Genomic DNA, 72,089 nt, shown 5'->3' on the forward strand with positions numbered 1-72,089 from the left:
CAGCCTGCCTCCGTTCCCTCCGAGGCCGCTCCGAAATCGGAGCGGGCTCGGAGGGAACTTACTTTCGCCCTCCCTTCCCCCCCCCCCACCCATATCTAAAACCCCCCCCCCTACCTTTATCCATGGATTTACGCCTGCTGGAGGCAGACATAAATCCGTGCGCGCCAGCGGGTTGCTGGCGCGCCGAGACCCGACCCGGGGGCTGTTCCGGAGGGCGTGGCCACGCCCCCGGAACGCCCCCGGGCCAGCGCCATGCCCCAGGCCCGCCCCCAAATGCGGCGTCACTCGGCGACGCCCCGACACGCCCCCGACATGCCCCTTTTCAGAAAACCCGGGACTTACGCGAGTCCCGGGGCTCTGCGCACACCGGCGGCCTATGCAAAATAGGCACGCCGGTGCAGGAGGGCCCTGCTCACGTAAATCCGGCCGGATTTACGCGAGCAGGGGGTTTAAAATCTGCCCCTAAGTGAAGAGGGCAACTGAAGGCTGTAGGTGACTGGACCCAGGTGGTGAAGTACTGAAAAAGGTCCAATGTATCTGGGCGCAAATCAAGCGGAAGGTAGCTTTAAGTGGATGAAACGGGTGCTGAGCCACACCTTGTCTCCGGGATGCAGCTGCAGAGCTGCTCGGTGGTGAGCATCATAGAACGTTTTAGCCTTTTGCCCAGCCTTTTGGAGGAGTTATTTGGTATACTCCCAGAATTGGTGCAGTTCTCGCGCTGAAGCCTGTGCTGCAGGAGATGACACCAACAAAGGCACTGGAAGAGGAGGTAGACGTTGACGTCCGTAGGCAATTTGGAAAAGTGAAGATCCGGTTGAAGCAGACTGGTGTGAATTTAACACAAATTCGGCCCAGGGAAGCAACTCGGACCAGTCACTCTGTCTGGAGTTAACTTATGCCCAGAGAAACTGTTCATCTGTTCTGTCTGTCCATTGGCCTGCGGATGGTAAGCTGAAGTGAGATCCAGGGAGATGTCAAATTCTTTGCATAGGGATCTCCAGAATTTTGCTGTAAATTGGACCCCTTGGTTGGAGAGGATGTATCTTGGCAGGCCATGAAGGTGAAAGACATGGCGGATGAAAAGCTTCGCTAATTCTGGAGCTGAAGGAAAGCCAGATAGTGCCATGAAATGAGCCATTTTTGAAAAGCGGTCCACTGTGACCCAGATGGTATTGTTGCCATTGGATAAGGGTAAGTCAACAATGAAATCCGTGGCTATATGCGTCCATGGTCTCTAGGTGCGGGGAGATGCTGAAGACGTCCCCAGGGATGACCGACCAGTGGTTTTTGTCAAGCGCATGTAGGACATGACTCTACGTAGGTCTGGACATCTTTCTTCATGGTGGGCCACCAGTAGAACCTTTGCAGAGTGGAAAGTGTTCTGGCTTATCCAGGATGACCTGCGAGCAGACAGTCATGCGCCCATCTGAGGATCTTTTTCCTGAGTGCTTGGGGAACCACTGTCTTCCTGACCAGAACCATGTGGGTAGCAGAGAGGAGTACTCTTGTAAGGTCAATGATGTGATGTAGAGTATCAGGTACATCTTCCATGGAAAAGGAATGAGAGAGTTCGTCGGCGCGGGTGTTCTTGTCTGCGGGACGGTATCACAAGAGGAAGTCAAAGCGATTTAAAAATAGAGACCAGCGGACTTGCCTGTGATTCAGGCGTTGCGCATGACGTAAGTATTTGAGGTTTTTGTGGTCGGTGTAAACCATGATTTGATGATGTGCACCCTCGAACCATGGACGCCATTCCTCGAATGCCAATTTAATCACCAGTAACTCCTTGTCTCCAATCCCGTAGTTTCGCTCAGCAGGAGAGAAGCGTCAAGAAAAAAATGAGAAGGGATGTAAAGTGTGGTTGTCAGTATGTTGGCTGAGGATGGCACCAACCCCGACATCAGAAGCATCCACCTCTACGATGAAGGGTTGACGGGGTCTGGGTGGCATAAGCACAGCTCTTGAAGAAATGCCTCTTTAAGTTCCTGTAAGGCGGTCACGGCTTCTGGGGACCATTGAGAGGGATTGGCTCCCTTTCGAGTCATGGCAGTAAGAGGCGCGGTCAACGTAGAATAATGGTGAATGAATGATCTGTAGTAGTTAGTGAACCCTAGGAATTGTCACAGAGCCTTAAGACCAGTGGGTTTTGGCCAGTCCCGAATACTCTTGGGTTTTTGCAGATCCATCTGGAACCCTTGGCTGGATACCATATAGCCTAAAAAGGGAACAGACTCCTAGTGAAAGGAGCATTTTTCCAATTTGGCATATAGGTGGTTGTCTCTTAATCTCTGCAAAACGTTAACGACGTCCCCTTGATGGCTCTGGAGATCTTGAGAGAAGACCAGTATGTCATCTAGGTATACTACTATGCAGCTGTAAAGCATATCCCTGAAGATTTCATTCATCATGTTTTGAAAAACGGCCGGGGCATTGCAAAGGCCAAAGAGCATGACTAAATATTCAAAATGGCCATCACGGGTATTAAATGCAGTCTTCCATTTGTCGCCCTGGCGTATCCGGACCAAGTTGTACACCCCTCTGAAGTCCAGTTTAGTGAATATTTTGACCCTTTGGAGCTTTTCAAAGAGTTCCGAGATCAATGGCAATGGGTAGCGGTCCTTCATAGTGAACTCATTTAAGCTGCGGGAATCCATGCACGGGCGAAGGGATCCATCCTTCTTTCCCACAAAAAAGAACCAGGCTCCAGCAGGAGACTTGGAAGGCCGAATGAAGCCCTTCGCCAAGTTCTCTTGAATATAATCAGACATTGCCTTAGTCTCCGTCAGAGAAAGTGGGTACACTCTTCCTCTGGGGGGTTCAGTGTTGGGTAATAGGTTTATGGTGCAGTCAAAGCATCGATGAGGTGGTAAAGTGTCCGCCACTTTCTTAGAGAATACATCTCGATAAGAGAAGTACTGCAGAGGTAGACCCGGAAGGGATGTGGTGGTGGTCAGGTAAGGCACAGGAGTCACAGCCTCTAGGCACTTTCCTTAGCAGGAATTGCCCAATGGGACAGTTGCAGGATGCTCCAATCGAATTGGGGCGTATGCATTTGTAGCCATGGCAGTCCGAGTACCATAGGGTGGATTGCCTTAACTAAGACCAAGAAGGAAATGGTCTCTGTGTGCAGAGATCCAGTGCGGAGTCGGATAGGTTGAGTGGAATAGGTGACTTCACCAGGTAATGGTTCGCCATGAATTGATGACAATAGCAGAGATGTAGGTGTCCGCACGGTGGGGATTCATAGGTGCTCCACGATTTGTCTGAGTATAAAGTTCCCACCGGCGCCAGAGTCCACCAGGGCTAAGGTGTGGAATTCAAGGGTATCTGAGTTAATGGAGACTGGAAGTGTCAATGGAGGAGATGGAGAGGTGAGACTTAGGAGGAGTCCTCCAGCAGATCCTAGGTCTGCTGGAGGACTCCTCCAGCAGACCTGTATGTACTGCGGTCAGTCAGCATGCCCTGACTGACCGCAGTACATACAGAGGCCTAATCTTTGCTGGTGACGTCTCTCTTTAGCAGATAAGTGACTGCGGCACATTTGCATGGGTTCTTTTTCCTCGATACTGGATGTGGGAGTAGTCTGGGTGACCGGTGTTGGACGAGAGCGTGGGACCCCCGAGGATGTCTCCTTGAGCCCCTTAGTCTCCTGGGAAAGCTCATGCAGGTGACGGTCAACGCGACCAGCGAGGTTGATGAGAAAGTCCAGAGTCTCAGGGAGCTCACATGCAGCTAATTCGTCTTTGATGCGTGAATTGAGAGCTTCCAGGAATATAGCACGAGGGCAACCCGGATCCCAATGTAATTCCCAGGACAGAGTTTTAAACTCAATCACATACTCAGTCAAAGGTCTGGTCCCTTATTGTAGGTGCAGGAGTGCAGATCCAGCGACAGTCTTGCGAGCAGGGTCATCAAATACAGAACGAAAAAGAGCAAGGAAACCTGTCAAATCATTGAGAATTGGATCCATTTGCTTCCAAAGGGGTGATGCCCAGGCCAGGGCTTTCCCATCCAAAAGAGACAAGATGTACGTAGTTTTGGATACTACATCAGGAAAGTAGGTAGGTTGCAGTGAAAAATGCATACAGCATTGATTCAGAAAGCCCCTACATAACAGGAGATCACCTGTAAAATGAGTAGGTGCTGGTAAGGGCACAGAGAGCCATACAGGCAGTGCCTGTGAAGTGAAAGTGGGCTTGACAGGCGTTGAGGCAGTGTTCAGCCGAGCACTTCACTGATTGGTGACATTAGCCAAAGTCTCTAATACCTTTTGTTGCTCTGAGATCCATTGGGCCAGGCCAGGGATGGCCTGGATGGCTGAGACCTGAGCTGGATCCATGGAGTTGGCAATCTGTTATAACTTGTGAGAGTGTGAACCCTGGGCCGAGGTGAGAAGTGTCTCCACCCACAGGGAGGAGCCCTGTGAGCCTCACCTTCGGTAGGTGCAATCTCAGTGGTGTCAGACACAGCTGTGGAATAGTCTTTATTAAGAGAGGAGAAAGGCACAGCCCACGGAGCGAGAGATACAGTAAAAGTAAAGTTCTGAGCACAGGGGTATACCCAAGGGTGATACCTCCGATGTGAAGATCTGGTAGTGGCCCGCAGAGTGGGGTACACCAGGAAGTCTCTCAGTAGTGTAGAAATACCTCAGACATGATGATCCGGTAGTGGCTCATGGAGTGGGGTACTCCGGAGAGGTGTCCCAGTAGTGGTAATGAGAAGGTAGTCCGAGGTGCAGGAATCCCGATGAGGATCCTGTAGTGGGTGGTGCAGAATGACCTGCAGCACAGGGTATACTGGAGAGAATCCCACGACAAGTCTTGGAATAGTTGAAGTACGTAGAAGTAAGGTACTCACAGGAGATGGTTCCAGGAGAGGTCCCGGGGAGCGGGACAGATAGAAGTCCAAGGCAAGATGGCCCTCCGAGGAGCAGATGACCAAAGACGAGGAAGGGCCCCCGAGGAGCGGGTAACCAGAGCGTCTCACGCCAAGTGTAGGATCTGGAACTGGAAGTCCAAGGATGGAGCAGAATTCAACAAAGTGGGAACTCCTTGCTAACTCATCAAACCAAAGGGCCAGCCAGCTTAAGTACAATAGATGGATGACTTCATACGGAGGGGACGCCCCCGAGGTTCCCATCATGATGTGTGCAAAAGTGGTCTGTGCGCGTGCGCGACTAGGTAATTCCTGAAACAAGATGGAGGTCGGCAACGCCCACGCTGACCAGGGAACGACCAGGCTGGTTGGTGGTGGTTGGCGGAGACCGCCATTCTTCCCAGAGATGACAAGGCAGCAAAAAAAGAGGTAAGCATGAGTGGTCGCAGCCGTCTGCAACCCACAGGTGTAACAGGTATATTCTCTCTAATACTCTGCTCTATGAGAATACAAGGATACAGTAACACTGTGGCACATTCCCTCTCATACTCTGATCTATCAGAATACAAAGATACAGTAACACTGTGGCACATTCCCTCTCATACTGTGATCTATGAGAATACAAGGATACAGTAACACTGTGGCACATTCCCTCTCATACTCTGATCTATGAGAATACAAAGATACAGTAACACTGTGGCACATTCCCTCTCATACTCTGATCTATCAGAATACAAAGATACAGTAACACTGTGGCATATTCTCTCTAATACTCTGTACTACTGTGTCTAATACTTTGATGTTTCAGGTATTCTCGTCTCATCTCACTGACCTCTGTCCGATGCACCAGCTGCTCACTCTCATCATCATTAACCCGGTAGATCTCCAGGAAAGGGTCGGACTTGCTGAAGAGATCCTGCAGGATGAAAGATCAATCAGACCATGCTAGGTACATCATTCCCTTCCCTGTCTTGCCAATCACGTCTTACTTCTTATTTGAATGTCATTCTCCATTTTTAGGGCTGTCCCAGAACTGCTCACCTCCGATGCCACCCTTTTCTTGCACTGTGAAAAGAAGAATATCCCCTGCAGAGAGGAGCCACAAAGAAAGTGGCAATGGGGACATCAGAGTCCAGGCATGGCACACTCTTTTTTACATTGCAAGTTGTACCACTTCACTGCCAACAGGCTGAAGACCCTCTCAAGACCTTTAAGCATTAGTGGTAAATAATTGTGAGCTACATTCCAGCTCATTCAGGACAGAGATGATCCCCAACTAATTCATTAGCTCAAGATGGACTTGAATGCTAGTCCATGATCTATTCTAGTGGTGAAACCCAGAGCTCCAGGTTCCAGTCAAGCCTCCATCACTTGCCATGTAATCTTCAGCAGATAACACATCTCTGTACCCCCTGCAGCAGAGACTTTATCACAGGCTTATTGATCTGAGAAAGAGATAGCAGTAGATAGGACCAGTTGGAGCAAGCACCCAGTTGGAGCAAGTTGGAGCAAGCACCCAGTTGGAGCAAGCACCCAGTTGGAGCAAGCCCATTGGTGCTTGTTCACTGGGCTGACATCTGGGCAGGTAGCAGTAGAAGAGACCGTGAGGAGAAGAAAAGAGTAAGAACAAGGGGGAAAAACACAGTCACAAACATATGACTCTTATTCTAGTTTTTTTAAAGTCATCTTCCATCTTATCTTTCCCCTCTGACATGTTTAGTCTGTTGCAGATTTTCAAATCATCCTCAGACAATACACGTTTCCTTTTAACCTTTCCTAATTCCACTGAAGAGGATGGGGGCTAGCACTGATCCTTGTCGCAACTTGCTGCTCTTCTTCCCTTCACTACAGTGGACCCCACTCACTATCGCTCTGAATCCTTTTGCTCAACTAACTTCTCATACTATTTATCAGTTTTCTTCCAACTCCCAGACTGGAGAATTTCCTCATCAATCATCTGTGACACCAACTCTCCTGAAATCCAGATCTATTACTCTGGCCACTTCATCAACAACCTTGATCAAGTTTGTTTGGCAAGATTTTCCCTGTAATAAAACATGCTGCTTAGGGTCCTGTAACTCACTGCACTTCTCTGCTTCCATGACCTTGCACGCCCCTAGTTTTAGTCTCTATGTTTTCTCTTCCTCCCTGTTTCCACCCTTTTGGAGAAAGACATGTGTTTACTCTTGGAACCTCTCCTGCTGCCAGTGATAAACTGAGCAGAGCAGTGAGGAGTGTAATCAGCTGCTCCCTGAGCCATCAGGTCCTACAGCCTTGTTTTCTTTCAATTGTGCTATTTCCTCAGTAAATGGCCCAGAGTTCAACCTACAGTTCCTTCTGCCTGTGGTCCATCACCCTTGCTTCTAGTATAAGTACTAGACAAAAGTATTTTCCGAAGAGATCTTCTTTCTTCTAACCCTCCTCTTCACTCCTGGCTATGCCTAGTTCTGTGTGACCACGTGCTGAGCGCACAGAGCAGCACCGGCAAGGAATATACTGGCCAAGATGGGGGGAGTCCACTAAGCCCTATTTCTAAATAGCAAAGCCAGGAAATTAGCAGAGCTTTGCTCAGTGGGCATCTGAGGGCTTTGCATCAAGCATCTGTGATCCCCACATTATTACCTTATCATCCAGTTTCCTGGCACACAGTGACAGCTCCACGTAGCCATTGTTCCCAGAAATCTCTTCTGCAGTCACCTGCAGGAAAGACAGGGAGCACAGAAAAGCTGTAACAAGCAGGAGCAGGAACACCTTGGAGCTTAGAGAGTCAAAGATATTGTTACATGTATACAAGAACACTTGGACCCCAGGAAGCGCAGAAACACAGAAACACGTACATAAGAAAACTATGGACCCTGAGGGTAAAGAAACAATGTAAAATGTATACAGGAACACTACAAACTCTAGAGAGTAGAGTCACTGTAACACACACACAGGAGCACTATGGACCCGTGAAGCACAGAAATGCTATGATATACACACAGAAGCACAATGGACTCCAGAGAATGCAGAGACTGTGGCTCCTTGGGCTGAGGCAAGATTGGCTCTATCTGCAGGGAGGAGCCGTGCAGGTTCTCACCGTCAGCAGGTGGAACCAGGCGAAGCAGAGACCAGTCAGGAGCTTCACCTATACCAGTCCACGTTCCCCTCAGGTTGAGCCTTTGGGTGCCGGGGTCGGCAGGACTTAGGCGAGGGTCTCTACTGATGACGGGAAATGTGGTCTAAGGTCAGGCTATGGCAGTAGGCTGGCAGCGATTAGGTGTGACAAAGGTCCAATCAAGGGTCAAGGCAGGCAGTAGTCAAGCATATCCAGAGTCCAGGCAAAGGTCTAACCAAGTATCCATCCGCGGGGGAGAAAGTAAATCAGTTAGGGCAGATGGAGTCAGGCAGGGCAGGAACAGGTTGAGCAGACGAGGACTGGAATAGGCTGAGTAGAGGCCTGGAAAAGGCTGAGATGAAGACCGGAACCAGGTTGGGACAAAGGTGGACAGGCTGAGATGAAGACTGAATTGGGATGAGATGAAGGCAGGAACCAGACTGGGAAGCAACACGCATTACACATGGTAGCTGGACCTGTTGCTGAGGCAAGTTGCATGTGGCGAGCTGCCCTTATATAGGGCAGCGCTGGTGATGGCATCACTAGGGGCCGCAGGGAATTTTTCACCACTGAACCTTTAAATGGGGAGATGTTGTGCGTGTGCGCACCTAAGGAGAGGCGCATTGAGGCCAGCGGCGTCCTGCCAGGTTGGCAGCATCTGGAGCAGCATGGCCAACCTGGCTCTGGAGTTAAGGGTGGCAGTTTATGGGGGCAGATAGTGGACTGCCAAACACAACAGTATTCCCCCTAAGCCCTCTCCTTTAGGCCTTGGGTTTCTTGGGGTACTGCTGATGAAAGTCCTAGAGCAGATTGGGATCCAATATTTATTTATTTATTTATTTTTCCGTTTTTATATACCGAAGTTCGTAGGAAACATCACATCGGTTTACAGTAAATATGAAAGCACATTTAAAATACATTAAATTACAAAATTATTTTAAAATTATAAAATACATAGAAATTCTTAATAAACAGACATCTAAAAACTATAAAACTGCATAAAATTCTATTAAAAAAAAAACACATCTAAAAACAATAAAATAAATAATATGTTGATCAATGGTTTCCAAGAATTCTTCTAGGAGATCAAATACTCTAAATTTTTGCCTCTCTGGTGGGAATTTAGGACCTTTTGGACTTAGTATATTGTGTCTCCATCAGCAACAATCTCCTGAGGTTCGGGAGGCATTCTGGAGGGCCAAAAAAATACTACTGGCTTCAGCAGGGAGATGTGGATTTTATAGGGTAGGTGTCAATTTTAACTGGTATATGTCAGGGCCCACTTACCGCAGCACTGGAAAAGACTCAATAAAGTGTGATGCCAAGCACATTGAGGGAATCCACAGGCTAAGTGTCAGATACTTAGTCAAACCTTCTCACCCATCTTGAACTGGGTCGCTGGCCTCCTTCGGGCATCTGCCATTTCTTGGCTCTGTGGAGGTCTTTTCAATCAACTGATTGGTTTGTTCCCATAGATCGTGCAATTCCTGCACCGAGAGTTGAGCCACAGGTGAAGGAATTGTATTGGTAGTGGAAGCAGGGGCAGAGGTTGCTTCCCATAAACCAGCTGGAAAGGGGAAGAGCCGGTGGCTGCATTGACGTGATTGTTGTGGGAGACTTGAAAAGAACAAGGATCAGCAGGCCTGTTTAGCATTAAGCTGCTGAGCTTGATGTAGATGTTCAAGATTATTGTGGTCCTTTTATATAAAGATGCAGTGCTGAGCCCCCTCGAGAAGATGGTACCACTGTTCTAATGCCAACTTGACTGCTAGGAGTTCCCGATCTCCAATGCCATAGTTACGCTCTGCCAAAGAGAACTTCTTAGACTAAAGGGAACATGGACGAAGCACCCCTTCAGGACTGTATTGACTGAGGACAGCTCCTACCCCCAAAGTAGAGGCATCTACCTCCAGAATGAAGGGCCGTGTGAGAGCTGAGTGGCATAGGCAAGATTCATCAGCAAAGGCATCCTTTAATTTCTGGAAAGCCTCAGTAGCCTCTGTTGGCCAGTTTTTGGTATTAACACCCTTGTGAGGAAGGGTGGTAAGGGGGGCTGCCATGGAGGAGTAATTAGGAATAAACTGACGGCAATAATTTTCAACCCCAGGAATCTTTGTAAGGCTTGGAGCCCCACTGAGTAAGGCCAGTCCCTGATGGCTTTTACCTTGGCTGAGTTCATCCAGAAACCATTTTGCGAGACTATGTACCTGAGGAAGGGGAGTTCCTCTTGCTCAAAGAGATATTTCTCCAGTTTGGCATAGAGGTTATTCTCCCAAAGATACTGCAGGAAGGTGTGAACATCTCTACAACAGAGCTCAAGGTCTGGGAGAATATCAATATATCATCCAGGTATATGACCATGCAGGTGCACAACAGATTGCAAAAGATCTCATTGACCATTTTCTGGAAAACAGCCAGAGCATTGCAAAGCCTGAAGGGCATGACCAAATACTTGTAGTGCCCATCGCAGGTGTTGAATGCGGTCTTCCATTCATCACCAAGCCTTGACACGGATGAGGTTGTACACACCCCTGAAGTCCAATTTTGTGAATATGTTAGTGCCCTGTAAGTGATCAAAGAGCTCAAGTATTAAAGGCAGAGTGTAACAGTCTTTCAAACAGGCATTCAAACCACGATAATCTATGCAAGGCCTGAGAGATCAGTCTTTCTTCATGACAAAGAAGAAACCAGCCCCTTCAGAGATGATTCCATGGGCCAGGTTTTTTTGGATACAGGCTGTCATTGCCTGAGTCTCTGATGGAGATAGCAGATAAACCCAGCCCTGCGGGAGTGTGGCTTTGGAAAGGAGCTCTATACCACAGTCATACATACAACAAGAAGGCAAGAGTTTGGCACTCTTCTTAGAAAAGATATCTTTGTAATTTGCAAATTGAGGGGAAAGCCCCAGAAGTGCAGAAGCCATAGTTACCGGGCAAGAATGTTCCACGGGTACCAAACAGGAGTCTGTACACCCATGGCCCCAGTGGGCAAGTTCCAAGGTGGACCAAAGTGTGGATGGTGTTGTTGGAGTCAAAGTAGACCAAGTATAAAGGGATTAACTGCTCTGGGATCACAAAGAAAATGATCTTCTCTAAGTGTGTAAGGTTAGAGGCACTGTGGTCTGGGTCACCTGTCCTGGAAGAGAGTCCCTATAGACTGAGGAAACTACTAGTAGTGGAGTCATCTGGACAGTGAGTATCTGGAATTGGTTGACTAGATCCTGCAAAATGAAGTTTCCCCCAGAGCTGGAGTTCACAAAGGCCTGGGTGGAGAAAGACGTGAGAGCCAGTTCCAGTGTGACTGGCAGGAGGAGTTGAGGAGCCGGAATAGTAAGTTCTAGGGTCATCTCCCCGCAGTGCCCTAGGCATTTAAGTTTCTTGTTCTCTTGGAACATTGGGCCAGGAGATGGCCTCAAGCTGCCAGTAGAGACAGAGGCCCTGTTGCCACCAACAGAGTCTTTCTTCTGTGACTAGGTGGCAGCACTCCAATTGCATAGATTTCTTGGGAGGAGAGGGAGAGGCCAAGTGTGTGACAGCAGTAGATGAGAGCAGGCATAAGAAGCGAAGTGCCAAGGAGATGCTTCTCCATGTCGGACGGGTCTATCAGATCCTTTGCTGTAAGTGGAGGTCTATTTTGCTGGTTAGAGTAATGAGGGCCTCCAGCGAGGTGGGGAGCTCCTGGGCGGCATCCTTAATTTTCCCAAAGAGGCCTTCCAGAAAGATGGCGACCAAGAACTACTCCCACCAATTTAATTCAGACAAGAGTTCTAAATTCCACAGCATACTCACCTAATGTTTGCGAGCCCTGATGGAGATGGAGTAGATCTGAGGCCATTGCAGCTGCATGACCGGACTGCTGGAAAAAAAGTAGGACAGAGTCCCCTCATTCCCAGAGGGGGAAGCCCAAGCCAACGTAGTTTATCTAGTGGTGAAAGAATGTACAGTGTCATGGCTTGGCCATCAGGGAACAGTGGAGCCTGCAGCTGAAAGTGCATTCTGCACTGATTGAGAAGTCCTCAACACCACTTGGGATTCCTGGCATACTGGGGTGGAGCTAGCAGCTGGCAGCTAACTGGCAGCCACAGGAGGTGGCGGCACTGGTGTGGGTGAAGGTGGTACCATGGGTATGGTCAGGGCATCCAAGCGAGTGGTGACATGGTCCATAGCTGTGGCATGGAGCTCCAAGGCACCCTGCTGGTCATGTTGTCTGCAGGCTATAGCAGGGATAGCTTGGAGCGAAGTCAAGTCTGCCGAGTCCATGGCCTCAGCAAACTGCTGTGTTTGTGCACCCTTGGGCTGAGGCAAGATTGGCTCTACCTGCAGGGAGGAGCCCTGCAGGTTCTACCATCAGCAGGCGGGCCCAAGCAAAATAGACCGGTCAGGAGCTTCAACTATACCAGCCCACTTTCCCCTCAAGTTGAGCCTTTGGCTGCTAGAGCCGGCAGGCAAGGGTCTCTGCTGATGACTGGAGATGTGGTCAAGGCCGGGCTACGGCAATAGGCCAGCAGTGATCAGGCATGATGAAGATCCAGACAAGGGTCAAGGCAGGTGATGGTCAGGCATATCCTGAATCCAGGCAAGAGTTAAGGCATGCAGTGGTCAGGCATATCCAGAGACCAGGCAAGGGGCTAACCAAGTATCCATCCGAGGGAGACGAAGCAAGACAGATAGGACAGAGGCAGTCAGGGAAGGCAGGAGAAGGTTGGACAGATGAAGACTGGAACCAGGCTGAGACAAAGACTGGAACCAGGCTGGGACAAAGGCAGAACAGGCTGAGACGAAGGTGGAACAGGCTGACTTGAACAAGATGAGACGAAGATGGAAATAGACTGGGAAGCAACACGTACTAAACATGGTAGCTGGACCTGTTGCTGAGGCAAGTTGTATCTGGGGAGTTGCCCTTATAAAAGGCAGTGCTGATGACATTGTCACTAGGGCCTGTGGGGACTTTCCCACCACGGTCCGTTTACATGGGAAGATGTCATGTGAGCGCATGCCTAAGGAGTGGTGAAGCATGTTAAGGCGTTGTTCTAGTCAGTCTGTTCCGCCTTCATCTCAACCTGCTGTGTGGTGTACTGATGGAGTCTTGCTGCGCCCTGGGGGCAGCATGGCCAGCCCAGCCCCGAAGGTAAGGGCAGAGGTTCACCGGGGCAGCCCGTGGACCACTGAACGCAACACATGTATGCAACAGTACTACAGAGCCTAGAGAGTATAGAGAAACTAACATATACGCAGAAGCACTGCAGTCACCAGTGGGTACAGAGATACTGTAACATGTATGTCGGAGTACTACAGACCCAGAGAGTACAGAGGCATTGTAACATGTGTGCAGGAGCACTAGAGACCCCAGAGGGTGCAGAGGCTTTGTAACATGTATGCAGGAGCATTACAGGTCCCAGAGGATACAGAAACACTAACATGTATGCAGGAGCACTATAGACCCCAGAGAATACAGAGACATTGTAACATGTACGCAGGAGCAGTGCAGAACACAGAGTACATAGGCATTGTAACATGTACACAGGAGCACTACAGACCCCAGAGACTACAGAGGCATTGTAACATGTACACAGGAGCACTACAGACCCCAGAGAGTACAGAGGCATTGTAACATGTACACAGGAGCACTACAGACCCCAGAGAGTACAGAGACATTGTAACATGTACACAGGAGCACTACAGACCCCAGAGAGTATAGAGGCATTGTAACGTGTACACAGGAGCACTACAGACCCCAGAGACTACAGAGGCATTGTAACATGTACACAGGAGCACTACAGACCCCAGAGAGTACAGAAACATTGTAACATGTACGCAGGAGCACTACAGACCCCAGAGAGTACAGAGGCATTGTAGCATGTACGCAGGAGCACTACAGACCCCAGAGAGTACAGAGGCATTGTAGCATGTACGCAGGAGCACTACAGACCCCAGAGAGTACAGAGGCATTGTGGCATGTACACAGGAGCACTACAGACCCCAGAGACTACAGAGGCATTGTAGCATGTACGCAGGAGCACTACAGACCCCAGAGAGTACAGAAACATTGTAACATGTACACAGGAGCACTACAGACCCCAGAGAGTACAGAAACATTGTAACATGTACACAGGAGCACTACAGACCCCAGAGAGTACAGAGACATTGTAATATGTACGCAGGAGCACTACAGACCCCAGAGAGTACAGAGGCATTGTAGCATGTACACAGGAGCACTACAGACCCCAGAGAGTACAGAAACATTGTAACATGTACACAGGAGCACTACAGACCCCAGAGAGTACAGAGACATTGTAATATGTACGCAGGAGCAGTGCAGACCCCAGAGAGTACAGAGGCATTGTAAGATGTGTGCAGGAGCAGTGCAGACCCCAGGGAGTACAGAGACATTGCAACGTATGCAGGAACAGTGCAGACCCCAGAGAGTACAAAGACATTGTAATGTACACAAGAGCAGTGCAGACCCCAGGGAGCACAGAGACATTGTGACATGTACACAGGAGCAATGCAGACCCCAGAGAGTACAGAGACATTGTAACGTACGCAGGAGCAGTGCAGACCCCAGGGAGTACAGAGACATTGTGACATGTACACAGGAGCAGTGCAGACCCCAGAGAGTACAGAGACATTATAACATGTACGCAGGAGCAGTGCAGACCCCAGGGAGTACAGAGACATTGTAACATGTATGCAGGATCAGTGCAGACCCCAGAGAGTACAGAGACATTGTAACATGTACGCAGGAGCAGTGCAGACCCCAGAGCGTACAGAGGCATTGTAACATATGCAGGAGCAGTGCAGACCCCAGAGAGTACAGAGGCATTGTAACATGTATGCAGGAGCAGTGCAGACCCCAGGGAGCACAGTCAGGCACACTAACATATCAGCTAGAAATGTGAAAAAGGTAAGCCTGAAAGCAGAGTGCAAGAGTTACTTACTGTGATAGTGGACTTCCCAGCATACTTTCCATATTTTAGAAAGAGAGCTTTTGTTATCTTCTTCTGTGCCACGATCTGAAAGCAGAATATTTGCAGGAGATTGGACTCTGGACAGAGGCAAGGATCTGGAGGAGCAGCAGGTGTAGAGCCTGTGTCACAGGGCTCTGGTGTTAACGGGTTACAGCTGCCCTGCCATCCAGAGCTGAGACCCAGGCATTGATTCAGAAGGCGTCTGGGAATTGATCGGATTGCTTTCCTAATGAGGTATGGTCTGGGAGCTCTTTGGGAACATGTCTTTGGTTTGCTCTAAAGCAGTGTCAGTGTGTGGACAGCAGTCAGACTCATGTCTTTAACCTTGACCTCTTCTGCCTGGCTGACCTTTACAGAACAGTTTTAAAGGCATTTAGGTAAGAGGGTGATTTAGATGCATCAGTCAGCTATCTGGTGCCTGTCCTCCCTCTGCATATAGAAGCGGGGTTCCTGGGGGTGGGGTTATTTGGCTGTGTTAGCCTTGTGTGGGAAAATGTTTATGAGTGAGAGAGACAGCGAGACAGCATTTGGGTTGGGGGGTGCTTTTACATAGACAGTGAAAGGATTTAACTGCAAATTTGAAGTGACTGATGAATTCTAACATTTGAATCAATGAACAGTACCAACAAGAGGAGTTGTAAACCCATCCCCTCTTACAGTGGTATATATTTAGCATGTCAGAAAGAAATATGAATAAATAAAGCTAGGAAGGGAAAGGTCTGGCCATCATCTGCATTTACTGCTGGGGTGGGACCTTGTTACACCTAAGGGTAACCTGCACAGAGCAGCAGTTACAGCCCTTAAGTGACAGACATATTTGCATACAATGGAGGCAGTGCATGCAAATGTAGCTCATGCATATGCACTGTGGATAGCCTGAACCCCCCACTGGCTGGGTGAGTTGGCGCTAAGAATCTCTGCCCTATGACAAGGATTCTGGGATTCTGCAAGGCTCGCTTTACTCCTTCCCGAGCTTGTACCTGCCCCAAGGTGCACTCCATTCCACCCAGGAAATCATCGTCTCTGGGGCCAATGCTGCAGTGGCCGTGGATATCGTATGCCTCAAAGCGCAGCTTCTGAACCTCCTCAAAGTAATAATCCACTGTGAAGACTTTGGAGAAGACAGGGTGGAGGTTATTCTTGATGACTTCAGTCCTGTCCACCTGAGGCAGAAAGGCAAAAGCAACAAAAGCATCAGCTTGTCTCACCGAAAAAGCATGAGCAGGTGCCGATCTGTTCCCTCCCCCTTGCATTCTGGGGACTGGGGTCTGCTTGTTTTCAAGTTCAATTGCCAGAATTCTCTAGCATTAGCCAGAAATGCCCCCATATCCTAGAAGGTTTAGATAAAATTATGAATGGTGTGAAAGCATTTACAAAGGAACAGTTATTTACCCTTTCAAATATTACTAGGACTAGGGAAACGGCCATAAACCTAATTGGTAGCAGATTTAAGACACATTTAATAATAAATGCAGTCAAGGCATAGTTAACTTGTCAAATTTGTTCCTGTAGGGTGTACTGAGCTTTAAAATCATATGGATGAATTTCAGGAAGACTGGTGCATTACCAACTCTTAGCCAGGTAGGCATTTATTTTATTTATTTATTTATTTGTTTATTTAGAGCTTTTCTATACCGGCATTCATGATACAATCATATCGTGCCGGTGTACAGGTAACAGGGGGTGCGATAACCTTGAACATTTAACAAGTGTAGATGAAACAAAAGTTACAATGAAACGGTTGCAAGAACTGGGGGAGGAAGGAGACAAGAGTAAGAGTAACTTTAAAGTATTTATTTATTTATTATTTATTTGAGTTTTTTTCTATACCGGCATTCACGGAAGTTCGTATCAGGTCGGTTTACATAAAACAAGGGGTGATCAATAAATTATAAACGTACATAACTATAACATGAGAGTATACATTTACAAATTATAACAAATTATAACAAGTGCGCAGAAAAAGCAGTTACAATAAAACAAGGATGGTTCTAACTGGGAGTAGAAGAAGAGGATGATAGAAGTTTAACAAGAAGTAGAACGTGCAGTGGTTGGTAAGTCTGTATCAGTTTAATGGGTGATAATCAGTCTTGCTGTATTTGGTGGAAGAGCATCAGTCAGGGTCCGGAAAGGCTTTCTTGAACAGCCATGTCTTAAGTCTTTTTCTGAAGGTTGGAAGACATGGTTCCTGTCGTAATTCTAAGGGGATTGAGTTCCATAGTGGGGGACCTGCTGTAGAGAAGGCCCTGTCTCTCAGTGTTATATGTTGGGTGGTATTGGCGTGTGGTACCTGTAGATATTCTCTGTACGCTTCTCTGATGGGTCTGTTGGAGGAGTGTTTTTTGAGTGCTATTTGTAGATTGAGAGGAGCCAGTCCATGAATATTTTTGAAGATTGTGGTAAGGGATTTATGGATTATTCTGTAGTGGATTGGCAGCCAGTGAAGGTCTTTAAGTACTGGCGTAATGTGATCTCTTCTCCTCTTGTTCGTTAGGATTCTTGCTGCCGTGTTCTGAATCATTTGGAGAGGTTTAGTATGGGATGATGGGAGGCCTAGTAGAATAGCGTTGCAGTAATCTATTTTCGCAAAGATTATTGCTTGGAGCACTGTTCTGTAATCATGGAAATGAAATAGGGGTTTTATTCTTTTTAATGTGTGTAGTTTGTGGAAGCAGTCTTTATTTGTTTGATTAGAAGTAGATTTGTTTAGTTGATTTGTTTAGTTGTTTGATTAGAAGTAGAAGTTATTTACATTGTGCTGAAAGGTCTCTTAATAGTTGTTTTGGTGGCAATGCCACCTCTTACTGCCTGGAGCTAGCCATGAACAACAGGCAATGCAACTCCCCGTTAGGAACTGCTGGGGATAATGTTAGATCAAGCTACTATGATGCCACTGTGGAAATTCTCTGACAAGGAGCAGAGAATTTCACATTTCTCTAAAGCAGAAATGATGAGTATGAGCAGTGATGGCACAGTGAGGAGGCATAAATGGGCAGACTGGGTAGATAGTTATCGCCTGTTGTATTTGTTATTTTGATTGATATTTATGCTATTATTTTTATGCTTTGCTATTTGATGCATGTTACTAGATATTTGATGTAGATATTATTTGTTGTAATGCTCTTGTTTGATGTATATATTTATGTTAAATTATTTATAGCCTGCGCTTTCAAAGGTTTGGGGCGGAGAACATGATTACATACATAAGAATAAAAACAAACGAGTGTAACAGAAAAACAAAAAAGCATAATACTTGCATTATCACACGCCAAACAAAATGTGACAATGGCACAAAACTGGGGAGCTTGGTTCTAAGATTAATCAGTTAGCTGGGCAAAAGCTGCAACAAACAAGTGCGTGTTTAGGGCATCCTTGAATTCTTTTGCATCATTCAGGGCACATACAGGTAGATCCAGAATATTATATTAATGTTATTTGATATATAGACTATTGTTTGATGCCCTTGCTTGATGTATATGTTATTATACATTTGATGTCTGTACTATTATCTGATGTTCTTCTAACCTAATGTATTACTCTCTGCATCAATGGCAGGGGGTGGTAGGAAATTTGAATCAATCAGTTACCAACAAGGGCCCTGAACTTAGTGGTCGGTGAAACAGCTAAGTATGGGAAAATAAGTGTGGGAGCTTGCTGGGCAGGCTGGATGGGCCAATTGGTCTTCTTCTGCCATCAATTCTATGTTTCTATGTTTAATATACAATTGTTTGGTGCTCTTCTTTGATGCATGTTTTATTTATTTACAATTTAGATAAAACATCCATCGCAATTATATCTTTTTTGAGATGTGGCGACCAGAATTGTACACAGTATTCAAGGTGTGGTCTCACCATTGAGCGATACAGAGGCATTATGACATTTTCCATTGTATTCACCATTCCCTTTCTAATAATTCCCATCATTCTGTTTGCTTTTTTGACTGCCGCAGCACACTGCACCGACGATTTCAATGTGTTATCCACTATGACGCCTAGATCTCTTTCTTGGGTTGTAGCACCTAATATGGAACCCAACATTGTGTAATTATAGCATGGGTTATTTTTCCCTATATGCATCACCTTGCACTTATCCACATTAAATTTCATCTGCCATTTCAATGCCCAATTTTCCAGTCTCACAAGATCTTCTTGCAATTTATCACAATCTGCTTGTGATTTAACTACTCTGAACAATTTTGTATCATCTGCAAATTTGTTTACTTCACTCGTCGTATTTCTTTCCAGATCATTTATAAATATATTGAAAAGTACGGGTTCCAATACAGATCCCTGAGGCACTCCACTACATCTACCGGTTCAACTTTATCCACATGTTTATTAACTCCTTCAAAAAAGTGAAGCAGATTTGTGAGGCAAGACTTGCCTTGGGTAAAGCCATGCTGACTTTGTTCCATTAAACCATGTCTTTCTATATGTTCTGTGATTTTGATATTTAGAACACTTTCCACTATTTTTCCTGGCAGTGAAGTCAGGCTAACTGGTCTGTAGTTTCCTGGATCGCCCCTGGAGCCCTTTTTAAATATTGGGGTTACATTAGCCACCTCCAGTCTTCAGGTACAATGGATGATTTTAATGATAGGTTTCAAATTTTTACTAATAGGTCTGAAATTAAATTTTTTAGTTCCTTCAGAACCCTGGGGTGTATACCATCTGGTCCAGGTGATTTACTACTCTTCAATTTGTCAATCAGGCCTACCTCATCTTCTAGGTTCACTGTGATTTGGTTCAGTCCATCTGAATATTACTCATGAAAACCTTCTCTGGTATGGGTACCTCCCCAACATTCTCTTCAGTAGACACCGAAGCAAATAAATCATTTAATCTTTCCATGATGGCTTTATCTTCTCTAAGTGCCCCTTTAACCCCTCGATGTACTATTGTTTTGATGCTCTTATTTGATGTGTATTATTATTTGATGTATATGCTAATGGTTTTTTTATAACTCTTTATTTAAAGAAATACACAAACAACCATTAGCAGATACATCATAGCAATGATAGCCAGTCGCATATGACTGTGGTCCAGAAAGCAGCTTATAAATGGTCGAGGTGTATCAATAATGTATAACATTTACCGCAAGACAAGAGATAGTAACCTTCTTGCAACAAATACACTACAATACCAAACATGTTCTCTTAAGGACTGCATACTCTCCAGGTCCAGTATGGTTCCCAAACTACCTCATACAAGTCAGATTTGCCCCGAAACAAGGAAGACTTTTTTTCCATTAGTATTATTGTAGTATACTAGTGGGAGATCCCAGAGGAACTCTTCCAGAAAAAAGCAATAATGTGGCTGTATGTAGTCATAGTCCAACCAACATTTGAGTCTTTTCGTCAATATTAACCTCTCCCTAAAAACCTAGTAAACATAGTTTGGTGGACAGGTCATATCTTTTACTTTTTCATGTATGTATTGTGAAAAAACTAGGTATCCCTGCATTCCCACCACATATGCATATTACGTTCCCATTGTCCCATAACCCCTCCAGCAGCAAGGGTTAGAAGAATTAAATTTAGAAAAGAAAATTGGGCAACGAATTCCCTATGAAGTAATCTGTATCAGAATTCCTGACTTTTGTTACATGTAGAGAGCTTAAGGATCGAGCCCCAAGTAACTTGCCAGTCGCTAGGATCCAAGGTCTCTTGTAGATCCCAATTCCAATGTTCAATAAGCTTTGGGCTAGTATCTGCTTCACCATCCTTGAAAGCCAGATAATTGTAGATGTTAGTTATACCCTTAGGGATTATAATCTGTCTGTGTCAGTAGCTTTTCAATTACATTTTGTACATGAAGACAACTTATATCCTGTTACGGGGGCGCTAGGGAGCGGTCCCCATTCCGGAGAGGTAGTATGCCCTTGGACCACGGCATGACTGCAGAGGAACTCAGAGGAAGCACCGAGGCAGGCAAGGCATATCCAAGCACTGGCAGACAGACTGAAGACCAGGAGCCCTAACCTCTGCCGAACCTGAGCACATCGAGAGAGACCCAACAACACAATTCTGGTCTCTGGGGTAGCCCTCCGGCCACTCGATAGCCCTTTCGGGCTTGCCACCTGGAGTGGCAGATGCGACAGGACGGACAGAGGTAGAGGACAGGTGATGGCACTGGAACAAGACGAAGACACTTGAAGACATGGTCAAGACTTGGAGACAAGGTCGGACTAGACACAAGGCACTACACTTGATGAGTGAACAGTGGACAGCAGGGTTAAAACTCAGGATGTGATAGAATCTGGGCAACACTCAAGCAGGTTCTGGCCGGAGTAGAGACTGCATCGTGGCAGATTCACTGCAAGCCCAATCCGCCAGGGTTTCCAGACAGAGTAAAGACTTCAGAGACCTGGCACAACCTGTGACATGGCAGATTCACTGCAAGCTCAATCCGCCGAGGGGAGGCTGGGGCGAAGCCAGAACCAAGGACATCCAGATACTAGGTCATCAGGATCCGAGGACATCTGGATACGAGAACATCTGAATACAGGATCATCTAGGAACCACAAAAGACGAAGATATGGAATCCGATGAGAGACCAGTACATGGAAAAGACGACGAAGGATTTCCCATGAAGAACAGAGAGCTTAGGAGATGCTGAAATGATAAGTCCAGGAGCAGACTGGTTCCTTGCAAAGGCAACGAAGAACTGACTAAGGGCCCTCTTTATAGGGCTGAAAAGGAACATCCAGGATGACATCATCAGGAGGGGCCATGGACTACTCCCACCATGGGCCCTTTAAATCAGCTGGAGAGGCGCAGCCGCACGCCTAGGAAGTGGGCAGGACCAGAGACAGCGGCAGCCATGCTGCGGAGGAAGAGCAGGAGCGGCACAAGGCTGCAAGGGCAGAACCTCAGCATTGGCGGCTCCAGCCACAAGGGTGCAGCATCGATGGCAGCCCCCAGGCCGTACAAAGGCACAGCAGCAGCAGCCCTGTCCACTGCAGGAGGAACAACAACATCAGCAGCCTCTGGTGCCGCATGGAAGCACGGAAGCGCAGCCCGCCATGTAGAAAGAAGGCGTGGGCAGTCTCTGGACCACGTGGCTGGACGGCAGTGGTAGGACAATGGCGGCGGCTCCAACCACAGGTTGCGCCAGGTCTCTGAAGTCTTTACTCTGACTGGAAATCCCGGCGGATTGGGCTTGCAGTGAATCTGCCACGTCGCAGGTTGCGCCAGGTCACCTAAGTCTCTACTCCGGCCAGAACTTGCTTGAGTGTTGCCCAGATTCCATCACATCCTGAGTCAGGACAGCTGGAAGACTGGCAGCGGAGAGGTGAGAGGCTGCTCACGGCCCTAGCTGCGAGCAGAATCGTAACATATCCCTGTTATGGATCTGCTTCTCCAGAGGGGAGGAGTTAGCAATCTGTTATAGATCTGCTCCCCCAGAGGGGAGGAGTTAGCAAACTGTTATAGACCTGCTCCCCCAGAGGGGAGGAGTTAGCAATCTGTTAGCAATCCCCTGCCAGGGGGCGGTGTAGTATTCTGTACGGATCTTGCTAAGGAGTAACAATCTATTAGTGCTTAGTTCCTGTAGAAAGCTGAGCCAGCAACCTGTATGATTCCCATGGGGAGATAGCTATCTGATATGGATTAGCTTCCGCAGAGAGAGGAGTATAGTCTGATATGGGTTGGCTCCCACAGAGTGGCAGATGATAATACCGCTCTATTAATGTAAGAAGTACACTTAGTACAAATAGTGAATCCCTGGGCCGATGGCAGATGATAGCGCCCTCAAGTGGAGATCCTGAGAGGGACCACCGGCTAGGCTGGAGTATTGAGACAAACACAGATAGTTCTTTATTAGACTGGAAGTAGAACCACCAGAGGTGGCAGTAGTGAGTTGATATGCCTGGCAGGGCTGAAATCCCTCTGATACTGGAATTACGATCTCTGAGTTGCTGAGCTGTAAGGAGAGACTATAGATAGTGAGTAGACAGAGTATGCAGGGCATACTCTGTCTACTCACAATGGTAGATGATACACTCACAATTGTAGATATCTGTAATGTCTTCTATATGCAACAGAGAGTCTTCAGTATATTCAGGAACAGGAGCCGTAGGCGAGTACTGGTTCCTATAGACAGTCTGAAATAGAACTCACAATAACTATGTATGGGATGGCTTCTGGAATAGAAGAGAGGCTAGGAGAGATTTAGGAATGTAGGCCCTCATGGAGCGAGTACCGGTCCCTATCTGTTAATCTGTAATAGTAATCCATAAGATATAGGTATGCGATATCTTCTGAGGAAGAAGAGAGTATGAGAGAGGTTTTAGGAACGTAGGCCCTCATGGAGCGAGTACCGGTTCCTGTCTGTAATAGGACTCACTGTGTTCACGTCTGCGATCACCTCCAGGCAATAGGAGTCTGCTGAGTGTTCGGGAACGTAGGCCCTTGAGGAGTGAGTACCGGATCCCATCCAACAATCTGAAATCAAGAATAGAGAGAGCGGAGCCCCCGAGGAGCGGGTACTCCTGGTAAGTTTGAAAAGGCCGAACAGTGGAGAAAGATTTTCCCTTGCTGACTCGGATCGTTGTTGGCGTGGACTGCCGAAGCAAGTCCCGAAGGAGTTCCTTGTTAACTCATTTGTAGTTAGCAAACAAAGACCTTTTAAATTGAAAAAGGATGACGTCACTACGGGGGGACGCCCCCGAGGTTCGCACCCTTGCTGGTACAAAGTCTGGAGCGCGCGCGCGCGTGCCCTTACGTCATTAGGAACATGGCGGATCCGTAGCGTCAAGCCAGCCTGGGAACTCTGGGACCAAGAGGCAGAGAGAAGCCATGGCTGCATCTGTCCGTCTGAGCAGAAGGGAGTCGCCACAAAAGTAGAGAGGGTGGAGCGAGGGCAAGAATAGGCATGAATGCAACAATCCCCTATACCTATGCTTTTGTTTTGATGCTCTAGTTTAATGTGTATGTTATATATTTGTTATATATGCTATTGTTATGATACTGTTGCGCGCAAAGGCCTTGCAACCTGTTGGGCTGGGATGAGTGGAGCTTGCCCTTGGACCTTAGCGAACCAGGAGAGGAGCTTCAAGGAAGCGCCGAGGCAGGTGAGATGGAGCCTCGTCTGGGCGGAGACCAGAAACCCAGGCCCCTGCCGACCTGCAGGGCCTCCGGTAGGCCAACCACGCACGGTTGGTTTCTGAGTAGTCCTCCAACCACTCCAAGTCCTTTCGGACCTGCCACTGGGTAACAGCAGAGGCGGCAGGCTGGACAGGAGGCAGAGGTGGACGAAGGCCAGGAGCTGATGAAGACAAGACCTCTGGGCAGCTGAAGACGAAGACACAGGAAGCAAGACAAGCTAAAATCAGGCAAGTAAAACTCAGGATGGAGTGGAGTTCGGATAGCATGCTAACTCACACAGCCGGAGAGGAGGCCTCAGTGGCCAGAATGGCCCTCAGGCTATCCACTGAGCACAATCCGCTGGAGGCTAGGCGAAGCCGGAGTCCAAGACATTGGAGGAAGCTAAAACGTCAGGCCTCCATGGTGAGGGCTCAAGACATCCCATCGGATGTCACCGAGAGGCAGGCTGAGGAGCAGCTCCTAGCCGCAAGAGAGGCCGGGTACTGCGGCCTCCGGGCTGCGAAGCAGATGACGTCAGCGGCTCCTGCTGCTCTGGAATGCCAGCACGGCCCTGCCGTGCTGAATCAAGAGAGCAGCCTCCAGACCGCGGAAGGACGTCGGTGGCGGCTCCAGCCGCACAGAAGGCTCCAGGGCGGCACAGCCCGCGAGCAGGAGCGCAACAGATACTCTTCTTATTTGATATATGCTATATATTTAATATATGTACTGTTGTTTTGATGTTCTTATTTGATGTATACAGTATGCTGTAAAATTTGTACATATTGCTTTGATGCTCTTGTTTGATGTAAATGTTATATATTTGATGTATATACTATTGTTTTGATGTTTCTGTTTGATGTATATGTTAAATCAATCAACAAAAAGAGATAGTGTAGAAACACTCTGCTTAGCATTCATTTTACAAAGGTCCCGGCCACACACATAACCCCCGATACACGCTGAAGTGACGGGCCCAGAGAGAGGGGCGGGCCAGGGGCATGGTCTGTGTGAGGGGGGGCGGGCCAGGACAGTGCCATTAACTACTGTCCCGGGGAATCGTGCGCCGGCAGCTGGCCAGCACGCAGAGTCTACTGCTGCTCTGAAGGAGCAGTAAGGTACAAAATAAAAATAATTCTAATAGGTAGGGGGTAGGGGTTGGGGAGGAGAGTGGAAAAGGTAGGAAGGTTAGATAGGGGTATAGGGAAGTTCCCTCTCAGTCCGCTCCATTGGATTTTATAACATGCACACACCAGCACACGTGGGTCTTAAAACTGAAACCTTAATGTATATACTATTGTTCTGATGCTCTTATTTGATGTATATGTTATTACATATTTGTATATACTATAAGAACATAAGAAGTTGCCATACTGGGTCAGACTGAGGGTCCATCAAACCCAGGATCCTGTTTCCAACAGTGGCCAATCCAGGCCATAAGAACCTGGCAAGTACCCAAACATTAAATAGATCCCATGCTGCTAAAGCCAATAATAGCAGTGGCTAGGCTATTCCCTAAGTCAATTTGAATAATAGAGGTTTATGGATTTCTCCTCCAGGAACTGTCCAACCTTTTTAAACCCAGCTATGCTAATTGCTTTATCCCCTGGCAATGAATACCAGAGCTTAATTGTGCATTGAGTGCTACTTGCTAACTTAATGGAGTGTCCCCTAGTCCTTATATTATCTGAAAGAGAAAATAACCAATTCACATTTACCCATTCTAATCCTCTCATGATTTTGTAGACCTCTATCATATCCCCCCTCAGCCATCTCTTCTCCAAGCTGAACAGCCCTAACCTCTTCAGCCTTTTCTCATAGGGGGAGCTGTTCCATCCCCTTTATCATTTTGGTTGCCCTTCTCTGTACCTTCTCCATCGCAACTATATCTTTTTTGAGATGCAGAGACCAGAATTGTACACAGTATTCAAGGTGCGGTCTCACCATGGAGCAATATAGAGGCATTATGACATTTTCCGTTTTATTCACCATTCCCTTTCTAATAATTCCCAGCATTCTGTTTGCTTTTTTGACTGCTGCAGCACATTGAACCGACAATTTCAATGTGTTATCCACTATGACGCCTAAATCTCTTTCCTGGGCTCCTAATATTGAACCTAACATTGTGTAACTATCGCAAGGGTTATTTTTCCCTATATGCATCACCTTGCACTTGCCCACATTAAATTTCATCTGCCATTTGGATGCCCAATCTTCTAATTTCACAAGGTCTTTCTGCAATTTATACAATCCACTTGTGATTTAACAACTGTAAATAATTTTGTGTCATCTGCAGGGGAGACTGGAAGTTTGGGCTTCCAAATGGCAGATGAAATTTAACATAGACAAGTGCAAAGTGATGCATATAGGGAAAAATAACCCATACTATAGTTACAAGATGTTAGGTTCCATATTAGAAACTCCCACCCAGGAAAGAGATCTAGGCGTCATAGTGGATAATACATTGAAATTGTCGGCTCAGTGTGCTGTGGCGATCAAAAAAGCAAACAGAATGTTAGGAATTATTAGGAAGGGAATGGTTAATAAAACTGAAAATGTCATAATGCCTCTGTATCACTCCATGGTGAGACCGCACCTTGAAATTGAATATTGTGTGCAATTCTGGTCACCACATCTTAAAAAGGATATAGCTGCACTGGAGAAAATGCAAAGAGGTGCAACCAAAATGATAAGGGGCATGGAATGGCTGCCCTGTGAGGAAAAGCTAAAGAAGTTAGGGCTGTTCAGTTTGGAGAAGAGACGACTGAGGGGGGATATGATAGAAGTCTACAAAATAATGAAAGGACATGAACAAGTTAATTTAAATCGATTATTTACTCTCTCAGATAATAGAAGGACTAGGGGGCACTCCATGAAGTTAGCAAGTAGCTCATTTAAAACAAATTGAAGAAAATTGTTTCTCACTCAGCACATAGTTAAACTCTGGAATTCATGGCCAGAGGATGTGGTTACAGCAGTTAGCGTAACTAGGTTTAAAATGGTTTGGAGAAGTTCCTAGAGGAAAAATCCATAAACTGCTATTACGGTAATTAATAAGCAATAGTAGCCTGTGATTTATCTAATGTTTGGGTACTTGCCAGACACTATTGACTTGGATTGGCCACTATTTGAAACAGGATACTGGGCTTAATGGACCCTTGGTCTGACTCAGTATGGCAAGCCTTATGTTCTTATGTTACGTTAACTGCTATACACTCTAACTCTCCCATCTTAGACTTCTAGCATTGGCATACAGATATTTCAAAGTGTGGTTTTTTTTGTTTGTATTAACAGCCTGCTTTTCAGTTGACAGGGATAATTTGGAATCTGTTAGCTCAGGTGATTCTTTATTTATAGGCTCAAGGACTACTTTTGCTTTTATTGGAATGTCACTGTTGGGATGCCTTAATTCTAATGCATCATTAGTATCCTTCGAAGATACCTCCCTCCAAACCATGTGTTGTTGAGCAGCTGTCGGTTTTCCCCTTTATTCTAGTTTAAAAGCTGCTCTATCTCTTTTCTAAAGGTTAGCGCCAGCAGCCTGGTTCCACCCTGGTTAAAGTGGAGCCTGTCCCTTGGAAAAGATTCCCCCCTTCCCCAAAAGGTTCCCCAGTTCCTTACAAAACTGAATCCCTCTTCCTTGTACCATCGTCTCATCCACGCATTGAGACTCCGGAGCTCTGCCTGCCTCTGGTGACCTGCGCGTGGAACAGGGAGCATTTCAGAGAATGCTACCCTGGAGGTTCTGGATTTCAGCTTTCTACCTAAGAGCCTAAATTTGGCTTCCAGAACCTCACTCCTACATTTTTCTATGTCATTGGAGCCCACATGTACCACAATAGCCGGCTTCTCCCCAGCACTGTCTAAAATCTTATCTAGGTGACGCGTGAGATCTGCCACCTTCACATCAGGCGATGTTACCAGGTGATTCTCACGCCCACCAGCCACTCATCTATCTATATTCTTAATTGTATCACTAACTATGGTGATCTACCTAACCCTTCCCTCCTGGGCAGTAGCCTTGGGAGACACATCCTCAGTGTGAGAGGACAATGCATAACCTGGAGAGCAGGTCCTTGCTACAGGATTACTTCCTGCTGCACCAGTTGATGTTCTCTGACCATGAGATCTTACGTCTCCAAGGCAGCACTAGGGCTGCCAGATTGGAGTTGGTACTAGGCTACTAGGTCCCTGAAGTCTCATCTATAAACCTTTCTGTCTGCCTCAGCTCCTCCAGATCTGACACTCTAGCTTCCAGAGATCAGGATCATTCTCTGAGAGCCAGGAGTTCTTTGTACTGGATGCACCCATTAACCTCTCACTAGTGGGTAAAAAATCACATTTTAGATTAATTATGATGTTTTTTACTCGTTGTAAACCGTTACGATGGGCCCTTAGTGACGGTATATAAAACTTAATAAATAAATAAATGTGACATTCGATGCAGAAGACTGGAATGCTCCCCTCTTACTGCTGGATTGTTGCCTTCAACTTAATTTTGTTGAGTTCTTAGTTAAGTTTAGGTTGTTAAGGAAGTAGGAATGTGTAAAGAGTCCTTTAAATGTATTGGTATATTCACTATTAATTTGGTAGTGACCTGCAATGGGATAATTCAACTCTTGATAAGGCCAGGGGCAATCCTGTGTTTTAGATAAAAGCTGATTGATTTTTAATGTGAAAGTGTCTCCTACCTATAAATCAAAGGATGAGCTGGGAGGGAGGGGGTGTATTTCCATGGAGTTTCAGTAGTGTGAGGATAGCCAGGCTGTCCTGACTATTTCCATGTGAATTATAATGTTACCAGTCTACAGATTTACCTTTAATCAAAATACAATATTCACAGAGATGGCTAGAAAAACGTAGAAAGAAGGGAAGGAACAGAGCAGACATCAGACATGATATCTTTACATATATGCAGAGAAAAAAAGATGAATGGAAGAAATAAGAAATTCAGAAAAGCAAAGAGAAAAAGAAAAGAAAGGAAAAGAAGAGAATAACACGGTGAGGGAGAAGGGAAGGGGGAGAGAAGGCAAGATGGGAAGCAACAAGGTGAGGGGAGAAAGAAGAGAAGGAGGAGGGGGAAGGGGAGAGATCAATAAGGTCAGTGAATAAAGCAGAGAGGGTAGGGACTGAAGACAAATTTGAGGAGCAACAACTTGAGGAGAGAAAGAAGGGGAGAGAAGACAAAGTTTGGAGTGAGAAGGTGAAGGAGGGGAGGGAAGGGAAGATGACACAGAGGGAGAAGTGATAAGTTAAGGGGAAAGAGAGGATAGAGAAGGCAGAGAGGGGAGCAACAGGGCAAGGGGGAGAGAGACAAGAGGGCAGGGAAGAGGACACAAAGGGTGGAACAGCAAGATGAGGGAAGAGAGAGGTGAGAGAAAACAGGAAAGAGTAATAAGTGAGGGGAGAGAGGGGAAAGAAAACAGAGTGAAAAACAACATGAGGGGAAGGAGGAGGAGTGAGAAATGGGGAGGGGATGGCGGGAACTGCACAAACTCAGTAGTACTCTGCCTATGATTTCATGCTACACCTGGAAGTTGAAAGCAACAGGACACACTCTGTACTCTATGATGCCCCTTACTTTGGTTATAATTTATTCTGTTTGAGACACAAGGGCACCCATCAGTCTCTCTCATCTGGGGCATCCATTTTGCCGGCTCACATCTGCAGAAAAACTAGTAACTGTCAGTACAGTGTAAGTCTGGAGAAACCCATAATCTGAGCATCCCGCATACAGGAATTAGCCGCAGAGTTTTCTGGGCATGTTGTGTAAGACGCCTCTTCATACAGACTGTCAGGAGATGTAACACTGTCTCTCTCTGCCTCTACATACATCTCAAGGAACCCACACCAGGGAGCAGAGATTCCCCTGGGCTGAAATCTCCCAGGTGCCTGGAGGAAAAGCACTTCCCTCCTAACCCAAGCAATCTCTGAGGACTACAGATATCTGGCCTTCAGTAAGGGAAAACATAAAGCTTCAGTTTGAAGCCTGCATAACTGAGCAGTGTCATGTCTTCATTATGGGATCATTCCAGGATTAGGAGACCACTAGAGCACACACACATAACTGTCACACTCGTTGAGAGCATGTGTGTGTATGTGAACATGTGAGAAATTGTGTATGTGTGTGTGTGTGAGAGAGAGCATGTGTGTGTATGTGAACATGTGAGAAATTGTGTATGTGTGTGTGTGAGAGCATGTGTGTGTATGTGAACATGTGAGAAATTGTGTGTGTGTGTGTGTGTGAGAGAGAGCATGTGTGTGTATGTGAACATGTGAGAAATTGTGTATGTGTGTGTGTGAGAGAGCATGTGTGTGTATGTGAACATGTGAGAAATTGTGTATGTGTGTATGTGTGTGAGAGAGAGCATGTGTGTGTATGTGAACATGTGAGAAATTGTGTGTGTGTGAGAGAGAAAGCATCTGTATGTGAGAGACACTACACAGGACCAAGGAGGAGGCTCCAGCTACTGCACGATTGGAGGAGGGGAAAATAAGGGAATCATCCACGCTCTTCACTGACCTTTTCTTAAGGTGCTCTCACGGCTGGCTGAGGGACCTAGACACAGCACACAGCCACTTACCTACAGCCTTTGGGTTATTGTATTGTAGATATTTAAAAATTGTGCTGTCTTTAATTTGATGCTGAAAACAAATTGACAATGAATCCTCTGAAAAAAGTGAATGACAATTACAATATAGTAAACCTCATATACCAAAACAGCACTAACTGCCAGCACTCAAACAGTAGCAACCTATCTATGAAAAGGCAACACTGCAAATATTACCCCAGGTCTTAAAACACCAATTCACCACTTATTATGAAAACAGCTGCTACAGATCCCTACAAAGAAAGCCACCAACTAGCAGCATATCTGTCCATGGTCACACATGCAGAGCACAGATGTAATCCCACCTTCGAGAGCGAGCCATGCTCTGGTGGGGCCATTCAAGATTGTACATCTCTTCGGGGCTGGAGCCTCAGGCTAGCTCTCTCATAGTCTCTTTCCCCAGTGCCTGGATCCTTTTTCTATGGTGTCCTTCCCCGTTGGATATTGACATTTCCAAATATCAAACACCCCAGGTCGCTCCATCAGCCCCTTAAGACCCTCAGCTGGACCTGGTACTTGCCCCCCTAACAGATGATCTGTTGCAATTGGTATCAAGACAGACATTCCAATCTCCCCCCAAAATAAAGGGGAAAGAAGAGAAGTTCTCCAGTTGCAATGCTAGCCTCTTATAATATTCCTTTTGACCCATGTTGGTGCCATATTTGTGGGCCAGCACATACCTTTCCCCATATATGCTATACTCCAGCACAACATAGCTCCTCTTTGGATCTGTGAACTGTCAAGGTGCTTGCATGGGAAGGGCTTTATGCCCTAGGATGCATACCCCTCGGCTTTTTGTGATGCATGATGAATAAAAAATCTGCCCCACCCACTCACACTGGAGCTTGTCATGCTCCTTGTCATTCAAGTGAGTCTCCTGAAGCAACGCCATATTCACATTGCGTTTCCTCAGATACTCTAGAATGTGCTTGCACTTCACTGGGGTACCAATGCCTCTGACATCTAAAGTGATAATAGTTACCTCTGCATTAGCCATTCTCATACTGAGACCTATGACACTGCTTCCTGTTTCTTCGAGTATATGCACTTTCCTTCTTTGATTCTCCTCCCCCTCCCCCCACATACCCAACTTGCCCTCCATCCCTTCCCCAATTCTTCTCTCCCAAACAGCCACAAAAAGAAGAGAAGGGTATGTTCCTTCTTGTCATCCCACTCCCTTTACTCTTTAGACCGATAACTTCCTCTTCCCTCCCCGAGACACCATGCACAACCCCACACACTTGTCGATGAATTTCATAACTCATGGTATTCCCAAACCTCAACCACCATGCCTTACCCCCCAGTCTAGTACCCATCTCATTCCACCCCTTTATCACTAGCCCTTTTAACATCATTCATAAATGTGATAAATGTTCTTATATCCCCTGCTGTTGATCAAGTCCCCATGTCCCATATGGCCATCAGATATCTCTGTCCTCCTAAATGACATTGCCATTGTGCTGCCGCTACGCCATCCTTGACAGAGGAACGCCATTAAGTCAACCTCCAAGGACACTCTAGATATTCCTCTGTCCAATCTTGTCTGTGAGTGGGCACTGCAGTCTCCCTCATTACTAAAAACACTCTAGTGGCAAGGAAAGTCCATACCAAACCAGCACCCCACCCCTCTCCCTTCCTGCTTCTCCTCCCTATTCCCCTTCTTTTCTCTATCTCTCTTCCCCCTTGCCCTTCTACTAATCCCTTCAACCTAGAATCCTCCCCTATGTTCCCCTGAGGAGCTGATCCCCCTCTCTACTAGAAATTATGTACTTCCAACTGCCCCCCTTCCAACTGTTACTCCTCCCTAAACATCAAATTGAAAGGATATGTAGAAGCCTTAGAGCTCTTTATCTGTCATGGCTCTTCCAAACGGTTTCTTAAGTTGCTATCCGAGTACAGCAGGACCTTCCGACGTGTCCAAAAGTAGTTTTCTCAGTCCTCTCTTCTCCACTCAAGACGTGCCACTGAGAGGCGCCTCCGATCTATTTGGGCACATTGCCAGTTCTCCATGATCTGTCCAATGAGCCCTGCCCAACGTCTCTATGAGCGAGCCCGTGCAGGCCAACAGATTGGGCCATTCTTCCACATTACTAAGAGCTGGTATCTGTTGATTTGGGCTCCCTTGACAGTTGTCACTGGAGTGAGGGCTAGTGTCTTTGGACCTTTCTCCACCTTCTCCCTGTGCATGCTTCTTCCAGGCCTCTTTACTGCTGCTAGGATCTGTGAGAGAAGGGGCCACACCATTTTTAGTCTGTCTCTCCAGAAACGCCATTGCAGTTCCTGGTGTCTCAAAAGACTTTCACACTCCAGTCACCATTACCAGCAGTTTTGCCGGGTAGACAAGCCGGAATCGCATCTGCCATTCATGTAGGGTCTTCTTAATCCACGCAAATTCCGCTCTTTTTTTTAATGCAGCTGCTCTACCTTATTTGGGAAATATGGCCATGCAGTTACTTTTATAGGTGAGCGGCCCGAGTTCCCATGCCTTTCTTAACACTCACTCCTTCGCCTGATAGCTATGAAATTTTACTAGGAAGGCACATGGTAAGTTAACATCTGGCCTGCTGCGCCCTGGTACCTGGTGCCTCCTGTCGATAGCGAGTGACGGATCATTTTCTCCTGGGGCGAGCAGTTCTCAAAATAATTTCTCCAGATACCCCCTCACTCGCTCTGGAAGTCCCACCACGTGGACATTGGATTGGCGTGAGCAGTCCTCCAGATCCACTACCTTCTTCTCCAGGACTTTTACCTTCTCTTTAAGGGCGACTAGGAATTGGCTGCTGTAGACTCCCAGTCCTCCACCGCGGACACTTGCTTCTCCAATTCCTCCACTCTGAGACACACGGAGTTGATTTGTGCCTTAATCTCTGACATTGCAACTTCATCGAGCCCATCTTTTTGGTGACCTTGGCTCGAAGCGCCCTAATCTCGTTTAAGTTTTTTTCCGTCATATCTTGCTTGCTACCTTGACTATGACTCTCGCCTCCATCCACTCTTTCTTTCCCGCCTGCCTGCACAGCCTCAGTATTGCAGGCCTCGCAGTAAAAGTCTGCTAAAGGACTTTCCTGAGTCCTATGGGTGCATTGAGAGGACATCCTCTCCTTTGATTACTTAATCTGTAAAGATTCAGTTAAACCCTTCTTACCCAAATCAGCTCGGGACTTTTTCACTCCTCCTTGTAAACCCTAAAGGCTAATCATAATGAGAAATGTGGGTTTTTACTGGAGGAAAGACTCCCAGGCGAATGGAGCTTCACCAAGACACCTCTACCTCCATGAACACTCAACAGTTCCCCCCTTCCAGATTTATTTTTATTTAAAAATATTTCTGAATCACATCACTGATTAGAAATCACTTGAAGCAATGTACAACATATTAAAAAACAATACAAAATTAAAATACATAATAAAACAATAATAATAAATAAAATATACAAAACATTAATACAGTCAAACAAAATAAAATATTAGTCATATACCCAAACCTCTCTCTCCATACCTACCCAGTAATATTAACCACATGAGTTATACCATAGTAATCCTGCTCAATAATATCCACATCAGATAGCAAATGATTGAGACATAAAGCAAGTTTTCAGCATTCTTCTGAATTTTTTTTATATCAAGTTCCTCCCTTAATTCAAGGGGGAAATCATTCCATAGTACTGGAGCACTACCTACAAATGATCACTTCAACGTTTGTCAAAAACACTTCACAGATGGAATTTGTAACAGTGATTTCCCTTTAGATCATAAGTCTACTTGACTTGCTTATTAGTAGGGTGACAGGAGAAGGAGGGGCCAGGCACAAACTTTCTCCTTTCTCACATACACATACTTTTTAACACCCACACAGTCACTTACTCACACATGCTCATACACACACATGCTGTCTCTCCTATATGCTCTCTTCCACACATGCTCTCTCTCACACACATACATATGCGCTCACACACACATGCTGTCTCTCCTATCTGCTCTCTTCCACACACACACACATGCTCTTTCACACATGCTCTCTCTCACACACATATACACACATGCTCTCTCTCTTACACATACATATGCGCTCACACACACATGCTTTCTCACATGCTCTTTCTGTCACACAAGTGCTACACACACCCAATTAATGGAATACATGCCCCTATGCAGACTGTATTCTGTTATTCTAATAGTGTTTCAAGTTGATTCATGAGTGCATCACTCATCATTGACGGCTCTGTGGTTCTGTTGATCCAGTGGTAGGATTTGTTCATCACCACTGTCCTGGGGATGACAGGGCAGAAGAAATAGAGAGACAAGAAAGGCAAGGCAAGTTCAGGGGCAGTGGTGGCAAATTTATGGAAACGAGGGGAGGGGAAGGTTCCCTGCCCCCGTTCTCAACTGGTCTGTGGAAAAATTGGCAACCCTGGGGGATGGGAGGGGGAGGAAAGGACCCCCGTGCCCCAAATCTTTGAAATACCTAGCAACGCACCTGTCATACAAACACAGAAACTAGAGTTTTTGGGGAGGAAACAGCTGGAAGGTGCACAGTAGGAAACGAGAAGGCCCTCCCTCCACAGGGAGCAGGGCAGGCTCAGCCCCCAGGCCACTCTCACTAGCGACTCAGTGCCAGGCCTGGGAGCTCTCTGCGTTTCGGGGGTCTAACCTAACAGCTGTATTACTTCATTTAAAATGTGAAAGCGACAGCCTTGCTGAGGGAATAGTTAGTTCATATGAGAAAGCTGAACATCTGCCCAAAACCTGAGGCTGGCTGTACAGTTTCTGGCAGGGAGGGGCAGCGACTCCAGCTTGAGATGTAAAGTAGAAGGTTCTTTCATATATTTCCCAGGTTGATGCACACGTGGCGCAGAATAGCAAGGCCTTTGTGGAAGGAATGAATGCAGCTGCACATGACAGAACTCCCACACCAACGGCAAAGAGAGGTTTTTCTCTCTCTCTGTCAAAAGAGATTCACATTATCACCCTGAATTAGCAAAGGAATTAGGAGCAATGTGCCTTCCATTACCAACTGCTACCAAATCCATTAAAACATTTAACAGCTTTTACTGGAAAGCGTGCTGCCTTTGCTTCCCAGGCCAGTGAGAGAGGGTAGCTGCACCGTCTGCCTGCCGTCACTGCCGGAGGGGTGAAGGTCCAGGCAGCAAAAGACCCCCAGCCAGGAGGAGCTCGGGGCAGCGAAGGCCTGATCCACCCCAGACTGATGGGGGATACATCTTCTCGTCCCCAAAATGCCTCTATTACACTAAAGCAATGGGCTGCAAACCAGGGAACCCAGGATTTAAATCCCACTTATGTGGACACAGCTTGCGCCCTCTGGCACATCACTGTCTCCCATCACCACTTACACTGTAAGATCTTTGAGTCACGGACTTATCATAGTTGAGAAAATGTCGGAATTTACCTGTCAGTTAAAATTAGAAAGGAGGGCTAGAAATACTTTAAAAAAAAAAAAAAATTCAGGTGAACATGCGGAACCAAACCTGAACAGGGAGCTGTGGCTGAAGTCTCTGCAGGATGTGAGAGAAGAGGGCCAAGATCAATCTGCAGGCTGCTCTCACCCCACACCACACAGGGGGCTCACCTTCCTCCAGCAGCCTCATCCACCTTTCCACCTCCCCCTTTTGTTCTGCTAGAAAGAATAGGCAGGCATACTCGCGTCCCTCCCTCCTCCCCAGGAGGCAGGCAGCTCCCCCCAACCCTCAACAACTCCCAGCGGGGTCACACAACCGCTGAGTGCTTACTCCTGGCCACAGGACTGCCTTCCTACCCCAGCCACCTCCACAGCACGATCCTCGCATCTGTCTCAGGGGAACCCTGTGTGTGCTCCCAGGTGAAACGGTAAATTCTCTCCTGACCACTTCCCCTGCTCTGTCACACCCTCCCAGAAACTGGGACAGAGAAGGGACACTTACAACCCCTGGGCGCACTCCTAGGAAAGCGAAAAATGCATTACAATTGGCAAAAGCCCAGACAGACAAACCAGCTAACCGAGAACAGGCCAGGCCTTCATCCATCTGTGAGCAGCTTTCCCCGGTTAGGCTCCCTTCATCAGTGCAGAAGGAGCTAAGGGTGAGGCCGTCTGCACCGAAAGTAAATACCAAATGGGCCAGAACAGCTGTGCTGCTTTTCATCACTTTTTCATTAAATTGTAGAATTTAGAGGGGTAGGAGTGTTACTGGCTTTTTGGATTTGTGCATTTGGTACAATGAAGAGACACACATACACACACACATACCCTTCCTTTTTCCTGGCTTCATAGATATATTCCCAGATACATTTATAGTGAATTAAGCCACATGTGACAAATGGAGATAAAAATAGCAAACAGTTAGCACTAGAGCAATCACCACTCCCTGTCCCCCTCACCACTCTGCTCTCAGACAGGAGCTGGGGTGCTCGCAGTATACAGAGCAAAATGTAAAATACAATCAAAACAGTTCATCAGATCTCAGCTCCTTGTTCCCAAGCTCCCTTTCCTATCACTGCTGAGTTATAAAGATCTGTGAAGGTAACTCTCCTGTACAGTCACAGCCGTCTCCTCCTGTCTGATCACTCTATTCCTCTAATGCTGTCACACCATACTGCGTGTGTATGTGAGAGACACTCTCCTGTACAGTCACAGCCGTCTCCTCCTGTCTGATCACTCTATTCCTCTAATGCTGTCACACCATACTGCGTGTGTACGTGAGAGACACTCTCCTGTACAGTCACAGCCGTCTCCTCCTGTCTGATCACTCTATTCCTCTAATGCTGTCACATCATACTGCGTGTGTACGTGAGAGACACTCTCCTGTACAGTCACAGCCGTCTCCTCCTGTCTGATCACTCTATTCCTCTAATGCTGTCACATCATACTGCGTGTGTACGTGAGAGACACTCTCCTGTACAGTCACAGCCGCTCCTCCTGTCTGATCACTCTATTCCTCTAATGCTGTCACATCATACTGCGTGTGTACGTGAGAGACACTCTCCTGTACAGTCACAGCCGTCTCCTCCTGTCTGATCACTCTATTCCTCTAATGCTGTCACATCATACTGCGTGTGTACGTGAGAGACACTCTCCTGTACAGTCACAGCCGCTCCTCCTGTCTGATCACGCTATTGCTCTATTGCTGTCACACCATACTGCGTGTGTACGTGAGAGACACTCTCCTGTACAGTCACAGCCGCTCCTCCTGTCTGATCACGCTATTGCTCTATTGCTGTCACACCATACTGCGTGTGTATGTGAGAGACACTCTCCTGTACAGTCACAGCCGTCTCCTCCTGTCTGATCACTCTATTTCTCTAATGCTGTCACATCATACTGCGTGTGTATGTGAGAGACACTCTCCTGTACAGTCACAGCCGTCTCCTCCTGTCTGATCACTCTATTCCTCTAATGCTGTCACATCATACTGCGTGTGTACGTGAGAGACACTCTCCTGTACAGTCACAGCCGCTCCTCCTGTCTGATCACGCTATTCCTCTAATGCTGTCACACCATACTGCGTGTGTATGTGAGAGACACTCTCCTGTACAGTCACAGTCGTCTCCTCCTGTCTGATCACTCTGTTCCTCTAATGCTGTCACACCATACTGCATGTGTGTGTGTATGAGAGACACTCTCCTGTACTGTCACAGCCGTCTCCTCCTGTCTGATCACTCTATTCCTCTAATGCTGTCACACCATACTGCGTGTGTACGTGAGAGACACTCTCCTGTACAGTCACAGCCGTCTCCTCCTGTCTGATCACTCTATTCCTCTAATGCTGTCACATCATACTGCGTGTGTACGTGAGAGACACTCTCCTGTACAGTCACAGCCGTCTCCTCCTGTCTGATCACTCTATTCCTCTAATGCTGTCACACCATACTGCGTGTGTATGTGAGAGACACTCTCCTGTACAGTCACAGCCGTCTCCTCCTGTCTGATCACTCTATTCCTCTAATGCTGTCACACCATACTGCGTGTGTGTATGAGATAACCTCTCCTGTACAGTCACAGCCGTCTCCTCCTGTCTGATCACTCTGTTCCTCTAATGCTGTCATACCATACTGCATGTGTGTGTATGAGAGACACTCTCCTGTACAGTCACAGCCGTCTCCTCCTGTCTGATCACTCTATTCCTCTAATGCTGTCACATCATACTGCGTGTGTGTGTGAGAGACACTCTCCTGTACAGTCACAGTCATCTCCTCCTGTCTGATCACTCTGTTCCTCTAATGCTGTCACACCATACTGCGTGTGTATGTGAGAGACACTCTCCTGTACAGTCACAGCCGTCTCCTCCTGTCTGATCACTCTGTTCCTCTAATGCTGTCACACCATACTGCGTGTGTGTGAGAGACTCTCCTGTACAGTCAAAGCCATGTCCTGTCTGATCTCTCTATTCTTCTAATGCTGTCACATCATATTGTGTCTGTGTGTGTGAGAGACACTCTCCTGTACAGTCACAGCCGTCTCCTCCTGTCTGATCACTTTATTCCTCTAATGCTGTCACACCATACTGTGTGTGTTTGTGTGTGTGTGTGTTAGTGAGACAGTCTCCTGTACAGTCATAGCTATCTCTTTTTGCCTGATCCCTCTTGTGCTGTCACAGCATAGTGTGTGTGTTTCTAACAAACTCTGTCCTGCACAGTCACTGTTGTCTCTTCCTGCCTGAGCCCTCTTGTGTGAACTTATAACAAACGTTCTCCTGTGCCGAAAGCATTTTTTGTGCACACAAATCATATGTTATGCACAGAAAATGTGGGTTTTGTGCATAAATCAGGTTTTTACATGCGCTAAACCTTTTCTTTACACACATTTTCCGGTTTGTGCAAACTTTTTAACTCCTGATGTTTTAGCTTACTGCAGCGGGAGTTAAAAAATAAATTAGCCTGGGGATTAAGAAAATGTGTGCGGAATCTCAGGGACAGTTTTAACACTCAGCTTATCCCATCAGCCTCTCGGTACAATTGTTCCTGAAAGAGCTTCCTCCCTTACGCAGGAGGATTCTGACAGACACCGAGATCTCCCGTGGGAGGAGGGTATGGAGAGCCTCCAGGGCAGTAAATGGTAAATTTTCCCAATGGAGAAAGGTGAATAGTGGAGTGTCCCAGGGATCTGTTCTGGGACCGATGCTTTTTAATATATTTAAAAATGGCCTGGCAATGGGAACAAGTGAGGTATCATATTTGCCAATGACATAAAATTATTCAAAGCTGTCAAATCACAAGAGGATTGTGAGAAATTGCAAGAGGACATTACAAAACTGGGAGACCGGGCTTGCAAATGGCAAATGAAATTTAATGTAGACAAGTGCAAAGGGATGAACTTAGGGAAGAGAAGCCCAAATTACAGCTACAAAATGCAGGGTTCCACATTAGGAGTCACCACTCAGGAAAAAGGATCTAGGTGTCATCGTTGAAAATACATTGAAATCTTCTGCTCAGTGAGCGGCAGCAGCCAGGAAAGCAAATAGAATGCTGGGGATTATTAGGAAAGGAATGGAGAATAAAACAGAGAATATCATAATGCCTCTATATCACTCCATGGTGCATCCTCATCTTGTGTTCATATATCACACACAAACAGAATGCTGGGGATTATTAGGAAAGGAATGGAGAATAAAACAGAGAATATCATAATGCCTCTATATCACTCCATGGTGCATCCTCATCTTGTGTTCATATATCACACACAAACAGAATGCTGGGGATTATTAGGAAAGGAATGGAGAATAGAACAGAGAATATCATAATGCCTCTGTATCACTCCATGGTGCATCCTCATCTTGTGTTCATATATCATACACAAACAGAATGCTGGGGATTATTAGGAAAGGAATGGAGAATAAAACAGAGAATATCATAATGTCTCTGTATCACTCCATGGTATGACCTCATCTTGTGTTCATATATCATACACAAACAGAATGCTGGGGATTATTAGGAAAGGAATGGAGAATAAAACAGAGAATATCATAATGTCTCTGTATCGCTCCATGGTGCATCCTCATCTTGTGTTCATATATCATACACAAACAGAATGCTGGGGATTATTAGGAAAGGAATGGAGAATAAAACAGAGAATATCATAATGGCTCTGTATCACTCCATGGTGCATCCTCATCTTGTGTTCATATATCATACACAAACAGAATGCTGGGGATTATTAGGAAAGGAATGGAGAATAAAACAGAGAATATCATAATGTCTCTGTATCACTCCATGGTATGACCTCATCTTGTGTTCATATATCATACACAAACAGAATGCTGGGGATTATTAGGAAAGGAATGGAGAATAAAACAGAGAATATCATAATGTCTCTGTATCGCTCCATGGTGCATCCTCATCTTGTGTTCATATATCATACACAAACAGAATGCTGGGGATTATTAGGAAAGGAAAGGAGAATAAAACAGAGAATATCATAATGCCTCTGTATCACTCCATGGTGCATCCTCATCTTGTGTTCATATATCATACACAAACAGAATGCTGGGGATTATTAGGAAAGGAATGGAGAATAAAACAGAGAATATCATAATGGCTCTGTATCACTCCATGGTGTGACTCATCTTGTGTTCATATATCATACACAAACAGAATGCTGGGGATTATTAGGAAAGGAATGGAGAATAAAACAGAGAATATCATAATGCCTCTGTATCACTCCATGGTGCATCCTCATCTTGTGTTCATATATCACACACAAACAGAATGCTGGGGATTATTAGGAAAGGAATGGAGAATAGAACAGAGAATATCATAATGCCTCTGTATCACTCCATGGTGCATCCTCATCTTGTGTTCATATATCATACACAAACAGAATGCTGGGGATTATTAGGAAAGGAATGGAGAATAAAACAGAGAATATCATAATGCCTCTGTATCACTCCATGGTGTGACTCATCTTGTGTTCATATATCATACACAAACAGAATGCTGGGGATTATTAGGAAAGGAATGGAGAATAAAACAGAGAATATCATAATGTCTCTGTATCACTCCATGGTATGACCTCATCTTGTGTTCATATATCATACACAAACAGAATGCTGGGGATTATTAGGAAAGGAATGGAGAATAAAACAGAGAATATCATAATGTCTCTGAATCGCTCCATGGTGCATCCTCATCTTGTGTTCATATATCATACACAAACAGAATGCTGGGGATTATTAGGAAAGGAATGGAGAATAAAACAGAGAATATCATAATGCCTCTGTATCACTCCATGGTGTGACTCATCTTGTGTTCATATATCATACACAAACAGAATGCTGGGGATTATTAGGAAAGGAATGGAGAATAAAACAGAGAATATCATAATGTCTCTGTATCGCTCCATGGTGCATCCTCATCTTGTGTTCATATATCATACACAAACAGAATGCTGGGGATTATTAGGAAAGGAATGGAGAATAAAACAGAGAATATCATAATACCTCTGTATCACTCCATGGTGCATCCTCATCTTGTGTTCATATATCATACACAAACAGAATGCTGGGGATTATTAGGAAAGGAATGGAGAATAAAACAGAGAATATCATAATGCCTCTGTATCACTCCATGGTGCATCCTCATCTTGTGTTCATATATCATACACAAACAGAATGCTGGGGATTATTAGGAAAGGAATGGAGAATAAAACAGAGAATATCCTAATGCCTCTGTATCACTCCATGGTGTGACTCATCTTGTGTTCATATATCATACACAAACAGAATGCTGGGGATTATTAGGAAAGGAATGGAGAATAAAACAGAGAATATCATAATGTCTCTGTATCGCTCCATGGTGCATCCTCATCTTGTGTTCATATATCATACACAAACAGAATGCTGGGGATTATTAGGAAAGGAATGGAGAATAAAACAGAGAATATCATAATGCCTCTGTATTGCTCCATGGTGCATCCTCATCTTGTGTTCATATATCATACACAAACAGAATGCTGGGGAGTATTAGGAAAGGAATGGAGAATAAAACAGAGAATATCATAATGTCTCTGTATCACTCCATGGTGCATCCTCATCTTGTGTTCATATATCATACACAAACAGAATGCTGGGGATTATTAGGAAAGGAATGGAGAATAAAACAGAGAATATCATAATGCCTCTGTATCGCTCCATGGTGCATCCTCATCTTGTGTTCATATATCATACACAAACAGAATGCTGGGGATTATTAGGAAAGGAATGGAGAATAAAACAGAGAATATCATAATGCCTCTGTATCGCTCCATGGTGCATCCTCATCTTGTGTTCATATATCATACACAAACAGAATGCTGGGGATTATTAGGAAAGGACTGGAGAATAAAACAGAGAATATCATAATGTCTCTGTATCGCTCCATGGTGCATCCTCATCTTGTGTTCATATATCATACACAAACAGAATGCTGGGGATTATTAGGAAAGGAATGGAGAATAAAACAGAGAATATCATAATGTCTCTGTATCACTCCATGGTGCATCCTCATCTTGTGTTCATATATCATACACAAACAGAATGCTGGGGATTATTAGGAAAGGAATGGAGAATAAAACAGAGAATATCATAATGCCTCTGTATCACTCCATGGTGCATCCTCATCTTGTGTTCATATATCATACACAAACAGAATGCTGGGGATTATTAGGAAAGGAATGGAGAATAAAACAGAGAATATCATAATGCCTCTGTATCACTCCATGGTGCAACCTCATCTTGTGTTCATATATCATACACAAACAGAATGCTGGGGATTATTAGGAAAGGAATGGAGAATAAAACAGAGAATATCATAATGTCTCTGTATCACTCCATGGTGCATCCTCATCTTGTGTTCATATATCATACACAAACAGAATGCTGGGGATTATTAGGAAAGGAATGGAGAATAAAACAGAGAATATCATAATGCCTCTGTATCACTCCATGGTGCATCCTCATCTTGTGTTCATATATCATACACACACAGAATGCTGGGGATTATTAGGAAAGGAATGGAGAATAAAACAGAGAATATCATAATGTCTCTGTATCACTCCATGGTGTGACCTCATCTTGTGTTCATATATCATACACAAACAGAATGCTGGGGATTATTAGGAAAGGAATGGAGAATAAAACAGAGAATATCATAATGTCTCTGTATCACTCCATGGTGCATCCTCATCTTGTGTTCATATATCATACACAAACAGAATGCTGGGGATTATTAGGAAAGGAATGGAGAATAAAACAGAGAATATCATAATGTCTCTGTATCACTCCATGGTGCATCCTCATCTTGTGTTCATATATCATACACAAACAGAATGCTGGGGATTATTAGGGAAGGAATGGAGAATAAAACAGAGAATATCATAATGCCTCTGTATCACTCCATGGTGCAACCTCATCTTGAGTATTGTGTGCAGTTCTAGTCACCACATCTCAAAAACGATATAGCAGAATTAGAAAAGGTACAGAGAAGGGTGACCAAGATGATAAAGAGGATGGAACAATTGCCCTATGAAGAAAGGCTAAAGAGGTTAGGACTCTTCAGTTTGGTGAAGATATGGCTGAGGGGAGATATCATAGAGGTCTATAAAATAATGAAAGAAATGAAACGAGTAAACATTAATCAGTTGTTTACTCTTTCGAAAAGTACAAAGATATACAATGAAATTAGTTATTTAAAACTAAGAGAAAATGTTTTTTTTACTCAACGTATAATTGAATTCTGGAATTCATTACCAGAGGATGTGGTGAAAGCTGCTTTTAAAAAAGGTTTGGACAAGTTCCTGGAGGAAAAGTCCTTTAATTATTAAGGGGAAATTGCAGATATCCACTTCTTATCCCTGGGATAAGCAGCTTGGAGTCTATCTACCCCTTGGGATCCTGCCAGGTTCTTGTGACCTGGCTTGGCCACTGTTGGAAACAGGATGCTGGGCTCTATAGACCTTTGGTCTGACCCAGTATGGCAAGCCTTATGTTCTTTTGACACTGCAGCTCCTTGAGTCCAATCCCAGGCAGGAACAGAAAAACAAAGTGCACACACAAGCTCCTGGGGCTGAAAATAGAGAAATGCTGTAACTTTATTTAATAGAAAACACTACAAAGGTCATTCCCAAGTGTACATGAGACTCAGGCACCACAGACCAAATCCTGGGGCCAGCCCAAGTTGTCTGACCCACAGATAACACTGAATGTAATCCACCTTAAAGTGTTGAAAAGCAGAATATAAATTTAAAAAACAAAACAAAACTGAGTGATTACAGGCCCGGCCAAGGAATCCCACAGCAGTCACTGCAGCTTTCCCAGAAGCTGAGTGCCAGACAAAAAAAGAGAGCTCTTCTGAAGCAGGGGTTTTACTTCTCCTGTGTCCCCTGTAAGGCTGGGAAGCAGGGCATTAACCTGAGGAGATCATCCCAAGCTCATGGATCTTATCCAAACAAAGGCCAAGAAGTGATCGGATGCTGGAATGCATCTCCCAGCTGCTTAACTGCTGGCATCGCACACGGCAGCCCTCTGAGCTACCAAGACAAACCACAGTCCTGCAGCCTTCTCGGCTGTTTTAATGTACCTGAGCGTTATGGCAGGTGCCATTTTGTCCAATGGCTGTATCTATAATAATCCATCTTCTCCCATTCTGTGCCCTCTACCACAAGTAGACAGAGAGCTGAAGCCAGGTCTCCACAGTTTATTCCAACCGGGACCCACAACCAGCCCCACAGAGCGCTCGTTCAGGGCTCCAAATCCCTAATTATGGCCCATTATAATCCTTAGCAGCCCTTGATCTCAAGAAAACCAAGGGTAGGTGCCTGAAGAGTGAAAGCCATCAGCAAACAAATACGTTTGTGAGCAAAACTGTATTTCTCACGCGGCACTGCGTTTTATAACAAAACAATGTGCAGAAAACCCTGCGGGAAAACGTGTGCATGAACTAGCATTCCCCCATGCAAATCCCATGCTAATGAAAGCAGTGGCTGTTATTCCCCAGTGCAGAGAGGGGCACAGGCTCACCTCATCACTTTTTAAATGTAACTCCTGCTCAAAGGTGGAGGAAAGATTGTGGGGCTGAGCCTGGAGGAAATAGCACTGGGGCTCTGTGCACGCCATTTATACGGATAAAACATGATTGTGACTCCCTTCTCTTGGGAATCTCTGATATGCATATTAGAGCTTTACAATTACCACAGAACTCTGCAGCTAGTAACTTGAAGGGAACATTAAAATCTGACCCATATAACCCTGGTACTGAAAGAATTCCACAACATGAAACACTTCCTTTAATCCAAAAGAGTATACAGATATAAGGTAGTTCCCCTATCATTTTCGGGAAATTTAGAAACCTTAAATTCAAATGTCTTGAATAGTTCTCCATATGTTCTACTCTCCTAGTAATTAAATTTATGTCCTTTATAATCTTTAAATTTGTATCTTGGATTTTCCCCACTTCAGTTTCAACTTTATCCAGTCTCGGCTTCATATCTTTTATCTGTGTATCACAGACCACCAATTTTTGCTCCATTCCTTCTAAATTATCTTGGAAGTCCCCAATCGATTTTACCAAAGCTGCCATAATGTCCCAAATCGCCTCCAAAGTTATTTTGTCCGGCCGCCCAGGCATCAAAAAACGGGGTCTCAAATTTGACTCACCCGTTCCTCGCACTGGAGATAGACCCGCCAGCAAGACTTCCCCTCCAGAGGTATTCAGCACTCCTCCGGTTTCCTCCGTTACCGGAGTGGACGCCGGGGCCACCGCCATCAGCTCACCAGCTCGTGCTGTCCCTGAGCCCGCTGAGACTTGTTCCGAAGTGCTGGCTTCTGCTGCCCTCTGCCCTCCTCCTGAACGAGTCGCGTCCGCCACGTCATGGCCCTGCTCAGCCCCAATCTGCATTTATGTAACCTGCAATGAACATTGTGTTCTGCTAACATGGGACTTCTCGATGTACCATGCATTCATTAGTCAGGCCCATCTGGGGCTAGTGCGGGACAGGGCGAAGGTTGTGGAACGCTAGGGCCTACTTCACGTCACACCAAGATGACTGATTCTAAAGAATGCAAAATAGCTTTAAGCTGGCTATGTAAGGCAGCCTTTGAAGAGTACCACCTGAAACTGTATTTCTTAACCATAAGATAGAGGCCTATGTCACAATAAAGAAGACAGTTATTCTGAAGAAAAATATATGTGCCTGCCACTTGAAGGTTAATTTGATGCCCTGTGTTTTTAATGATTTTTGGTTTTATGTATGGTTTTGTTTTTTGTTTTATGTGGGTTACCTTGCATGCCACCACGATCTGTGGAGCGTGCAGCTTAGAAGTTCTTTTAAATAAATAAATATGCTCTTCAGCTTGGAGAAGAGATGGGTGAGGGGAGATAGAGATCTATAAAATAATGACTGGAGTGGAAAGGGTAAACGCAAATTGGTTGTTTACTCTTTCAGAATGTACAAAGACTAGGGGACACATAATTAAGTTACTAGGTGATACATTTAAAACTAGTAAGAGAAAATATTTGTTTACTCAACACATAATTAAATATCAGAATGCATTGCCAGAGGATGTGGTAAAAGCTGTTAGTGTAGCTGCGTTTAAAAAAGGTTTGGACAAGTTCCTGGAAGAAAAGTCTATTAACCATTATTGCTTATTCTTGGAATAAGCAGCTTGAAATCTACCCCTTGGGATCCTGCCAGGTACTTGTGCCCTGGATTGGCCACTGTTGGAAACAGGATTCTCGGCTTGATGGACCTTTGGTCTGACCCAGTATGGCAAGACATATTCTTATGTTCCTAATTCATATTTTTTTGTGCACAACTTTTACAGGCACCACTTTAATGCACAGAATTCATGATTTATGATCCTAAATCATAGAACATAAGAAATTTGCCATGCTGGATTAGACCAAGGGTCCATCAAGCCCAGCATCCTGTTTCCAACAGTGGCCAATCCAGGCCACAAGAACCTGGCAATTACCCAAACACCAAGAAGATCCCATGCTACTGATGCAATTAATTGCAGTGGCTATTCCCTAACAGAACTAATTCTCTGTGGGCATTAACCATGATTTATATCTGCCAAATATTGTTTGTATGCATAAGTCATCCATAAAGTATGCAGTATACAAAGAAGACACTAGTTGTGTGCACAAAACGTTTTCTGTGAGGAAAATGATTTTTGCACATAAATCATATTGCATATGGGCTCAGCATGTCTTCTGTGCACATGGTCAGATTTGACATGCTTTTTAAAATTCCTGATGCATTAGTATGCCATTAATTACTGCATCAGGAGTTAAATTATTTCTTAGCGTGTGGGTAAATAAACTGTGGACTGAATTCCAGTGCACAGTTTTGACACACACAGCTTATTACATCATCCCCACAAGTAGCAAAGAATTCCATAAAGAGAGGACAGCAGGAGATCACTAATTCCCCTCTCAGCTCACCAAACAGGACATACTGTTAGCAAATAGAATGCACTATTTGCTAACCCTGTGCACTGTTTCCCAAAAATGAAAACATTGATGAATTTTTTTTTTAATTTTCAGTTCATTTGAAAAGAAACAAAAACAAGCTCATTCATCATATTTTACACTTTTGATTCAAATAAATACATGTCCCTAATCACCATATATCTCCCTGTATAGATTCAGCCACTGACCTAGATCTGACGCCATATCACAGACTCTTCCTCTAAACCTCTATCAGGGAGATCCAGGCCCACAAAAATTAGTCTGTGTTTACCACACCAAAGTAGCGTGTGAGCTGTGGGCTGACCAGACAGCACCATGGTTTGCAATTTTGGTATATTGATCCCTGGGGTATGTGCTCCTGGGTTCTCAACAGGAAGAATAGGAAAAACCTGCCAGGACCAGTCCAGTATAGACAGGGTCATCTGATGACCAGCTTATCTGGCACTAACAGGAGTATCAAATACTGTCATCACTGCCAACACCCCTCCTCTGCAGACTGCAGCTCTGACTTCACTCCTTCCGCCACAGAAAGAATGTCAGAAGGATCTCGTTGGCAGAACTGAGAAGCAGAGATATGAGTGCTCATTACTCTGTGATGCTACCATAATAACAGAAGGCGTTGAACAAAGAGCTGACTAAATCCAGATTGACTTCATACTGCAAAATGTCAAAAGAGAGCTGGGATCTGAATCAACATGCACCCGAGATTCTGCTGCAGACCACAGTTACAGAGATACAGCATGCAACCAACACCCTACTGCGGTCGCCAGAAATAGGGTTGCAGAACATACCTGAGACCCTGCTGTAGACGCCAAGGACAGGGATTCAGGATACACCCAAGACCCTGCTGCAGACCCCAGTACAGAGATACAGCATATACCCAAGACCCTGTGCAGACCCCAGGTACAGAAATTCAGGATACACCAGAGACGCTGCTGTAGACCCCATGGACAGGGATATAGGATACACCCGAGACCCTGCTGCAGACCCCAGGGACAGCGATACAGCACTCACCTGAGACCCTGCTGCAGACCCCAGGTACAATGATACAACACACACCCGAGACCCTGCTGCAGAGCCCAGGAACAGGGATTCAGAACATACCTGAGACCCTGCTGCAGACCCCAGAAACAGGGATTCACAACATACCTGAGACCCGGCTGCAGACCCCAAGTACAGGAGACATCTCAGACCCTGCTGCAGAAACCAGAGAGGAACATAGCACTCACAAGAGACCCTGCTGCAGGCCCCAGAGACAGGGATACAGCACTCACCTAAGACCCTGCTGCAGACCCCAGGGACATTTACATTTACATTTATTAAAATTTCTTAATCAATCAACACAATAAAGGCCTTAGCGATGAACAAAAAAACATACATAATCAATTTAGCAAAAACAGAAATACAAATAAAATACATACCACCATGCTTAGTTTGGCAAAGAAAATATATTACCAAAAAAATTAAAATATAAAATTCTTGCAAACTAAAATTCTGACAAATAAAACTCAATCTTTAAAAATGAAAAGTAAAAAGAATATAAAATCAACAAAATAATATAATTAAAAGTAATATAATTTAAACAAATATGTTTTGATTAGCTTTCTAAACTCTTTCAAGGAGGTGGACTGTCTCATTTCTAAAGGGAGAAAGTTCCAAAATATAGGTCTAGCGACTGAGAACGCGCACTCTCAAGTGATATGAAGCTTCGCTACCTTTGGGGAGGGAATATCAAGGAGATCTCGATGCATAGATCTTAACATTCTCGTTGGCTGGTAAAACTTGAGCATCGAGTTGGCCCTATGTGAGGTATCATCATTTAGGAGTTTGAATATTAACATGGCGATTTTATACTTGGCTCTTTCCAAAATAGAAAGTCAATGTAATTCAATTAAGACTGGAGTGATATGTTCTGATCTTTTAAGTCCAGAAAGCAAATGGGCATCAGATTTGAGTAACAACTGTAAAGGATGTAAAATGTATGGCAAACCAAGATAGAGACTGTTACAGTAATCAGGGATGGGGAAGATGGAAGCCTGAAGGACTGTGCGAAAATCAGTCATAAAGTAATTTTTTTAAACCAGGAAAAACATGGACTCTATAAAAGCGCTGTGTTAAAACCTGTCTGATCTGTGGGCAGAAAGATAAGGTATCATCCAAAATGATTCCAAGACTTTTAATATTGCTACTGATTGAAAAAGAGAGATTATCATTTAATGAGATAGAACTCCCATCAAAAGATGCGTAGGGACTGTGAACTGCAAGAAACTTGGTCTTGGTCATGTTTAAAGATACAGCACTCACCCGAGACCCTGCTGCAGACCCCAGGGACAGGGATACAGCACTCACCCGAGACCCTGCTGCAGAGCCCAGGAACAGGGATACAGCACACAACAGAGACCCTGCTGCAGACCCCAGGGACAGGGATACAGCACTCACCCGAGACCCTGCTGCAGACCCCAGGGACAGGGATACAGCACACACCCGAGACCCTGCTGCAGACCCCAGGGACAGGGATACAGCACACACCCGAGACCCTGCTGCAGACCCCAGGGACAGGGATACAGCACACACCCGAGACCCTGCTGCAGACCCCAGGGACAGGGATACAGCACTCACCCGAGACCCTGCTGCAGACCCCAGGGACAGGGATACAGCACACACCCGAGACCCTGCTGCAGACCCCAGGGACAGGGATACAGCACTCACCCGAGACCCTGCTGCAGACCCCAGGGACAGGGATACAGCACACACCCGAGACCCTGCTGCAGACCCCAGGGACAGGGATACAGCACACACCCGAGACCCTGCTGCAGACCCCAGGGACAGGGATACAGCACTCACCCGAGACCCTGCTGCAGACCCCAGGGACAGGGATACAGCACACACCCGAGACCCTGCTGCAGACCCCAGGGACAGGGATACAGCACACACCCGAGACCCTGCTGCAGACCCCAGGGACAGGGATACAGCACTCACCCGAGACCCTGCTGCAGACCTCAGGGACAGGGATACAGCACTCACCCGAGACTTTGCTGCAGACCCCAGGGACAGGGATACAGCACTCACCCGAGACCCTGCTGCAGACCCCAGGGACAGGGATACAGCACACACCCGAGACCCTGCTGCAGACCCCAAGTACAATGATACAGGATACACCCGAGACCCTGCTGCAGACCCCAAGTACAATGATACAGGATACACCCGAGACCCTGCTGCAGACCCCAAGTACAATGATACAGGACACACCCGAGACCCTGCTGCAGACCCCAGGGACAGGGATACAGCACACACCCGAGACCCTGCTGCAGACCCCAGGGACAGGGATACAGCACACACCCGAGACCCTGCTGCAGACCCCAGGGACAGGGATACAGCACTCACCCGAGACCCTGCTGCAGACCCCAGGGACAGGGATACAGCACTCACCCGAGACCCTGCTGCAGACCCCAGGGACAGGGATACAGCACACACCCGAGACCCTGCTGCAGACCCCAGGGACAATGATACAGGATACACCCGAGACCCTGCTGCAGACCCCAAGTACAATGATACAGGATACACCCGAGACCCTGCTGCAGACCCCTGCTGCAGACCCCAGGGACAGGGATACAGCACACACCCGAGACCCTGCTGCAGACCCCAGGGACAGGGATACAGCACTCACCCGAGACCCTGCTGCAGACCTCAGGGACAGGGATACAGCACTCACCCGAGACTTTGCTGCAGACCCCAGGGACAGGGATACAGCACTCACCCGAGACCCTGCTGCAGACCCCAGGGACAGGGATACAGCACACTCCCGAGACCCTGCTGCAGACCCCAAGTACAATGATAAGGATACACCCAAGACCCTGCTGAGGCCCCAAGTACAATGATACAGGATACACCCGAGACCCTGCTGCAGACCCCAAGTACAATGATACAGGATACACCCGAGACCCTGCTGCAGACCCCAAGTACAATGATACAGGATACACCCGAGACCCTGCTGCAGACCCCAAGTACAATGATACAGGATACACCTGAGACCCTGCTGCAGACCCCTGGGACAGGGATACAGGATACACCTGAGACCCTGCTGCAGACCCCTGGGACAGGGATACAGTACACACCCAAAACCCTGCTGCAGACTCCAGGTACAATGATATGGGATACACCCGAGACCCTGCTGCAGACTCCAGGTGCAATGATATGGGATACACCCGAGACCCTGCTGCAGACCCCAGGTACCAGGATACCACATACACCTGAGACCCTGCTGCAGACCCCTGGGACAGGGATACAGCACACACCTAAAACCCTTCTGTAGACCCCAGGACAGGGATAAACCCTGCTGCAAACATATAAGCACTGTTCATCCCTCTTTTCCAGTTCATCCCCCAGTCACAAGATGGCACTTCATCAGCCTCTGCAATAGAAGGCACTGTAGAGTTTTTAATGCTATGACACTGCGAGGTCATGAGAACATAAGAAATTGCCATACTGGGTCAGACCAAAGGTCTATCAAGCCCAGTATCCTGTTTCCAACAGTGGCCAATTCAGATCACAAGTGCCTGGCAGGATTCCAAGGGGTAGATAGATTTTTAGCTGCTTATGCCAAGAATAAGCAGTGGATTTATGCAACTGTACCTTAATAATGGTTAATGGACTTTTCCCCCAGGAACTTGACCAAACCTGTTTTCAACACAGCTACACTAATAGCTTTCACCACATCCTCTGGCAATGAATTCCAGAGCATAAATTATGCGTTGAATAAAAAAATATTTTCTCTTATTAGTTTCAAATGTATTACCCAGTATCTTCATTTTTTGTCCCCTGGTCTTTGTACTTTTCAAAAGAGTAAACAACTGATTAACATTTACTCGTTCCACTCCACTCATTATTTTATAGACCTCTTATCATATCTACCCTCAGCCATCTCTTATCCAAGCTGAAGTGTCCTAACCTCTTTAGCCTTTCTTCATAGGGGAATTGTTCCATCCCCTTTATCATCTTGGTTTCCCTTCTCTGTACCTTTTGTTCACCATATCAGGCAGTGATTTACACGTATCTGACTGAGGGAATGCCCCCCAACTCCATGGTCAGCTGACACAGTGGCCTTCCATAATGGCAGGAGATCTATGTGCTGTGCCTCAGGGCGGGAATCCTGGGCAGGTGCTGTCTCCCCCTCCCCCCACCCTAGGGAGGTACATAGCCAGCTCCCCCCAGCGGGGTCCTCCCATGTCCCAGCCCTTCTTCATGTGTACAGACAGGACAAGCAAAAGCAGGAAAGGCGCGGATGAATTAAAGCTGTGTGTGGAGGTCTGAGAGCCCAGGACTGCTTCGCTGCCTGCAGAACATGCAGGTGTGGCTCTCTCTCCATGCACAATTCATTCTCGGTTTGTTCCCTGTGGCCTCTTTATTTGCCATGCGTCATCAAAGCCATAAAGTCTGTCAGCACTGGAATAACGGACTAGTTCATAGGGACCGTTATGTTCACTTTTTATTTTATTTTTCCTGGGGCTTTCAGTGTTAGAACTTAAAAAAACGAGTGGAAAATCAGGAGAAAAATCAGAGGAAAACTCATTTTACACTGATTCTGTTTTGTTATAACATTGAAATTCCCAAGAAAAATGAGATAAAAACTGAACAGGAAGGTCCCTATGGAGTAGTTATCTTTATCCCTGACAGTCGATCAGAAAGAGCCCTGAGAATGAATATAACAAGCCAGAGATGCTTCCAAGACGGCAGAGCCGCGCAACCTGAAGGCAGCGCCTGACTGCTCCCAGAAAGCAGAGCCGGATCCCCTGCCCTCTTACGGAAACCCCAGTCTGTGGGGAAAGATGGAAGAGCCGGCGGCATCCAGGGGACGTGGTCCAGGAGCCTGTCCCCCTGCTGTAATTAGTAATTCCACGACGGAGCATCCTTTTGCAAAGCAGCTGGAAATCAGCAGAGCAGTCTGATAGATGCATTGCAAGTGATGCGGTAATTACCAGGCAGCAACAACACATGGAAATCATCAACAGACAAAACAGTCTGTATCCAGCAGAAGCAGAGGGAGGGGGAAACCCCCGTGAGGGCCCGATGGCACCCAGTCCCCATCCACGCCTAACCCCCCCCTGTCCCTCTCCCATCGCTCAGCAGCACAAGACCAATGGTCCCCTGAGCCCAGCATCCTGGGACTCTCAGACGTGTGAATCGGCTCCCAAGTAGGAAAACTCATTCTATGCTGCTCCTCCTAGAAAGAGAGACATCCAAAGCTATTTTGGCTAAATAATGGTCAATGGACCTGTCCTAGACACTTATCCAACCTTTTTTTTTTTTTTTCAAATAACTAGCCTTAATCCTATTGTCTGGCAGCAAAGTCCGCAGTTTAAATTATGGGCTGACTGGGGGAAAAAAATATTTCTAAAATGTGTTTTAAACTGCTACTGGTTAGTTCCATGGAGTAGAGGCTTAGGGGACATTCCATTTGGATTCTCAATCTAAATCTAAAATTCAAATGGGATTTCCCCTAGTCCCAGTGCTACTAAAGTGTAGCCATTCCACCCCGCTGCTGGTAATTTTGTAAACGCCTGTCCCCTCTCAACCATCTCTTCTGCAAGATCAAGCCTTATAACTAAGGAGACTTCCCTCAGAGAGGAGCTGTTCCATCAGGACCACCACAACGGCTCCTCTTTCCTCTCCTCCCCTGACCGCTGCCAGATTTGTCCTGCACCAGCCTTCCCGGTCTCAGCTGTTGTGCACCAAACATTTGGAAAGTCCCACTAACCCTGCGCCTGGAGCCAGGCTGCCTTAAGTTCAGGAAACAAAGCTAAGGCATGGTCTTTCAGCCCAGATCCACATCTTCAACCCAGCTTGAGGGACTGTGAAATACACAACTAAGTCCTAAAACGATTGGCAAATGGGATTTCCTAATTGTAAACTCTGATTTGACTGTGAGCCTCTGCTCATTTAAATGTATTCCAATCCGCCTTGAGACCAACTTTGAAAAAGGAGGAATATCAAATGTCCATAAATAAATGAACGAATGATCCCATTTTTGACGCCCTACTCTGCAGCTTTTCTAATTCTGCTCCATCTGTTTTGAGATGGGGCATTCAGAAAGGCACACAATACTCAAGATTGATGCAGCGGGCATTGTAATATTCCCTCTTTTGTTCTCAGTGCCTTACTGAACAATTAGCATTCTATTTGTTTCACACTGAGCGGAGGATTTCAAAATATTTTCCACAAGGACTCCTGAATGGTTCCTCCTACTATATTATGCCTCTACAATGCGATTTCTTTCCTCTGTATATCACTTTCCACTTATCCACACTAAATTTCATCTGCCGTTTATATGTCCAATTGCCCAGTCTCGCACAGTCCTTCTGTAATTCCTCATATTTAGCTTGTGTTGGGACCACTCGGAATAATTTTGTGCCATCTGCAAAGCTGATCACCTCAATCCCCTCTCCCTTTTCCAGCTCGTTAATGAATAAGTTAAACAGCACTGGTCCTAGCACAGATCCCTGGGGCATTCTCTTATTCACCTCTCTCCATTTGGAAAACTGGTGGTTATACCTTACTTTCGGCTACCTATCTTTTAACCAGTTACCAATCCACAATAGGACATTGCCTCCTATCCCATGGCTTTTTAATTTTCTGAGGAACCTCCCATGGGGGATGTTGTCAAATGCATTTTGAAAATCAGGGTATACTATGTGGACCGGTTCTACTTCAGCCACATGTTTATTTACACCTTAAAAAAATTCTAATAGATTGGAAGAGTCAACATGGATTTGCAAAATCCATGTTGACTCTTCCCCATTAATGCACGTCTTCCTCCATTCAGCATGCCTGGGACTGTGCTATAGGTCACTCCACCATCACACCTATCACCATCCACTGTCTGGACCTCTATCAAAAGCCTCTGCCTCTCCCACCCCTAACCCCTTTTCCCACTCATACCTACCTCCATCCACTGTCCCTGGGACTGCATCAGAAGCACCACACTGGGATCAGATTTGTTTAGGGTGTCTCTGTCCAGCAGCTGCTTGCAGGAGACCCTCAGCTCCACCTTGGATATGCAGGTGGCAGTGACCACCCCAAGGGGGGATGAAGAGGTGGGATCACAGATGTCGCTCATCATCATGGTCCCAGCTAGCCACAGGGATGTGAGATGTTCTCTCCTCAAGGACTGGCAACTTCCTGGCAAGGGCACACACACTGCTACCAGCACTTAAAATGAGTGTGCAGGCAGTGAGCCCATTGGAAAGATTCACCCCAGGAACTGTCCATGCAGACTGCAGCCTGGGACTCTAATTCTGCTCTGCTGGGATCTCGAGGCACTGGGCCAGTGTTGGCTCTGGAGCCAAGGACCAGGACCAGCAGTGTTCCATGGGAAGTCACCCCTTCTCGCAGCAGTCCAACTGGTAATTTATTCTCTTTCGAGCTGACTGGTACTGGTTAGCGAGCCATCTCTCTCTCTCTCTCTCTCTGCATCTGTTCTTAATTCTGTGGGGGAGTCTGCATTTCATGTAGAGATGACCACAGGAGTGAGGTTAAGCCGCGGCTGACTGAGGAGGACTTTCCTGCTGGCAGAAGAATCGAAGGGTCGGAATACCAAAGGAACTGATGACTTCCAGGACTGGACCAAGGGTCTGAAGTGGCAGAGAGGAGAAGGGGGTCCCACTGGACAGGAACTCAGACTTGAGAGGGGTCTGGGGGTGGCAGCAGCCTGTTGGAGAGGAGTCTCTCTCAGGGTTGTAGTTGCAGGGAGAAGGTCCTCAGTCTGTGCCCTGTAAGTTGAAAGCACATAGGTTAGTTGAGATGAGTTTTACTGCAGCTTGTAAAGAAAGAAATCATTCATATAATTAAGAATCAGAACAGAATTAAATTATCCTGATGAGCCTGAGTTGAGAGCGGAGACAAGAAAAGAAGCCCTGGGTTTTCCCACCTGTCTTCCTTCTCAGGTTGTGAGCTCTCTGGGGATACCTAAAGGTACCTGAAGGTAAACCACTTTAAAGTAAGTGACTGACCAGTCACAAAAGGTGGACTTGCATTCTGGCCGATACTGTAAGATGCGCTTGGCCGTGCGCACTGTTTAACACGGGCCTGGACACGCGGTTTTGATGTGCGTCCACTACCCCTTATACTGTAAGGGGTTTAGCGCGTCGGAAATTAATAGCGCTCATCACATGCAAATGCATGTGATGAGCGCTATTAGTTATTCACCCAGGATACTGAAAGTAAAAAGTGCGGCCAATCTGCAGGCGTAATTTCTGAGCAGCCTGAGAAAGTGTACAGCAAAGCTGAAAAAACTGTTACAAAAAAATGTTTAGAAAAATGAGGTTAGGGAAAGGGCTGCTCAGTTTTACCGGCGTCCGTTTTCCTAACCCATGGCTGTCAGCGGGTTTGGAAAACCGACGCTCCTAAAACTGAGCATCAGTTTCCTGAAGCCGCTGACAGCCTCCTCTCCTGGGTTGCCGCACTATTGTCCTTGGCGCCACCTTTTTTAGCGCGACCCCTCATTTAAATACAGGATCGCGCGCCCAGGAGAGGTGGCTGGGCGCGCGTTGGGAGCGCGGGCGCTCAGCACGGAGCACCCCCCCCCCCCCTCTCCCATGCTTCTTATTGAATCGTCCTGATTGTTTTCTGCCTTTTCCTTCAATTCATCACTCACACACACACACACACAGCATCTTCTGAAGTGCCCCTGGCTGCCTGGAAAAAGGGAAGGGAATTCGAGCAGGCGTGAGAGAGGAGATCAGATACCAACCCCCAGCCCCACAGCCCTCCCTCTGCATCTTCCATCCCCACCCAAAGTGGCAGCTAAGCCAGGCCGCCGGATCCTCAGGGGTAAAGGGAGAGCGCTAAGGCTGAGCGCTGCAATCAGAAACAGATTTCACATCCGCTTCTTATATTCTGCTCCGGAGGCTGCGGGGGTCCTTTTTAGACAGGAAACCCATTAAACGGATTAAGGGCTAAAAGTAAATCTATGGGGACGGCTCCGGCAGCGCAGAGAGAAACGCTGCGGTCTTTGCTTTTGCTTTAAAGGCACCTGTTGCAGGAAGGGGATTGCGCTGTGGGACACAGGAAATAGCTTAATTTTGCAAATAATTCTATTAAGAGATAAGAAAACACACAACAGCAAACCTGTTATTTGATGTGTGCCCATATGTATTCCAATTTCTATAATCCTAGAGAGCAAACCTGCCCAAGCAAGCAGCCCGTGATAATGCTGGATGAAGAGGCGCTCTTATAACGGTAAGAGTGCACTCAGGGTACAGCCACAACCCAAAACGCCTTCCAGCAGCCCCCGCCCCGGTCATAAATAGGCGAGGGGAGGGGAGGGGAGGGAGGCATCCGGCTAGGGAAGCCTTCGTCTGAGGTAATGAGTTAAAGTCCTGGCCGACGTCCATGTGTCTGTGGCCCGCCTGACCCTGCTGCGGGACGGTCACTGCTGTATCCGTGCCGGACAAAGGTCCTTGCGAGCCGACCTCCAGAAGGGGAAACGTTCAGTGAATGAGCAATAAGCCGGATTGCACTTGTAATCTTATCTAGTGCCCTTCTGCTGTCTTTATTTATTGGGTTTGCTGCTCCTCCCAGACTCCAGGCCCCGCTGCCCGCCGGGCGAGTCCTGCGGCTCTGGGGCAGCGGAGACGCACTCAGTACCAGGCCTCAGTCCCCCGCCCTCCGGAAAGGGCAGTTCCCTCTTCGGGCTGCTCCCAGGCCCCAGAACTGCCTCGGATCCCCTCCTCCCTTCCGGTTGTACGAATTGCCCCGCTTGGAAGATCTTCCGTGCCCGGGGCGGATCCCAGCCCCCAGCCTCGGGTCAGTCCTCCCCCCGGCCCTCGCTGACCACAGGTAGAAAGGAGCTCCTGCGGGATCCGGGAGGATCGCCGGCCGGCGCGGTCTGCGCGTGGGGACAGGGGCGGAGGGGGCAGTGACCTTTCCGTGCATCGGGAGGGTTTCCAGAGGCGACTCCGCTTTAAGCGCTTTGTAGCGGGGGCTTCAACATAAAAGTGAGAGGACAGAGCCAGGGGAAAAGTAATAGAGAGGGAGGGGGAAAAGGCACTGACGGAAACCACCGGAGTCCCTAAGTAGCAGAGAGATCCGGGCTAGGAGCCGTCCGGACCCCGGGAGCCCACGGGAGAGAGAGAGAGAGAGCCGGACCCCGGGAGCCCACGGGAGAGAGAGATCCGGACCCCGGGAGCCCACGGGAGAGAGAGAGAGAGATCCGGGAGCCCACGGGAGAGAGAGAGAGAGATCCGGACCCCGGGAGCCCACGGGAGAGAGAGAGAGAGATCCGGACCCCGGGAGCCCACGGGAGAGAGAGATCCGGACCCCGGGAGCCCACGGGAGAGAGAGAGAGAGAGAGAGCCGGACCCCGGGAGCCCACGGGAGAGAGAGAGATCCGGACCCCGGGAGCCCACGGGAGAGAGAGAGATCCGGACCCCGGGAGCCCACGGGAGAGAGAGATCTGGACCCCGGGAGCCCACGGGAGAGAGAGATCCGGACCCCGGGAGCCCACGGGAGAGAGAGAGAGAGATCCGGACCCCGGGAGCCCACGGGAGAGAGAGAGAGAGAGCCGGACCCCGGGAGCCCACGGGAGAGAGAGATCCGGACCCCGGGAGCCCACGGGAGAGAGAGAGAGAGAGAGATCCGGACCCCGGGAGCCCACGGGAGAGAGAGATCCGGACCACGGGAGAGAGAGAGATCCGGACCCCGGGAGCCCACGGGAGAGAGAGATCCGGACCACGGGAGCCCACGGGAGAGAGAGAGAGAGAGATCCGGACCCCGGGAGCCCACGGGAGAGAGAGATCCGGACCCCGGGAGCCCACAGGAGAGAGAGAGAGAGAGATCCGGACCCCGGGAGCCTACGGGAGAGAGAGAGCCGGACCCCGGGAGCCCACGGGAGAGAGAGAGCCGGACCCCGGGAGCCCACGGGAGAGAGAGAGAGAGAGATCCGGACCCCGGGAGCCTACGGGAGAGAGAGAGAGAGAGCCGGACACCGGGAGCCCACGGGAGAGAGAGATCCGGACCCCGGGAGCCCACGGGAGAGAGAGAGAGAGATCCGGACCCCGGGAGCCCACGGGAGAGAGAGAGCCGGACCCCGGGAGCCCACGGGAGAGAGAGAGAGAGATCCGGACCCCGGGAGCCCACGGGAGAGAGAGATCCGGACCCCGGGAGCCCACGGGAGAGAGAGAGAGAGATCCGGACCCCGGGAGCCCACGGGAGAGAGAGAGGAGAGAGAGAGAGCCGGACCCCGGGAGCCCACGGGAGAGAGAGAGATCCGGACCCCGGGAGCCCACGGGAGAGAGAGAGAGAGATCCGGACCCCGGGAGCCCACGGGAGAGAGAGAGAGAGATCCGGACCCCGGGAGCCCACGGGAGAGAGAGAGAGAGAGCAGGACCCCGGGAGCCCACGGGAGAGAGAGATCCAGACCCCGGGAGCCCACGGGAGAGAGAGAGAGAGAGAGATCCGGACCCCGGGAGCCCACGGGAGAGAGAGATCCGGACCACGGGAGAGAGAGAGATCCGGACCCCGGGAGCCCACGGGAGAGAGAGATCCGGACCACGGGAGCCCACGGGAGAGAGAGAGAGAGAGAGATCCGGACCCCGGGAGCCCACGGGAGAGAGAGATCCGGACCCCGGGAGCCCACAGGAGAGAGAGAGAGAGAGATCCGGACCCCGGGAGCCTACGGGAGAGAGAGAGCCGGACCCCGGGAGCCCACGGGAGAGAGAGAGCCGGACCCCGGGAGCCCACGGGAGAGAGAGAGAGAGAGAGATCCGGACCCCGGGAGCCTACGGGAGAGAGAGAGAGAGAGCCGGACCCCGGGAGCCCACGGGAGAGAGAGATCCGGACCCCGGGAGCCCACGGGAGAGAGAGAGAGAGAGAGATCCGGACCCCGGGAGCCCACGGGAGAGAGAGAGCCGGACCCCGGGAGCCCACGGGAGAGAGAGATCCGGACCCCGGGAGCCCACGGGAGAGAGAGAGAGAGAGAGATCCGGACCCCGGGAGCCCACGCGAGAGAGAGAGAGATCCGGACCCCGGGAGCCCACGGGAGAGAGAGAGATCCGGACCCCGGGAGCCCACGGGAGAGAGAGAGAGAGAGAGAGAGAGATCCGGACCCCGGGAGCCCACGGGAGAGAGAGAGAGAGAGATCCGGACCCCGGGAGCCCACGGGAGAGAGAGAGAGAGCCGGGCTAGGATTCCTCCGAGCACCAGGAGCCCACTGGCCTCGGACTCGCAGGGCAGGACAGAAGAAGCCATTTTATGAAGATACTAGCCACAGCCCGAGCCGCGACCGGCGCGAAAGTTGCTCGCCCTGCGCCCAGCCGCCCCGCTCCTCTCCCAGCGCCAGAGACACGGGGTGTGCGAGGAGCCCAGCAGAGCGGCTCCCGCTCCTCTCCTTACCTGCCCTGCATCGGCTCCTCCAAGCCCCAGCCAGCGAGAGGTGGCAGCCGGCACCTGCCTCTCCCTCTCCGTGCACTGAGAGCAAGGCAGCCCCAGGCAGGAGCGGGAGCCGAGAGGGAGACTGCCGCCACCTTAACCCCTTCACCGCCGGCGCCGAGGGACGCTGGCACGGGAAGAGAGCGAAAGTGGAGGGGGACCAGATGGGGGCTCAACACTCCCAGTCACCCCCCGGCTGACAGGCCCTCACCTCCTGTCTCTGCAGCCTTGCCCATTCTCCCTCATGGCCTCCTCAGTGGCGCCAGTCAGGGCGCGCAGCTCCCATTCCCTCTGCTCTGCTTCCCCGGGCTCCGGAGATGATCCGCGCCCTGTTCTGCACCATTTCCAGGGCAGCTTGGACTCCGCCTCTGCTGGGACTCCCAGAGCAGAACCCAGCACTGTGTACTTGCAGTTGGGATTATTCCCCCCGTGCATCATGTTGCACCTTTCCACAATACAATTCGTCTGCCATTTAGATGCGCAGTCTCCTGGGCTCACAAAGTCCTTCTGCAGCTCCTCCTAAGCCACTTATTTAAACACCATTCTGCTTTGTATAATTTTGTGTCATCTGCAGATTTGAACACCACACTCACTGCTCCCTTTTCCTGATCATTTATGAATAAGTTAAATAATACAGGTCCCAGTACAGACTCATCTCTCTCCACTGGGAAAACTAAACATTTAATCCCACCCTCTGTTTCCTGTCTTTCAACCAGTTACCAATCCACAGTAGGTCATCATCTTTAATGCCATGACTTTTCAGTTTTCTGAGGCATCTCTCATGAAGGACTTTATTAAATGGTTTCCGAAAATCAACCAATCTGTTCCTCCTATCCGCACGCTTATTTATACCTTCAAAGAATTCTATTAGATTAGCAAATCTGTTTTGTGGTGAGGCAGTGTGTGAAACACAAAAAGCACCTTATCTGGTAAACCTGCCCTACTGACCCAGCATTAACACCAAAAACTCAAACAAATGCAATCTGTCATATGAAAAAGACAGCAATGCCAACACTGCAGTGTGCCCTAGAACACCAATACACCTCCTACTGGAAAACAAAACAAGCTGAACTGCTACAGATTCCTATAATACAGACTAGTAGAATCCCTCACCTCAGTCACAAATACAAAAAACAGGCAGACCCTCACCAACTACAGGATAAGTGATCACAGACTAGAAAAGAAAGATGCTGACAAAAGCTTAAGTGGAAACTCCAAGAAACAGTGCAGAAATAGCGCAACACTGGAGAAATAGAAACAGAAACACATTTCCTCCTGTGCTGTGCAAAATACAATTATGCTGCTGAATATCCCTGAAGAAATTGCTAGTTATCTGGATAAGTCTTATCTGGCTAACTTTAGACATGCTATTGAGCAGATCTAATTTATCCAGCTAACCGGATAAGTTCGAGTATCAGCACTTATCCAGCTAAGATAACTGGATAAGTAACTTCTCCGACAAATGCCCATTTCCCATCCACCATTTAGCCAGAAACATTCTTATCCGACTAAGTGCTGACCACTGAATGGAGCCGGATATTCAGCCACTAACACTTATTCGGCTAAGTGGTGCTGAATTTCAGCCTCAAGGTGATCAGAAATCCTGATGCTCAACCTTCACTTGACTTATTCCATTTTGTAATTTCTCCCTTCTTTTCCTCCCCTTTTATTGTAATCACTCTGTATCTTACTCTGGCAGCACATGTACCATTGTCATGCTAATAACGTTATCCAAGTCTGAATGTGAGTGTGTTTGCGCACAGGAGAGAGAGGCTGACACTGCTACTGTTCGTCATGTGCCTGTTTTGTAATAATGCAGTATGAGTGTGTGGTGTGTGTGTGTGTTTTGTGCTACTGCTGCTTGTATTGTACCTGTTCCAGATGGTGCAGATGTCCAGGGCTGGTGCAAAGCTATCAGGCGCCCTAGGTGAACCTTACTGTTAGAAAGAGAGGTTGCAAGATGGGCCCCGCGAGCTTGTGCACTCACCCCAAAGCTGCCAAGAACGGCTCAGGACACAGGCAACGCTCTGCCGTGGCTAGGACGCCACCATCTCCCCAGTGCCGCCGAGCACGACACTGAAGACGCCATGCTCCATTGCTCCGGGCCTCTCCTCCTCACTGCAGTATAAAAGGGCTCAGTGCGTGAAAGCTGCCCCAGTACCCCCCTGGATGACATCATCACCTGCGCCTTATTATTTAAGGCTCCTTCTGAGGAGCAGTAGACACCTCAGCGAAGGGACTCCTGCAGTAGCAGAGCGTGTTCCTTCCAGTTCCTGCTTCCTGTTCTCCTGCATTCCTGCCTCGTCCAGCCTTGCCTTGTCCTATCTGTCTCATCCAGTGTCTTCTGTGTGTCTTTGTCCACCCTTGGCCTGACTTCCGGATTCTGTCCTCTTGCTTGGACCTGACTCCAATTGCCTGCTGCCTGGATCTGATCACCCCTGTCTGCCACTTGCCCCGACCTCTTGCCTTTCTCTGTCTCTTTCAGTCTGCAGCTTGTCCTGACCCCGGTTGTACCCTGGGACTCTTGCTTACCAGACCGGCCACCCAAACCCAAGGGCTCAACCTGCGGGGGAGGCTGCTGGTATGGGTGAAGCCCGTCTGGCATTTCACCAGCTGCTGGCGTAGGCCTTGTAGTTTCACCTACGTCAGCTACGCCACAGCAACAAGGGCTCATCACCCACACCACTCATCACACTTACAGCCTTGCACCGATCCCCTCCCCCAAGTCACACCGCCCCCACACATTATGCATTGATAATAATAGATTTTAAAAAGGACATTCATAGTACAGTCTTCTGAGATAAAAATATCACATTATTTATTTAAAAGATGTATCACCCTCTCTGATCACATAAATTAAAAACAAAACATAACAGACACTGCATCCTGAAAAAAAAAATCACAAAACTTACGAATATTGAATACATCAGAGATTCGAAAACTTGCATGCCAAGTGCCAAAATGCCAGTTTACAAAGATATGTCTTTAGCTGCTTTCTAAATAATTTACTACACAAAATCAAACATAGTTTGATTTTGATAAACTGTTCCAAAAATAAGAACATAAGAAATTGCCATGCTGGGTCAGACAAGGGTCCATCAAGCCCAGCATCCTGTTTCAACAGAGGCCAAAACCAGGCTACAAAAGTACCTGGCAATTACCCAAACACTAAGAAGATCCCATGCTACTGATGCAATTAATAGCAGCGGCTATTCCCTAAGTATAACTGATTAATAGCCATTAATGGACTTCTCCAAGAACTTATCCAAACCTTTTTTGAACCCAGCTACACTAACTGCACCAACCACATCCTCTGGAAACAAATTCCAGAGCTTTATTGTGCGTTGAGTGAAAAAGAATTTTCTCCGATTAGTTTTAAATGTGCCCCATGCTAACTTCATGGAACGCCCCCTAGTCCTTCTATTATTTGAAAGTGTAAATAACCAAGTCACATCTACTCGTTCTAGACCTCTCATGATCTTAAAGACCTCTATCATATCCCCCCCGCAGCCGTCTCTTCTCCAAGCTGAACAGCCCTAACCTCTTCAGCCTTTCCTCATAGGGGAGCTGTTCCATCCCCTTTATCATTTTGGTTGCCCTTCTCTGTACCTTCTCCATCACAACTATATCTTTTTTGAGATGCGGCAACCAGAATTGTACACAGTATTCAAGGTGCGGTCTCATCATGGAACGATACAGAGGCATTATGACATTTTCCGTTCTATTAACCATTCCCTTCCTAATAATTCCTAACATTCTGTTTGCTTTTTTGACTGCTGCAGCACACTGAACCGACGATTTTAAAGTATTATCCACTATGATGCCTAGATCGTTTTCCTGGGTGGTAGCTCCTAACATGGAACCTAACACTGTGTAACTACAGCAACGGTTATTTTTCCCTATGTGCAACACCTTACACTTGTCCACATTAAATTTCATCTGCCATTTGGATGCCCAATCTTCCAGTCTTGCAAGGTCCTCCTGTAATGTATCACAGTCTGCTTGTGATTTAACTATTCTGAATAATTTTGTATCATCCGCAAATTTGATAACCTCACTCGTCGTATTCCTTTCCAGATCATTTATATATATATTGAAAAGCACCGGTCCCAATACAGATCCCTGAGGCACTCCACTGTTTACCCCTTTTCCACTGAGAAAACTGTCCATTTAATCCTACTCTCTGTTTCCTGTCTTTTAACCAGTTTGTAATCCACGAAAGGACATCGCCTCCTATCCCATGACTTTTTAGTTTTCGTAGAAGCCTCTCATGAGGGACTTGGCTGTGGTGCCAACCAGAAAACTCTGCAAAAAAGTAAAACAGACATTTGGAACCCATATGGTATTAGACCTGTTGTAATGCACAATGCATTGGACCTCACCCTCAGAAAGCCATGAGTAAATTGAAGTACAGTATATTAAACCTCCCATACCAAAACAGCAATAGCTGCCAGCACTTACACAGCAACAACCTATGAAAATGCAACACTGGAAATATTACCTCAGGCCCTAAAACACCAATACACTTCCTATTAGGAAAACAGAACAAGACAAGCTGCTGTAGAATCATACACAGAAACTACACGCCAGCAGAATACCTCACCCCAATCACACATGCAGAGCACAGACAGACCCTCGCAAATACAGAATAAAGAGACCATAAATAGAAAAGTGCAGACAAAAACTGAACTGGAAACTGCAACAAACCAGATTCTGTGTGCAGTACAACAATGGGAAAAACAGAAAACATCACTATTCCTCATGAAACATCCACACAAAATCAAGAAACATAAAACATCATCAATAGTGGTAAAGCTATATTAATAAAAAGAATACATATTTCAAACAGCTGGCAAATAAAATAACATCTGATAATTAAAAAATCCTAAAAATGTTTCAAACATCAATACAATATTTCAAAGCAATAGCCACATCAAACAGCACTGAATAATTAAAACTATTAAGGATACAAAATGTTCCCCGTGCTCCATACCTGGGAATTTTTGGTTTCCAGGTGCCCTGAGATTGTCATGAATTAGCAGGGGAAAAGGGCAGGGCTTGTTGCTCACAAACTTTCTCCTCTCTCACACACACACACACACACACACACACACGCGCACGCTCTCAAAGCCAGCCTTCTGATTTTTTTTTATTTGCTGCAGGCAAGGAAGGAGGCACCCAGCTGACAGACCTGTAGCCTAGCTGTAGCCTAGCTTTCAGGCCTCCTCCATGCTGTGCCCATCTTGCAGTCCAGCCTCCAGCGACCGATGGCCCAGGCCGGGAGTATAGCAAGGGGAGCTGCGCTGCCTGCCAGCTGTGCCTGTCCTCCGCTTGGACTCAAGTCGATCGGGATGGATATGCCTCCTTACCGCGCTGCCCTGTTCCTGACATCCCCGAGTGTGCCCGCAGCACACAGCATTCACTTCCCTGCTGGGTCTGCGCACTCGAGGACCACCAGGTTCCAAAGTGTGACGGCAGCTTGGGGGGGGGGGGGGTCGGGGGCCATCAATTTTTTACCACTGCTTGTATAAATCTGCATCTGCTTCATCTCTGGGGCTGAGCTGCTGCAGAACCTTGCCACTCTGGGAAATTGCCCAGTCCACTGGCCCTGCTGCTGCCTGGGTTGGACCTGTTCTGCGGTGGGGCAGTGTGCATGGGTGAAGCTTACACTGCTCAGCTAGGGCAGGAGAAACTGTACAAACGAAAGCATCGATCCCTCACAGGACAAGGTGTCAGGACTGGCAACAGTGGAATATTATTATAGTAAGACTTCTCCGTCTGACCAGGGCCAGCTCTTCCATTCAGTCAGCTAAGTGGTTGCCCTGAGTGTCAAAGTTTTAGGTGGTTGCTGCCCGCCTAGCTTTAAGGAAGGCTCAGTACCTCTGGGTCGGTGTCACTGCTCACATCAACAGCAGGATCTAAGTACTCCTGATTGGGCGGGACCTGTCAGAGCTGCTCTCAGCCACTGCCAGCTCGGTTCTCTTGCTGCCTTCCTTCTTATTGCGGAGTCTGGCCTCAGATGGCCACCACGGCTGGCTCCATCCCCTGCTTTCCTCCAGCCTGAGCCAGGAGGTAAATCGGGGAAAAAGGAAGGGAGAAGGGAGAAGGAACAAGGTTTAAATTCACTTAAGGGTGCTTGATGCCCTTCCACCAGCCCTGACTTTGATAGAGCAGGGGCAGGCAGAGGGCTAGGCTTCTCCTATCAGAGGCAGGGCCAGGCATGTAAACCTTGCTGGGAATCTGCTAGGCAAGTCTGGGGTCACATAATCTCTGATGCAGGTCACTTTATAGGCAGGACAATTGTACACTTTTTTCCAAAGCAAGATACAGAATGATTAAATAAATAAATAAAGGGGAGGAAAGGAAGGGGAGGAATTACAAAGCGGTAATAAGTCAGGTGAAGGGACAGCGTCAGGGACAGGGCTCAGGTTCTGGTGCTGCCCAGGTTTCATTTATTTATTTAGATATTTTTATATACCGCAGTACGTAAAGATATACATCACCGCGGTTTACAGTTAACGATAACTTAGCAACAATGCTTTACAAATAACAGTATTAATAAGTATTAATTACATATAACAGTGTTAACAGAAAACAGGCTGAATCAACCGTAGTTCATGTCGGGCCTGGTGGCTGACGACCACGCATTTTCCATTTTTCCTCTTTCCCCCCAGAATTGTGGAGAGTTTTTCTTGCTCATTTTTTTGTGGGAAGTCTCAGATTTTCCCTCTCAGCTTTGGGAAATGCGCATCGCTGACCCCTTTGTGTTTTGCACAGCAGAGGAGGAAATTCATTTCCGTTTCTATTTGTCCGGTATTGCACTGCATATAGGGGTAGATTTTTAAAGTTATGTGCGGGCGTAGATTTGTTCGCGCAACCTGGCGCGAACAAATCTACGCCTAATTTTATAACATTCGCGCGCTGCCGCACGCATGTTATAAAATCCAGGGTCGGCGTGCGCGGGATGGGGGGTGAACAATTGTGCAACTTGCACATGCCGAGCCGAGCAGCCTGCCTCTGTTCCCTCCGAGGCCGCTCCAAAATCGGAGTGGCCTCAGAGGGAACTTTTTTTCTGGCTCCCCCCCTCACCTTCCCCTCCCTTCCCCTACCTAATCCCCCCCTACCTTTGTTAAGAAAGTTACGCCTGCCCGAGGCAGGCGTAACTTGCGAGCGCCATTCCCTGGCCCGGGAGCTGGTTCAGAGGCCTCGGCCATGCCTCAGAACACCCCCGGGCCGGCACCATACCCACGGCCCTGCCCCCGGAATGCCCCCGAATGCCGCGCCGCCCCCGACACGCCCCCCAAGCAAAGCCCCGGGACAGATTTTAAAAGCCCTGTGCGCGTAAATCCAGTCAGATTTACGCTCGCAGGGGACTTGTGCGCCGGCGCGCCGTGCTTTGCGTGCGCCGGCGGCCTATGCAACATAGGTGCACCGGCGCACAAGTCCCCTGCGCGCGTAAATCTGACTGGATTTACGCTCGCAGGGCTTTTTAAATCTGCCCCTTAGAGTCTGGCTTTGTTGGGGGTTCCAGTTTAGTTTTTGTCTGCATCTTTCTATTTCGTCTGTGATCACCTCTCCTGTATTTGGTGAGGGTCTATCTGGTTTTTTTTTTGTGTTTGTGACTGAGGTAAGATGTTCTGCTAGTATGTATTTTTCTGTGTAGGGATCTGTATCAGTCCAGTGCATTATGTTTTTCCAATCTATTCTTTTCAATAGGTGGGTGTATTGGTGTTCTAGGGCATGTTGCAATATTTGCATTGCTGTCTTTTCTTTTCATGTGCTGGATCATGACCTGATCAAAGTAACTGTAAGAAAACAGCACACCAGAGAGCTAAAGTTTACCCCACAAAGGAATTACTCTCCAGCAATTCAAAAACTATTGCTGACTCATTTTTTCTGAAGATCTTAGCAGCTTCCCTGCAAATTCTTCTGAGCCCCCCGCCAGCAGCTGTGTTAGCAGAGTCACAAATGATCTCATGCTCTGTGGATCTGATTGGTTCATACTGCCTGTGATGTCAGGTGTGATAGGACCCCAATGCAATTGGATGCCAAGGCCCAGCCGGTGGTTTGTAACCCTGCTCTGGGATGGGGCTCAGCAGAGCTTCTTACAGGCAGAGCTGACAGAAGCATTAGGCGGGGGTGGGCGGTGGGCTAGAGAGCCAGAGTGGGCGGGTGTGGCAGAATAGCCGGTAAGGGCAGCAGTTTTGAAAGGATGGATGAGATGAGAAGTGGCGAGGGTGAGGCACAGACCTGGAGGACATTTTCCATGTTTGGGTAGTTATTTCTTTGAGGAGCTGGGGTTGTTTGTTGTGTGCGATTTGAGAGAGACAGAGATCACGTCATGACATCACTGCCTAGGGTGGCTGGACACCCTTCCACTGGCACTGCTTACAGTTTATAAAAACAGAGACTTTGCAGTCAGGGTACTGCAAAACCCTGTACTATAAAACCCTTTTAAAGGATTTTATAGTACAGAAAAACCACAGCTTTCTTTACCTGTTTCTCCCAGAATGCTCGGCGTGCAGCTGCCAGGTATCTGTGCATTTGATTTACTGAACGTGTAGATTTTTCTCCTTTTATTTTAACCCACTTTTGCAGTTTCTGCCAATAACGTTTCCTGAATTTAAATTAGCTTCTGCTTTTTCGAGCATACAAATGTGTGCCTGTCCAATTGTGCATTGGTTTGTGTGAATGTATTTGTGTGCATTTGTGGACCTCTAAGAGCAGCTTAAATGTATTATTTTTCTTGCTATTTGAGGTGGATCTTTGCCTGTGCTCAGGGACTGGGCTGTAGCTCCTGCCTGTTTGGCTGATATACTAAAGAGTTTTTTCCCATGTTTGTGTCTACAAAGTGCTGAGGGCACAGTCCTGCAATCTCCTGTGTCCTGCACCGAGGATGGCTTGGAGGGAGCCGCAGCCAGTGGGTGTGAGATAGCCCTGTCCCCTCTGCTCTCTTACACGCCCTGTGTGTTTCCTTTCACTGCTTCTTCCTAGCATGTAATTGATTTTTCCAACTGATTTGAATTATTTGACATTAGAACAAGCCATTGAACATATTAGTTTGCTCTGGAGCTTTACAGACCCAGAAAGTGGAGAAAATTCAAAAGAAGGCAGTAGGTCTCAGCTTCCCCCTCTCCAGCTTCATTAGCTTTTCCTCCGGCCTCGCCTGCTTTGTGCTCGCTTCTCCCGCTGATTACTAGCTTGGACTTGTGGATGAAAGTTTATTACTTCAGGAGAAGACTCTCTGTGGCCTTCAGGTAAGACGTGACTGTGTAGACCGTGCCCAGGCGGCTTCCCAGGCCGGTTTCCTCTCAGATTAATTTAGAGCAGAAAGCAAGAGTTTCATGTAAAAAGATGTAGGAAGAGACAAGAATCATTTCCACCGCAATTAAGTAGGAGGCGAAGATGAGAGACACTGCAATCCCCAGCTAGATTCACTCCTGCACCTGCAGAGACGCACAGCTATAGCCTGGCCTTCGCTTCCAGCAACACCCAACGGGGCTATGGCCTTTCCCACCTCGTCACCCCTTTCTGAAGCATTTTCAAAGCTCCGCGGTCCTGCTGCATGTCCAGTACGCAGGTTTTATACGCTGAATCACATCTCTAGCATCTGTTAGAGGCAGGAAGGAAGAATTATATAGCAAATACAGGGCAACTCGGGGAAGAAAGGCATGAGATGCATGGCCTGGGCCAGGACCCATCACTACTGCATCAAGGAAGGGCAAAGGAAGGCAGAAAAGTGTCATAGGCTGAGGCAGATCCATGGAGAGGTGGAGGCGTTCCCCTGATAGCGGGTTAAAAGCACAAAGGGATGGGCAGAGAGCCGCCGAGGACCTGTAACCAGGGGGATGGAAGTTGAAATCACCATATCACAGAAGAAAGGGGCTGATCCAAGGGGACCTGGAACCAGAAGGGAAATCCAAACATAGTAACCTAATAAACTAACAGCAGAAAAGGAGCATCCTATCGGCCCTGTTATCCTGTCCTGCCAAAGACACATCCCAGCTGTCAGCCACAGAAGGCGAGCACCTGCAAGATCTCCCCTTATCCAGAGCAGGTGACTCTGGTTTTCGCATCAGCGCTTTCACCATCGTGGGTAGTGAGCATACAGAGGCCCCTCTTAGTGCCCTCCTGTAGTCCGCCTTTTTCGTGGCTCACCACAAAGCTCTGTATAATCTAAGCAGCCAGCAATGCTAGCGTGTTCATTGTCAGCAGTGGACGGGAGGCTGATCCCAGGTGATCTCTACTCAGAAATAATTAATGTGTTTTCGCGTGCTGTCTGTTGTGATGAATCTGTGTCCCAAACTGATATCTATAGAATCATGTACACCGCTTGGAACAATATATTTGAAAATACATAAAAATGTATAGATTAAATAAATAGACAAACAGAAGGGATGGGAGTTGATCTTGTCATGGGAAGAAGATGCTGACAGGAAGCTGAGCAAATGAGAAGGCTGGAGACCACTCCAGTGTCCAGTCCTGCTTCCTGGTCTCTGATAGGGGCTGGAGTGTCCAGTGTCCAGTCCTGCTTCCTGTCTCTGATAGGGGCTGGAGTGTCCAGTGTCCAGTCCTGCTTCCTGGTCTCTGATAGGGGCTGGAG

At 47.3% G+C, this 72,089-nt stretch overlaps 1 protein-coding gene across 1 annotated transcript; it reads right to left on the minus strand.

Annotated features, from left to right (window-relative positions):
• Window positions 1-5,707: 5,707 nt before the first annotated feature.
• LOC115096073 (copine-7-like) lies at window positions 5,708-56,821 on the minus strand (the record flags this gene model as incomplete). The annotated part of the gene is made up of 5 exons (XM_029610618.1): window positions 56,004-56,821; window positions 15,920-16,102; window positions 14,910-14,984; window positions 7,498-7,572; window positions 5,708-5,791 (listed from the first exon to the last, which is right to left on the minus strand). Coding segments are annotated over exons 1-5 (597 nt in total), but the record flags the coding sequence as incomplete, so codon positions are not given.
• Between the last annotated feature and the right edge of the window lie 15,268 nt (window positions 56,822-72,089).

Source organism: Rhinatrema bivittatum, chromosome 7 (assembly GCF_901001135.1).
Source record: "Rhinatrema bivittatum chromosome 7, aRhiBiv1.1, whole genome shotgun sequence".
NCBI lineage: Eukaryota > Metazoa > Chordata > Amphibia > Gymnophiona > Rhinatrematidae > Rhinatrema > Rhinatrema bivittatum.